The sequence below is a fragment of the Poecile atricapillus genome, chromosome W (genome assembly GCF_030490865.1).
Source record: "Poecile atricapillus isolate bPoeAtr1 chromosome W, bPoeAtr1.hap1, whole genome shotgun sequence".
Classification (NCBI taxonomy): domain Eukaryota; kingdom Metazoa; phylum Chordata; class Aves; order Passeriformes; family Paridae; genus Poecile; species Poecile atricapillus.
This window is the reverse complement of record NC_081288.1, coordinates 3,519,969-3,580,916: the sequence shown is the minus strand read 5'-3', so window position 1 is coordinate 3,580,916 and position 60,948 is coordinate 3,519,969. Positions and strand designations below refer to the sequence as shown.

The window sequence follows — 60,948 nt, the reverse complement described above, 5'->3', positions numbered from 1 at the left end:
ACTTAACCTGGAACGAAATGTTTTATTTTGGGCACTTGAAGGCCAATGGAGTTGCTGATCTGCCCACGCTGCTGCTGCCCCTGTGCTGCCCTTGGGTGATGCCTCTCCTGCTTCATGGATGAGAGGTTTGATTCCCTCCTCCACAGCCTGGCCTGAGTGCAAGGAGGGGCTGCAGACCTGAGTGAGTTAGGATGAAATGCGGAAATAAATAAGGGTGAAATGCAGAAAAAAGGATGTAATGCAGAAATCAGGGTGAGCTGCCTTTCCCTCTGACAGCTTGAAGGCACCAAGAGCTCAAACAAGTGTTCAGGCTCTGGTGCCCTCACATCACCCCAGCTGCCCACCCCTGAGTCCTTTGGTTTTTAAATTTAATAGGTTTTCCACCACTATAATACATCCTTCTGCTTTGGAAAAATCAGGCTCTTCTGTAGCTGGCTACCTTGAATGTCTGGATTGGTTTTGTTCCAGCTGGTCCAGTGTTTTCCCATCTCCAGAGCAGGAAGTTGTGGCCCTGGAACTTGTCCTCTGCCCTACACCTCGTCCTCAATCGTCCAAAGACACGAGTCTTTTAAGTAAGAATGTTTATTGACAGAAATACATGATGCTCTCAAAATATATTTGTAGGAAAATGCAAGAATAATCTCTTACAATCCAGTTCCTCAGTAAATTCCAGTGTAAATCAGACTCCTGTCCCCATGAGAGATGCTGCTACACAGTATGTAAGAGCCCTACTACATGTGCAAGGTTCAACAGGTAACCACCTGGGGAATTACGTTTTCCTTCTCCAGTCCCTCATGGATTCTGACCTGTGTGTCTTCTGTAGGCAGCAGTCACAGTATCAACCTCATCAGCTGGGTCATGGCACTGTGAGCGGGAGATAAAATGCTCCTAAAGTATTTACACGTTTCCTCGTGAATCTGAAAATAGAAAAATCTCTTGCAAGGACATCTGAGCTGCTTGTAAAGCTCTCGCCGAAAGGTAAGAGCAGGAATCTCTTTGTACAATGTGTGGGATGTTAAAGCTGTTTTGGGGGAGAGAAGAGGAGTGCAGGGAAGGGAGGAGGGGCAGGGAGGAAGGAAATGCCTCGGTAATCTTTTTTTTTTTTTAAATTCTTTTTGGTCTAACAATTATGGCTACAGTCTACGAAGGGAAGGGTTAAGGCCGAAGATGCTCATTGCTGCATTTCCTACCTGATTTTTTTTTTTTCCAAAAAAAGAATGTTCTCAACATTAAAAAAAAAGAAAAAAGTACTGTTTTCTTTTCCTGTGGAAATAGTTATTTTAAATAGGGGAAGGAAAATCTACTATAAAATATTAGTGGTTTAAAAATATGGTGTCTGGAAAAATAAATAAATGTACAATTCCTATTCAAATATAAATCACTATAAGCACTTGCTGAGCAGTTAACATCCTCACTGGTCTCTGCTCGGAAAGATTTAAGGTTACTTGATCTCAAGCCTCTGTAGGGTTTTCTTGGAAAGTCTTTGGACCTGACTCATTAAAGCACTTTGGCATCTCTTTGCTGGGAAGGGGGAATCTTGAGGCACGTGCCAAAGCCCGGCCGCCTGGAGATGCCCTGCCAGGGGTGTCCTTGTGGCAGCTCCAGCCCCGGTGGCCACAGCGTCGCTGCTGCCCTGTGTTCTCACTGTGTTTGTTTTCTGGGAAGGACAGAAATGTGAGGTCATGGACCTGCTGCTTGTCTGTCAGGGCAGCTGGGAGGCCACAACGCTCACAAGAGTAATTGTGGATGCCTAGTCCCATTCTGAGACTCGTGTCCACATTAAAGAGCTGAGCTTGAACAGGGACAAAGCCGTGGCAAAAAGTTATCTGGGCAAGAGGTGTTTTTCTGCTTCATGTCAAATTTTAATCCCCTATCAGGCTGGCCTTTAGCTTTTTCTTTCTTTTTTTTTTTTTCTTATTTTTAAGGTTTTTAATTTTTTTTTTTATAATTTATTTTGTTATTTCCCCTCCCCTCCAAAATTACTTCCCCATAGTGCAGTGCACAGGTAAGTGAAGTGTGCGGAATACATTGCTAATGAGTAGCAGGAATATTTACATACAAAAATATAAAGGTTTGAACACTTCAGACTCTGCCCTTCGGTGCAGGACAGAAGGGGGAAGAGCCACTTGTATCTTCTGCCAGTGCCTGTCCTGGGGCTGAGTGAAACACCCCGATCCCCTCCTTCCTGAGAACTCCCAACTCCACCAGGGTTTCTCCAAGCTTCCCATTGCTTGGCTCTGCTTTTCCCCTCATTCAGGGCAGCTGTGGGAGCAGATCCCAGTTGGGTTGGCTTGGTGGCAGAGCCCAAAGGAAATCTCCCCGTCGTGCCTTGGTTTATGGCAAGCAGAGGAGAAGGGCCATGTTTGGGCATCGCTCTCATCTGCAGCTCCTCTGGCTTGCAGAGGGTTTGGGACAAGCACCATCCTCACGTTGGGAGAGGGACTCAGCCACGTGACCTTCAGGGCCTCATGTCCTGGAGGATGGACCCCAGCAGGAGGACAAGGATGATCCCTGCCTGTGCCAGAGCTGCTTCACCAGAGCAAAGGCGTGAAACTCTCCCCAACCTTTTAGAGCTATTTAGGAGATGTGGTGGGGAGTCAAAATCCCAGAAATGGCCTCAGTCCATCCATGTTTTTCTTCTCCCTTTTAAAGGCTTCAGCAAAGGGAGACCTGGGTGGCAGACCAAGGGTTGCAGGAGAAAGCTCAGTCCCAGCTTCACTGCTGAGCTGGAAGTTGCTTTGCAGGTCTCTGTTATTTTAGTGGCTTGTGAAGAAGAGTTTGAGAACATGGGCTGAGCTTTTAAACCTCGAGGGAATGAAACACCAAGGGCCACCTGAATACCACCAAGCTCCCTGGCTCACGTTCTGCTGCTCTTTTACCTCTTCTGCTGCTCACACAGGAAAATGTGCCCTCAAAAATCACAAACCATCGTGGTGCATGTGTCCCACAGTCCTGTGGAGGATGGATAAGGGCTTTGAGATGCTGCTGTGTAACTCCTGGAAGTCAAGTGATCCTTCTGTGGGGAAATGCAGCACCAGAGCTAAGCTCCTGCACCACAAAACCCCCAACATCACACCTGGGCTAGAGACCAGGCATTGCTCTTACTCTCCACACCCTTCCTAAGAGGGATCAACTCCAGGAATTTCTCCTTTTCCTCTCCCTCCATCTCATCATTTCAAAACAAGAAGATGCTGCACCTCTCCCAGTCTCCACGTGGGTGCAGGATCTGTTCCACAGCCCTTGGCAGCGGGGCTGAGCATCACTTGTCACTGCTGCATCCCTGCCATCCTGCTGGGTCCAGATGCATCCATTTGCCTGTGGCACAACGAGGGCCTCTTGTGCGTTTTAGCTCTGAGGAGTGGATGGAAACCAGATTAAAAAGGAACAGGCTGTTCCAGCTTTTTTCATTCACTACCTGGGTGTCAGGGAGGGCAGGGTGATGACTAAACAGCGTGGGCCAGAGGATTTGTCAAGCTGTTAATTGCCAGGTGCTGCTTTGCTGTCAGACACACTCCATCTCCAGTCCTATTTACTTTATTTCTCTTGATTTTTGTGTCGCTCAGTAGCTGGAGGATGCGGCTGGTGTGGTCAGATGTGGGATGGGAGGGGACATGCTTGGAGGAGACACCAGCAGCTCTTCAGGAGCAAAGCCACCCTGTTTGCCCATGGCTGGTCAGGTCTGGCTTGGGAGGTGGATGGGGGATGGAGGATGCTTAGCCAGATGTGGCCACCAAAGTGGCTTGTGTTGATGTGCTCCAGAGGTGTCTTCTCATGTCCTTTCCTCTTCCATCCTGCACCCCATGTGGTGGCACAAGGGGCCATGATTAGTTTATTAAGGGATTTTCTTCTTTTTGGGGGGAATTTTGCCTTATTTTGGAGCTCTGTGTGCGTGTGTTTAGGGTTTATGGGATTTTTTTGGGGGGGTGGTTGTTCTTTTCTTGATCAAGTTCTGCATCCTATAAATGCGTGTCCTCCTCTTCCTCCAGGTCCTCCTTCATGAGGGTGTCCAGAGGAACGATCCAGCTGTCCCCCAGCTCACCGTTGAGGTTCACCTTCTTCTCCTGCATTTCGGAGGAGGTCTCCATCACCTCCAGCGTGGGGTTGTCATGGTAGCCGTTCTCCATGGTCTGCATCTCCTCGGTCAGGCGCTGCTATGAGGAAAGAAAACCATAAACCCCACTGAACAACACCTTGGCCATGCTGTGAGTGTCACCTCAGGGCTGTCACCTCCCAGCCAGCTGTGACAGCTGCCCTGTATAGGTTTATATAACTACATATAGAGACTTTTATGGTGAGGTTGAGGCATGGGGAGCAAGGGGATAGCATGGAGCTGGCAAGAGGAAGACTCTGCTAATGATGGGAAGGAGGAAAGAACAGCCAGAGATGTGGAAAACCTCCAGGAGCAGCTGCCAGCTTCAGTTTGTTCCACCCAGGACCTTGGGAAGAGGTTGAGCACCACTGCATCCCAACTCCTGCCTCCCTACCTCAAATCTGCTCTTCCCCTCCCCTTTCTCTCCATCTCTGTCCTTGTTTAGTTGCTTTATTATTCTTTACGCAGGGGCAGCTCCCACCTGCCAGATCTTGAGCGTTACCCCTCCTCATTCTGGAACTCTCAGTGGAAACCAGGCAGGGAGAGATGGAATCAGAAACTTTATCACCCTGGTCTTTTGGTGTGATATGCTTCAGCCCTTCACCTCTTGGCAGAATCCTAGCCCATCCTAATTTTACATCCACTTGAGCTCCTGCATCCCCATCCTTCCCTAGAGGGACTGAGTGGGGAACTGCAGTCCTTGGTCAGCCCTTTTTGAGGAGCACAGGGCTCTCAGTGGGTCCTTTATCCCTATCTTTCCCTGGAAGGATTCGGTGGGGAACTGCAGTCCTTGCTCAGCCTTTTTTGGGGAGCCCTGTTAAAATCTGCCTGGATTCACAGCTTGCTCTATTACAGTGCTCCCAGTAAATGGCAGGAGACAGGCATGGGAGGGAATCCATGGAGAAGGAGAGGGATGGAGAAGCAAAACCGCAGGGCTTGGTGCTGGCAGAGGGGGTACAAAGGCGCTGCTGGGAGTCCCCTGTGTCACTCGTGGCAGGGTGGGGATCGTGGGATGCTCCAAAGCAGAGGACACACCTGGCCTCTCCCAAGGGCTGCTTCCCTCTGGGATTGCTGCTCTCCCACCATGGCAAGGCACCCTCCAGCCATGCAGCGAGGGGAAAGGGGCTGTAAAGCTGGGCTTTAGTCCTGTTAAAAGCTACTGGGCCCTACCAAGCGCCGGAGGTGAGAGCTGGGGGTGTTATGGATGCGGCGCCCGCCCCTCCGATCCCTGTGTTGGAACTCACATTAAAGATCAGGGCCACATGTCCATCATCAAACCCGGGGACATCAGGGTGGATGTTCTGGGTATTTCCAAGGTAAAACAACAGGGAGGGAGAGGGGGGGCGAGGAGGATTGGAGGGAAAAAAAAATAAAATAGAAAAAAAAAACAAACTTTCAAGTCATTTTTGGAAACAAAACAGAAGAAGAACAAAAGAAACCACCCAAAAACAAAGCCAGGAAGGAGGAATGTGTTTGGTTTTTGGAAATGGCATCCCTTGCTTTAGTTTTGCTATTTTACCCTGTGTCTGGTGGGAATTTACCTCTGGAACATCCAAGTCGGACTAGTACCTATTCCTCTGCACCAGGTTATTTTAGGGAGACATGTTCCCATCGCTAAAAATACCCTATTCCTACCCATTTTCTGAGCAACATGGGGCGTGTTATGTTGTTATCCATCCCTGGTGGGATGTTTTTCACCCCAGCTAGGGAGGTTTCATGCAAGGGATGATGAAACCCTGAAAGATCCAAGGGGACCACCACAATGCAGGTCAAATATTTATTGAGGTCTTGCCTCTTCCCCTATTTCTTCCCAAAAAAATCAAACCTGATAAGTACAAACAAGTCTGACAGGGGCATTTGTTTGCTCTTCCTCCCTCCTGTGTTCACCTACCTTGCACTGCAAATATTTAAAACTTTATCCCTTGTTTTCCCGTGGGGCAGAGGTCGGGATTGCTGAGAAAGGATGAGCTGGTGCAGGGGAAAATGACTTCAAGTAGGAGTGAAATAGGTTTGCTTCTCTATCAGGGGGATGGTTTACCCTGATTGCATAATCTGATTTTATAATTATTTTCCTTTTCTGCTTCTTGTCCTAGAGCTAAATCCTCAGGATCAGCAGCTGGGACCAGTGCAAACCTCTGCCCCCAGGTGTGGAAATGGCCAGTCCTTGCTGGGGGATGCTACACTAAAATCACCTAGGATTGCTTCCTGAGATAAAAATCACATTAATTTCTCTTTCTGTGTTGGTTCTTCCTTAAATCCTGCTGCTGCTGCTACTCTGAAATTTGGCCCTGGCCCAGCTCTTGCAAAGGCTGAGCCCTGCAGTGTCGATGCCCCTCCTGCTGACACTCTCCTTCTTCCCTGCACTCAGCCTGGAGCTCCCTGGCACCCAACCCAACTCCACTACTTGTAAAAGTATTTCAAGAAAATGTTTGAGGGGTACAGCTTGTGTTTTGGAATGGAGTTTCAGACTGAGAAATCCTTTCTTCTCAAAATTTTGACCTGGGGTGGTGCCCACTGAGCAAGCCAGGATGTCTCCACCAGCAGAGACAGCAACACTGGTGATCCTCATCTCCTGAAGATGCCTCTGGGATGGAAAAGGTCTTGGGATACCTGTCCCACCCTCCTGCCACCTTACCTGGTCCTTCTTTTGGGAGAAGCGCTGGTGGCAGCCGTAGATGGCCGCAATGAGCAGCAGGGACCCGGCCAGGGTGATGATGGTGATGATCAGGGGGGTGCTGAACTCGTCGTTGATGGTCATGTCCTCCACCATTTTGTCAGAGGTGATGTTGACGATGCCGAGCTGCCACAGGAGGGACAGGTCAGGCTCTGTGCCACCCACCATTGGGGGACACCCATGGGGCAGCTGTGCCATGACCAGGGACCCACTTACCTCCTCTAACTTGTCCTTCTTCTCCTTCAGCTCCTTGAGGACTTCTTCAGAGTCCAAGGGATCTGGGGGAAGAAAAAGGCTTCAATGAGCACAAGGTGTGGAGGTGGGAACAGGTTGTGCCACCATCCCCTGGTCAGAGGGGTGACCCAGTTTCTGGAGGAGGTGGATGAAGATGTGTGAGGACGAAGCCAACCCTTGTAGGGGCTTCACATCCAGACACAGAGCCAGGATCCCTTCTGGAAGGGGGACAGCCCCAGAGCCCCCAGGCCCCACCAGCCATCTCCAGTGGGTGATTTACAAGCAAGCTCAGTGAGGGGCTGTACCTGGCTCCTCAAGGAGCAGTCCCCAGTGCTGGGTGCCTTCCCTGAGGTCGGATGTGGAGTCTGGATCACCCACCCAACCACTGCTTGGTGATGAGTAAGAGCAGGATGGAGCTGAGTCTTTCCTCCTCCTCATTCTAGGGCAGCAGGATGTCTCCACCTCCCAGGCACCCTGATCCTAAAGCAATGTTTGGGCACACCCAGGCTGAGCTGGGTATCCCAACAGGGCTCTTGACATGGGCAGGAAGCTCCTCTCTGTTGTCTTTGGGGAAGGATTTGAACTGGGCACCCAGTTTTAAGCACCTGTGAGGAATTCTTCCTCCTGGAGTCTGGTAAATGCCTTGACTCAGCATGGCAGAGGAATCTGGTGTATTCCTTGGGGCACAAAGCTCATTTCTGGGCTCACTGTAGCTCTCCCAAACCACTGGGATGGGGCAGCCGTGGGAACAGAGCCCTTTGGCCAAGCTCTAGTAGACCTGAGGGCTCTGCCAAGCCTCCACCTCCCGGGTCCCCAGTGCCACCCTGTCCCAGTGCAGCAGAAGGGTGGGATCATACTCACGGTGCAGGACCACCCACACGGCCCAGTGCTGGGAGCGGGGCTTGCAGGCCATCAGCGTCACCGTGCACCGGTCCCTGCTGGCGTCAAACACGTGCTGGGCCGTGGAGCAGAAGCTCTCAAAGAAGGAGTTGTTTTTGCTGGCAGTCTTCCACTCATCCTGCAGTAACAGCGAGGGTCAGCACTGCTCCCCCATGCAGGGACTGCCCAGGAACATCCCACCCCATTGCCAGGGGTGCAGGGTGTCCCATCCTTCTAGAATGACCCCTTTGAGACTGGATGTGCCTCTCCGTGCCATGGCTTGGTTGCCAAGGTGGTGTTGGGTCATAGGTTGGACTCGGTGATCTCAGAGGTCTTTTCCAACCAAATGCATTCTGTGATCTTCCCTCATCCCTGTGCACTGCCCGGCTGCCGCCGGCCCTCCCAGGGAACAGGAAAAGTTTAAAAGTAGTTTCTTTACAAGAAGCCGAGCTCTTGGCTGCCGTTCCTCACCGGGGCCCTGCACCAGCCTTATCTGTGAGCTGCAGCTTTCGGTCTTCCAGGAATAGCAGGTCCCTGAGGGAAGTGTGGCGGGGGGGCTGGGGAGGCCAGGGGGCCGCAGCAGGATCAGGGCAGGGCTGTGCAGCCCCACAGTTCCCCCAAGGGCATCTCCAGCCTTTCCACCCCCTGTCCCCACCAACACAGGTCCCTGTCCTGCTTAAAACTTCCCCACAGCTCTGCAGGGAAGAGCAAGAGAGCGTGCCTTGCTTTTGGATAGAATCACAGAATGAATCACAGAGTGATTTGGGTTAGAAGGGACCCAAAACATCATCCAGTTCCACTCCCTGCCATGGGCAGGGACAACTTCCCTAAACCAGATTGCTCTAAGCCATATCCAAACTGGCCTTCAACACTTCCAGGGATGGGAAAGCCACAGCTTCTCTGGGCAAACTGAAGCATCCCTGGAGAGGTGGGAGAGGGGTGGATGGAGCCCATGTTCCCTCTGTGGTGCTCCTGGGGCTTTTTGCTCGATGCTTTGTAGCACCTGGGAGCTCACTAAGGTAGAGGGGATCACCCTCCTGTCCACACAGACCCTGACGTGTGGATGTGGCACTTGGGGACATGGGTTGGTGGTGGATTTGACAGTGCTGAGTTAATGGTTGAACCTGATGATCTTAGCAGGCTTTTCCATCCTAAATCATTCCATGATTCTGTGCACAGTCCTCACAGGTGCTATATGAGAGGTGCTGTATATACAGTTCCTGTGTGCATGTTTTTCCTGTGCAGGTGATCCTGTGTAGAAGCCCTTAATCCCTGCGGAATTGAGGTGCCTGGCTGGGAAAGGCTCTGCTCCTGCCTGTACATCACCCAAGCCTTCCCCTCCCATCCCAGCACCACCGGTGGCTGGCAGCACCCTGCTTGCTGCATTGTAGGGATGGGAGCTGCCCAGCTTGGGGACGCATCCAATCTCACCCCATTTTATCTAAATATTTGGGAAGCAGCATTGGAGACAGGATGCACTTGCCGGGGCGGAAGGCTGGCCCCGGATACAGTGCGAGGGTGAGCTCAGCATCGTGGGGCCCTGGCTGTCCCTGGGAATGGCCACTGTCCCTCGCCTGTCCTTTCGCTTTGCAGCGGGACAACTTCCCCGGGGCCCCTCTGCGGGGTTCTACCATCCCTGGGAAAAGAGCTGGGTGGGAAATCGGCCCCAGCCCGAGGGCAGCATTCCCTGCAAAGCTGGTTCCCAGCAGGACAGGCAGGAGGGAGCTGTAGCTTGGTGGTGGCGGTGGTTTTATCACGTCTGGACGCTGGGTTGTGCTCCTACGCTTGCAATGTCCTGTGATTTGCCAGTCCCTGTCTGTGCAGCACTTTCTGCTTGGCAGGGGAAGGGAAAGCCTCTGCTGTCTCTCTGCATCCTCCTTCCCCTGCTTTTGCCGCAGCTTGGCTTTCCCCCAGCCCTCAATAACCCGTTTCTTCCCCCGCCACCCCATGGGGAAAAGACCCCTATTTTGGATGGGGTGGGAAATGGGATGCGAGGCTAAAACCTCGCTGAGACCACCTCAGTGGTAGCTGGAGAGCAGTGCCTAAAGCCCTTCGGAGGGTGAGCTGGAGGGATTGGCCCTTTCCAGGGCTGGAGAGGGGCAGGGTGAGGCCGCTGGGCCGGCAGGGATGCCCCTGGCAGCTCCCCCTGCTCCGCCGCCGCTCGCATTCCTTGGCCGGAGTTGACAGGCGCTGCCGAGCAGCTCGGATCCGGTTCCCACACTGGCGGGGACCTAAAACCAACATCCCCGAATGAGGTAACAGCACTTGAGTCAACAAACCACCCCCGCCAGCTGCACGGGGTGAGGGGGCACCGCGACCCTGCTCGGTGAGGGAGTCCCTGTGTCTGCTCCGGGGACTGTCCTGTGTCCCCAGACCCGTGGGTGTCACACAGCAATTCCAGTGGGTTCGAGTGGACCTGCTGTGGTTTTTGCATCCTCCACTGCAGCAGGTTCTGATGCTCCCCAGCATCCACTGACCCAGCTCCTTGGGCACACCCCCCAGGTGGGGGACACTGTGGAGGAGGAACCCCTGGGAGATGGACACAGGGTTGTGTGGCTGAATCACAGCTCAGGCTACACCAACCATCATCACTTCTTGCTTCACCTAACTCATTTTGGGGTTAGGATGAGGAGCATCCATGCATCCATCCACCCACCCATCCATCCATCCATCCATCCATCCATCCATCCATCCATCCATCCATCCATCCATCCATCCCTTCCAAGGCAGGGAAAACACCACTGAAAATACATTTGTGAGCCAGACCTTGGAAGAAGTCATCCTATAGAATGTGAGACATTGAGCTAATAAGACTTATTAAAACACTCATTAAGATCCTGCTGTAATCAAAGGAATGAGAAGTGCAGTGGGGGACATGGACCAAACTGTTCAGCATTGTTTAAAGCATCACCTGAAGAGGAAAGATGCAGGGCACCAACCAGCCTCTGAAACACCTATAGTCCACCAAGTGGTACCAGTTGTATATTTGGCTTTTTTTAAAGGATTTATAATTTGAGTTCCTTGTTTTCTGGAGAATCTGAGGTGTGGTGGGGTGAAAGGTCTGCAGTTCCTGGGTTCAGTCCCAGCTGTTTGCTGGGGTGCCCCCATCACTGGTGCTGCCCCACCAGCCCAGTGCCAATGGGGCGCGTGGCTCTGCAGTGTCCCCTGCCCTGTGTCATCCAGACATGTCCCTCACCTCTGGTCCCCCCACACTGCCCTGGCTTCTTGCTGGATCTGAATTTTTAGTACAATGCCACCCTGACTCTGGCTTGTTCTCGGAGCAGGATCAGAGCTGTTTCTGGAACACTTCTCCTTATAGCACACACTTTCCTGTTTTCCCACGGGTTGTGAAACGCAAAGGATTTTTTCACTTTGCTGTCAGGATTTGGCTACAGACGTGTTTACCGGGCCTACAAAGCAGGGAAACCAGATAGTGCCATTTCTCCGTTATCTGCTCAGCTTGGGAGGCACAAAATGGGCTGCAATATTCAGGAATAAAATGAGTGGAAAGTTAAGGGTGAGCGTGGGGGGGGAGGCGCTTTGGCAGCCGAGGAGGGTGATGGGATGGGAGGATGGACCCTTGCAGCCCTGTAGCCTTTCTGTGGCTGTTTTGGGGTGTAATTGGCATTTTCTGCTAACAGTGCTCTGGCTTGTTATTACACCCAGAAGAATCAAAGGGAAGCAGGGTGGGAGGCTCCCTGCCTCACCAGCTTCAATGCTCCATGGCCCTGGAGCAGGCCATGACGCCAAGATGTGGTGTCTGCCCATCCCTCAGCTCGCTGGTGCTGCCCAGCCTCACCTCATCCCTGCTTCCAAAGCCTCCCAGTACAACTCCATGAGAAGGACAGCAGCTCTGGAACATCACTGTGCCCAAAAGGAGGGGGGAATCTTTAAACACCATCACTATCCTAAGTTTTTTTAGGCTCCAAAACTGGATTTTGTCAATTTGATTGAATATTTTAATATATTCAATACAAAATTTGATGAGAAGCTTTTCCAGCATGAACCTGCAGCCATGTCCAGACATCAAATGGGGAAAGGGATCCTGTTGGGCTTTAAGGAAATAAGGTTCCCTCCTTGGAATCACCCTCAGTGTCCAGAGCAGCATCACTAAGGACATCACCTCTATTGCAGGTGTGTGGGCAAGGAGCATTCACACCCAGCAGTAGCCAGACTAGGAAGGTGACAACAGACAGCAGTCAGGTGCTTTCCCTCCTCCAGGAGCACAGGGGATGATGCTGGGAGGTCCAAGCCCTTTCCAGGGCTGCCAGGCAGGGCCATCACCCCGGCACAGGGAATTTCAAGAGCTGCTGTGGTCAGTAGCTGCATTCACAATGTGTCGAAGGGGTTTGGGGAACACAGTGTGGCTTCACTTGGAGAGTCCCTTCCAGCTTGGCTGATTCTGTGATTCACTTAGGACAGGGAGTGTCAGGACAAAGGCGAACAGTTTTAAATTAAAAGAGAAGAGATTTAGATTAGATATTAGGAAGAGATTATTTACTGTGAGGATGGTGAGACACAGGAGCAGGTTGTCCAGAGAAGCTGTGGCTGCCCCATCCCTGGACATGTCCAAGGCCAGGCTGGACAGAGCTTGGGGCAATCTGGTCTAGTGGAAGGTGTCCCTGCCCATGGCACATGCTGTGAGAAGGTCCATGAAGTACCAATTTTCCACTGTTTACACTGCCAGAAGCCAGAACATTATCATGCCAAAACCCACCCCGAGCCCGACCCACAGTCACTGTGTCAGGACCTCACCAGTCATTTACTGGTGGCTCTTCCCCATTATCACCAACTTAAAACTTCTTCCTATTTGGAACTCATCAGTACAGTGCATCTTCCCTATTGCAGGAAATTCAGTTTCCACCAGAACCATTCTGAAGGCAGATATCCCTCAGGAACACCAGCAGGCAGTGCCCACCCACCAGAAAGGGTCTTGGTGTGTGGTCCTGGGCTGGGCTTGCCTGCCCCCAGCCTTCCCACCACATTTCACTGCTCCCTGGTCTTGTAGAGGGTTTGAAGCAAGCAAAATAAAGTTTTTTTCCACTCACTTTAGGGTTCTATGAGATCATTGAGGAGCACAGGGAGTTCTAAACTCCTCTGCTTCCCAGCTGCTCTGCAGCGGGATACCACCCTACCCCAGTGTGAGGTACAAGATCTCACAAGTGCACAATAACTGTGGAGAAACATCCCATTTTCTGGGGGTGGTTTTGGGACAAAATTCCAGCCCCTCAATTTAGGCAAAAAGCTTTCCTGCTAGCAGAAAGATTTACATTTTAAAAATTTCTATTTTAAAATGGTCTTTCTGTAAGATCTGGGTGGGTTTAGCTGGTTTTCTACTTGGAGGAGACAACACTGACCTCTTCTTCTCCTGCCACATCCCCCACTGGTGACACTGCTGAACATGGGTTTGCATTCACCAGTTTACATTGGTTGCATCTTTGATGAAATTCCCTTATTTCTGAGCACTTTCTCACATGCTCAGAGCACCACGGGTTAAAATCTGAACCTCCAACAGCTGTTAATTCTCCATGGAAGTCAAAAAGGTGGTACTTACACAGGTTCTGGGTTCTTTCAGCTGAATGGTGGGCCTGGTATGTTGCACCTGGTCTTCACAGACGAGCTGGAAAGGCAAAAGAAAAGCAACTCTCAGTGGTGGACAAAAGTTGGAAGGACAGTTGTCACCAATCCAACAGCCCATCATTTGTTTCCTGGGAAAAGAGCCTGACCCCCCTCCAGGCTACACCCTCCTTGGAGTTGTAGAGAGCCAGAAGGTCCCCCCTGAGACTCCTTTTCTCCAGCCTGAGCCCTCCCAGCTCCCTCAGCTGCTCCTGGTGCTTCAGGTCCCTCCTCTTTCACACTCCCCTTCACCTCCATCCTCATCGTCTCTTCTCTGGAAAGCTCCAGGAGAAAGGGATGTGAGTAAATGACCTCTAAAGATCCTTTCCAACCCAAATAGTTCTGTGATTCTACAACCTGGAATTACTTTGCTGGCAGATCTCTCTCTCCCTGACACAGAAATGGCGAGAAGAGCCTCAGACTCCAGGTGTACGTGGGATGGCAGCTAAATTAACACCACTGAGAGGAGCCCACCTTCCCATTTGGTGCCATTACCTCATTTGGGTAAGAAATGTTGGGGTGCTGGTGGCCAGAACTGCAGCTCTCTGTCTGGTCCCCCGAGGCTGGAACTGGTGGCTGGGCACCGTCAGGGCTCTGGGAGGCACTGGTGGGTTTGGTTGGTGCAGATCCAGCATCGTGGGTGCTCTGGTCTGGCTCCCCAATATGCACCAAAAAACAAGCAGAGAGACACTGACACAATATAAAGGATACAGCTGGCACAGCTCTGTCAGGGATCACCTCAACATCAGTCTTCATCTCTAGCCCTGCCTTGAAGCTCATTGTGTCAAATGCTGCTTTAGATTGCTTCTTTAATTTTATATCTCTTTTAAATTAACTTTGATATGGAAAGGAGCTGATTACTGATTTTCTTTTCCGCTGCTGAAACTCATCAGAATGTTCTGGAGAGAGGAACCAAAGGCCGTTGCATGGCTGCGTGTGGGTAGCTGGGTAATCACTTTGAAGTATGGGGTGATTTTCACTCCTTTCACTTTATCTGGGGTACCTTCCATGGAGGTTTCCTCAACAGATGCAGACCTGGCTACCCAGGGTCTGCCACCCACCTCTGTTGGGAGGGGATGTAATGCCATAACCTCTGCTGACTGCACCTCCATGGAAACATTCCAGGATGACAAGCTTAGAAATAGTGCCTGGTTCTACAGGAGACAGCCTGGGGTGTCCTTCCTGGTATTCCAGAAGGGCACAAGTCCCAGATCTACCAGCCCCATTCAGGTGTCTCTGAAAACTGAGGTCGCCCCTGAGGACTTGGTTAAGTTCTGTAGCATCTTAGAATTGTTTGTGCAGTGGGAGTAATGCAAGGAGCACAGCATCCTCCTGCCTCCCCAGACCCCTTTGAAGACATGGATCTTCATCCCTAGCTTCCTAATTCATCCTTAAGTGGTGACAAAGAGAATTAAAATGCCACAGGATGCTCACAGCCTGTTTGCTCTCAGGACTCCTGCCTCTTTCACAGAAAAGATGAGGAATATTTCTCTCCCAGACACATTCTGAAGGCTCCAGGAGAGAATTAATTCCAAAGCCATCTGTTTCTCATGCATTCTGCCAGCTATTTATTAAATATAAAGGGTTTTTTAGACCTCTTCAGGCTTAATGCTTGAGGCCAAATTTGAATTAACATCATTTCATATATCATCCTCCAGTGGAGAGCAGTTCTGTGGAGCAGGAGGGGAAAGAAAAGAAAAAGAAACATCCTTCAGGAAAATATCCATTTCACTTCATTCCTGCCCATACATGAAAACATGATGTGGTGAAAGCCAGTGGAGATGGCCTTGCAATAAAACCTTGGCTCATTTAGTGATGCACGAACTGGGGGGCTGAAGGGGGTGGAGATGGTTTTTGAGTGGCTTCTGTATTCCAGGTAACTAGAAATCAGGTCAAGAAGAGCATTTTCCAGGGAAAGAGAATGAAGGGCTCCAGTGTGATCACAGCCTTAATTCAGAGCCAGATGTGAGCTGAACCCAAAATCCCAGCCAAGTCTGGAAGACTCCCTGGAGCCCTCACAGTCTCACAGGGTGATGATTTCCCTGTAAATGCTACCAGACAAAATTCCAGTTTGGGAGTTTGAACTGTGCCTCACCAGGACATCTAGGAACTAACACGACAGTAAAACTCCAGAGGTCAGAGAAAACACCTTACTGGTGTTCAGCAAAGTCCCAAACAGCACGTGGACACTCCTAATGGTGCTTAGACAGCAGTCAGCAGCCCAAGCCCTCCCGCAGCTGATGAACGTCCTACCAAAGTCAGATTCCTCAGGGGTTGTAAACTCGGAGTTGAGACACAAAATCTCCTTAGTCATCTAAAGCTCATTTTCTGTGCATGCCCAGACAGCCTTCCCTAAGCTGTCAGCTGCACCAGGGATCTTCCAGGGGCAGCATTCCGGGGGCTGTCACACTGCTTCCCCAGCTCTCCTGCCTCAATCCCCAACCCATCGCCGCTGCTCCCGTTTGCCGTCACTGAAGATCGAGTCACTGCAGTTGATGGTGCTTCAGGCACCATTTGGTCCATTCAGAAGCCAATGCCTGCACTTTGCCAGCTGATTCATTCCTTGAATTTCACTGACTGCATTGACTCGACCTCCACCAAGGACAACAGGGACCTAAACACGCGCTTGTCATGCAGGCAACTGCCCTGGAAATCCTAAAATGAGACAAGGTGGTGACAGCCCATAATGGCAGGTGTTTAGGGCAGCCAGAGGAAAATACAAGAAGGCCTCCCCAGCACAAGAAACCAAGGTTCCTGTCTTCTGTTACCTGCCCCAGGAGTTGTCGTGGCGGCTGCGTCTGGGACCGTGTCTTTGCTGCCATTTTGCAATGTCGGGGTGGTGGCGAGGGACGGGGATCCAGTCAGAGGGGTAACAGAAGTGCCGGTGCTTCCAGAACTGGTGGAAGGGGTTGGTCCCTGGACTGGAGAACTGGAAGAAGAAGGAGGCTGCTTGGTGTCACACGGGGGAGGAGAGACAGGACAGTCCTTGGAGCTTTGGGAAGGGTCAGTCCTCGGCACTGTGGTGCTCACAGTGGCGTTAGGCAAATGACCCAAAGGCTGGTTTCCCTGAGGCTGTGTGCTGGGAGAGGGTGTGCCAACAGCCCCTACAGCTCCCGGAGGACTGGTTGCATTAGTGACAAGATCTGCAGCAGCGGTGGTCTCTGAGCTTCCTGAAGTGACTGTAGCACCACTGGGCTGCTGGGAAGTAGTGGGCTGTGTAGCAGGGGTGGTTTTGGGGGTGGTGGCACTCTGTGAGGGGCTGTCCTGCCCTGGCGTGTGGGACAGGGTCATGGTGGTAGGCGACGTTGTCCCCGATGCTGCGACCACTGTGCTCGGTGACGACGCAGAGGGGGACGATGACTCTAACACTTTGGCAGTGGTGGGGCTGCTTTGAGCAGTGGTGGAATCTGCCACAGTTGGCTGAGTGGCTGCTTCCTTAGTGGTGGTGGCAGTGGTGATTTGGTCTGTGGTAGGTGATAATGCAGCGGTGATTGGTGAGGTCTCTGCAGCGCTTGCAGATGTGGCCACTGTGGTGGTTTCTGTGGTCATGGTGGACGGGCTTGTTGCTGGGCTTGCAGAATCTGCATCTTCCTGAGAGCTGACACCTGGGAAAAATAAAAATGCCAAGGTAAATGCTGAACTAAGGAAACTGCCCTTGGTTTCCCCTCAGAACATGTATTTGTAGAAGTAAACACTTGGCATAAGCCACAAGTCATTCACTCAGGGCTTGCCTTGTGCTGTCCAAAGTCGTATCAAATTCCACGTTCTGGTACCATTGTGTCCAGCAGGAAATAGAGCAGAGGAGTTCAAGAGGAACCTCCAAATGTAGTCAAACTCACAGGACTTCAGAGCAAGAGCAGGAGGACAAGACCTGCTGGGTCTCAGGACACAGGTCTCCCTCAGATGGGAGGTCCACCAGCTTCCATGCACAGCCTGCAAGTGGTCCCCAAAATAAAGTAGATCCAGCCCTTGTAAAGGGACAGCCAAGGGATGCACTGACTGCAATTGTCCAGCCCTGTTATGATTGTCTCCCACGTCCCTGAAGGGATAAGGTGACACAGAATCACAGAATCATCAAGGCTGGAAAAGACCTCCAAGGTCATTAAGCCTAAACAATTATCTCACATTATCACATGCAAAGAGATCTGTGTTCGGTTTCTGAAGAATACTTTAAATTTTCAAATTTTTAAGCTGTTCTTCAGTGGGAGATGCAGCTGGAGGACAACTCAGCTGACAAGGGAGAACTCTCCCACAGCAGAGAGCTCTGCAATGTGCTGCAATGCCAAAATGGGGTATTTTCACTGCTAAACCAGTACAAAAACCTGGGTCTATTCTTGTGTTTGTTCCACTGTCTATCCAGTGTTTGTAATCACTGCAGGAGCTCCATCAGTGGCCACAATTTCCTCACATGGTGACCACCAGTTCTGGGCTCTTGCTCAAATTCACCCCTGGAAAGTTTGACCAATTTTTCACTTTTCAGTAAACATGGGCTGAGCCACTTTATCCATGGATCCCTCTGGGGTCAAAGCAACGACCTGACTTGGGGAGAAGGTTCTTCCATTTGGTGACTGTGCAGAAGAACTGCTACAATTTTTTTTCCCCATGAAGCACTCATACATTACTTCCAACCCTCCAAAACAGGAGTCACACTTCCAAGGATTGATTTTTAGCCTAATGCTGCTCTCCAGAGATCTGCTTTGCTCCTCTGTGCTGGCACACAGGCAGAGTATCTTCTCTTATACAGCCTGTCTGTTGACACTGATTGTGCATTGAAGATCTGATGAAGCTCAAGTTTCTGGTGGGAAAATTTAGCTCCTCCATGTCAGGATCTGGCTTGAGAAGGACTCAGGAGGTGGGATTTGGGATGGGGAGGCTGCAACAAGTTTGAGTTCCTGTGGGAACTGCCTGGGGACAGAGTGGGTTTGGAGGAGGCAGAGGAGCTACAGCTGGGCCTTGCATAGGCATCCAAACAGGGAATGGAATGGAATGGAATGGAATGGAATGGAATGGAATGGAATAGAATAGAATAGAATAGAATAGAATAGAATAGAATAGAATAGAATAGAATAGAATAGAATAGAATAGAATAGAATAGAATAGAATAGAATAGAATAGAATAGAATAGAATAGAATAGAATAGAATAGGAATAGAATAGAATAGAATAGAAAAGAATATAGAGAATATTTCAGTTGGAATGGACCTACCCTGATCAGGTCATACATCTGCCTGACCATTTCAGGGGAGTCACAGTACCACAGACTGATTTGCATTGGAAAGGACCTCAAAGATCATCTCATTCCAACTCCTCCTGTCATGGGCAGGGACACCTTCCACTATCCCAGGTCCAAGTCCCATCCAACCTGGCCTTGAATGTTTCCAGACATGGGGCAACCACAGCTTCTCTGAGCAACCTGTGTCAGGGCCTCACCGCCCTCCCAGCCAAGAATTTCTTCCTAATGTTCCATCTAACCCTGCTGTGTGTCACTTTAAAGCCATGACCCCTTGTTGTGTCACTCCATGCCTTTGTGAAAGTTCGCATCTCCTCCCAAAACATGGTTTCCCCACCAGCCACCAGGAGCAGCCACTCTTCGAAACACAATCAAGATGTGATTGCAACTGAAAGTAACAGCATGAATTATTTTAGGAAACACTTGGCTTGTGAGAAAACATTTCCATTACATCTACAGGAAAAGGGCTTTTGTGGAGATAAATCATATTTCCTATGGGCTGGCCACTGTCTGTGGGATAAGAAGAGGTAAAGAAGTAAAACATCATCACAAGGTGCTGACAGGTAAGCGCCAGGTGCTGAAGATAGGAGGGAGTTTTGATCTATCACCTCCTTAGCTGTGTTATCAATCTGTGTGGCTTGAATTGTCAGCCACGGTTGCACCAAGCTGGGGAGAGACCAGACATCCAGTGAGCCACAGAACAGGTCTGTCCCATAAATAGGGTGTGAAAGTTTGACAGGGGGCCTGACAACAAAAGAAGTACAAAAAATATCCCCTAAAGGTAGAAACAATACAACAGAGACATAAAAAAAGAAAGGGTTGGAAGGAAGGAAGGAGGAAATCCCCCACTGCTCTTGTTTCCTCTTCATGCCCCAGCCTCATCCCAGAGGGGCAGAAATTAAAGGCTCCAAGGAGAGGTCAAAAAGACAATTCAATTCAACTCGGTCCAAGGGAAGGGGACAGGACCATGCTTTGGCTCTAGGCCAGTCCTGGTGGCCAGCTGGGATCACCCTGTGATCTAAGGAACCAGGATCCCTGGCCCAGTACTTCCCTGTCCCACCCTGGGGAGATACAGATAGGATGTTACCACTTTTAGTAAAAAACTGAGGGCAGAAGTCCAAAGCAAGGGGCTGTTCTGCTGATGGAGAGATCTGGTGAGATCCTCCAGGCTTGTCCTGGCTGGGGTGGTAGCAGGGTCTTTTTTGGGGCACACAGAATGACACAGCCCCAAAAAGAAATTACTTTTTTCATTACTTTGAGAAGGGAGAAGAATCAAGACTCAAGCTGGTGCCCAAAAATCTCATTAGTATTTTATCTTTCTGTATCTCTGCACCCACTCCTAGTGTTCCTCTTCACTAAGGTCAAGAGATGTTAAAAAATCCATTTATTCTTCCTCATTACGCAAGGATCAGTGATTTAAGTGGGATCAAGCATCACGAGCTGGACCTGCAACACACCACTGGAGAGGAGCTGTGGGTACAGCTGGGAGAGATCCCCTCCCACAGAGGAGCAACCACATTCATCCCCACACCCCTCCTGCAGGCTTTTGGGCACCTTTCTGTCAGCAAAATTTACCTTTTCTATCCTGCTGCATTAAATTAAACTGTTTTCTCAGCACAAGGTGCTGCTGCAGTCACGGGGCTCAATACCTTCCTGCAGTTTTATTGCTCTGAGCTTAATGTTGTTGTTTGTCCAGGGACTCTGTCTCACTGCAGCTTTGGGAAAAAATGCATTTCATTTAGAAAAATTACATTTTTTTTTTGGTGTCTTGCAGGATCACCACCCACAAAAGACCTGTCTTAGGCAAACCCATTGCAAACTTAATTCCAAAGCAGAAACAACTGCAGAACAAGCACCACAGTCCCAGGAGTCACTGTTTTCCTTCCACATGTACTGTATCTCTTTCAAATGCCAGAAAATGTGTTTTTTTTTAATCTCTTCCTCCCTTGCTGGCCACCTGTGCCAAATTTCAGTGGTAGACTCAGGGGTAATGACTGGTAGCGAGCCCCTGTTTGCCTGGGCTGGGGGCCAGTATTGCCTGACAACTGTCCCCAACACAAGAAACGAAAAGGATCTGGTTAAAGGAGGAGAAAACCTCTGTTAAGAACAGCCAGACAGGACAGGATTATGTCTGGGGCCTGTTCAGCATGAAAATCACTCACAAAAGATACAGTAAGTCCTTTTGCAGGGAACAAGTGATCCCTTCACGCCGTGAGCCCCGGAGATAAAAGGATTTAAGACATCAATGAGAGAGGAGGAGGAGGAGGATGGAGGAGAGAACCTCCAAGTTATCACTCCCCTTACCCGGAGGAGACCCTTCCCAAAAGAAAGCCCAATTGAATTTCAACCAGAGTCCCTCAACCTGTTTTCCAGAAGTCAGAAAAAAACCATCTGCCCCTGACTTTCCTGGCTGCATTTTGGCACGCCAAGGACTCTTTTTTGCTTTCACTTTTCTGGACCATCACCAGTTCTACATTTGATGGAAGATGAGAGCAATTTAGCAGCTACCAGGGGTATTTTGACAGCACTCAGCAGCACTGAGACTAAAGGTTGGTCTGTTCTTCTCTTCCTGCATGCATCCCTCAGAAAACCCAAACCTCTGGTGCTGGGTGTGGGGTGGATCTGTGGGAGGAGGGCGCGAGCCTGCCACGCATCCGCGGGCTCGGCGGCCAAACAGGAGGAAATGAGTCCACTGCAAAAACATGATTTCATGTCCGGATACGTGTATCCCATGACCGGGCCTGCGATACAGTGTGTGTGGGATGGGGACAGCCAGCACGGGAGACAACTTTCCCTTATTGCTCATTACCCAGATGGCCCATCTGGGAGGCTGGAAGTGCCCCTGTGGGCTCTCGTGGATGGGGATGGTGTGAGAGGTCTCTGGTCTGGTGCTGGTGGGATGTGAAAAGTCACCCAAAATGTAAAAGGAAAGGTGAGCTGCTTTGTGCCAGCACGGCTCCTCACAACTGCAGTTACAGACACAGCTTTGAGCTGCTGTGCACCACCTCCAGCCACAGATTCGTGGAACCACAGAATGGTTTGGGCTGATTGGGACCTTAAAGGCCCTCTAGTCCAACACTGCCATGGGCAGGGACACCTTCCACTCTCCCAGGATGCTCCAACCCTTGGCCTTGAACACTTCCAGGGATGGAGTAGACACAGCTTCTCCAAGGGCTTCACCACCCTCACAGGGAGATATTTCCTACTAATATCTAATCTAATTTCCAACTGATATCTAATCTGGAGTGTCTCCCAGTTTAGCCATGCCACGGCGTGATGCTCTGTAACCTCAGTGCTGTGAGTACGTGGAATTTTGCAGGTTGGGGAAGGCCCTCAGAGGAGAAGCATTTTGGAAAGGTCAAGGCTTGGAGCGCAAAAAGAGAACCAAACAGGCTCAAAATGCAAAGTGAAAGGACACGTCCTGTCCATCCTCCCACAGCCCACCCAAAGCCAGCGATTAATTCCCTCTCCACGCAGCTCCTCTGATTAATTCCCTGCCCAACAGCTTCCTGCTTCCTATTTTGGTAACGCCTCCCCCTGCCTCCCCCCCATCCACCTTGTTGAAACAGCTCAGATATTGGCTGAAATTCTATTAATAGTGAGAAAAGGAAACTCAAAAGAATAACTTAGGAAATGGTGGGTGACACACCCCACGCCGGCGGGCTGAGCCCAGCTTGGAGCCTTACTCCAAGCAGCTCCTGCTCCTCCCAAGGCGGGATGAGAAAGCTAAGCAGCCTGAGCAACTCAGGGAAGGGGAAGGGATGTGAGCCAGGCCCTGAGGAAGTTCCTATTTTCCTCCCCTTTTTTGCAGCCTTTCCTGATTGAACAGGGGCAGCGGGTTGAGTTCATCAAAGGCAAAGCAGGGGCTGAGGCTCTGGGGGTGGCCCTTTCTATGGGGACAGCATTTGCCAAAGTGACTGAGGAAGCTCTTGGACTTTCTTTGCATTGCAAGAAGCTCCTGGGAGCAAGGAGGGTTTTATCCACCCTCTGCAATGTGGCCGTGTCTGAGGTGCAGCAGAGCCCAGTCACTGCAGAGGACAGGAAATCTGTCACCTCCTTTTGAAACTGGGAAAGGGATCAGATTGGAAGAATATCACAGAGCAGTGTTATTTATCCTGGAATTAAGCTGGGCTATCAGAGCAAGTGCTTGCTTCACAGGGTTTTTAATTTTGCCTCTGCAGAGGCTTTCCCTTCCATCGGCCTGGGGATAGATGGGATCCAAACTTCCTGAGCTGCCTGAGGAGATTTTAGTGAGGGATGTGGTACAAGGATGGTTTACACACCACCCTGGCACTCTCCATGTCTGAAGATGCTTTCCTAATGAGCATTACCCAACCTCTTCGCTGCCAGCCTCACCATCAGCTTTATGAAATGGCTTCACCAGGCCAGAAATCAATTTGGCTTCCTGGGTTAGAGAATGGGGAAAGGTCCAACAGCAGCTGCCAGAGCATTCTCCTCTAATCCATATCTAGTCCAATCACCCAGTGCAGACGTATCCTCTCCAAACCCCTGCCAGAATAAAAACTGCTGCAGAACCATTTTGATAGAATTGCACTGCAAAATGTTAAAGACGAGACCTAATGCCTGGGTCTAATTAGTGCTTCAATAACACTTGGGGAGGGGTTGCATCAAAGAAGTGTGGGCAGGTCAGGGGAGGGGATTCTTGACTGTGAGGGGGGTGAAGCCCTGGCACAGGCTGCCCAGAGAAGCTGTGGCTGCCCCTGGATCCCTGGAAGTGTCCCAGGCCAGGTTGGATGGGTCTTGGAGCAGCCTGGGATAGTGGAAGCTGTCCCTGCCCATGGCAGAGGTGTTAGAACGAGATGATCTTTAAGGTTCTTTCTAAACCAAACCATCCTATAGTTCTATGAAATGAGTGTGTCTGGACTCTGATTTAAAGCCAATGGGTTTATTGCCAGCAGGGAACCTCCTTTTCCCCACTGTGAAAAGACTCTATTGAAAAAACTCTTCAAATTTAGATCGTGTGTGGAAGTGACAGTGAGAGCAAGGCAATAATGCTGACAAGTGCCCTCTTTGCTGTCAAATTGAAGGAATCTGCAGCCACAGCCTCTGCCCTGGAAACCCTTCCCAGTAAACCCTTTCTGCCTGGATGTGGAGCAGGGCAGGGGGAGGAAATGGATGTGCTTTTTGGAGTTTTGCCTCCTCTCCAGACAGAGAGGAGCATCCGGGGCTTCCTACTCCACTGGCAGCCTGGAGATACCCCTCTGCAGGAGATCTGGGACATGTCCTCACAGCATTTTAGCATCATCTTGAGGACTCTAAGTCTGCAGCATTTTGCAGTGAGTCACATCCCTACAGTAGCCAAAAGGCCATTCTGCTTCCAGAACTGGGAAAAATTCAAGTTTTCCCTATTTTTACCAGGTACAAGCAACCCTGAATCCCAACGAGCAGACCTCACATGAGCTTTGGCTGCTTCATTCTCTCTGTTAGATCTGCCTGGCTTTATTTGATTCACACAACAGCCTTTAAACCTCCTTGGTTTCAACCAAGAAACCCACCTGCAGCCTGATACACTTTTCCTGCCAGGACTGCAACACATGTCCCCAGAACCCAGGTTTTGATGAACCAGCATTTTCTGACTACAAACTTGCTTCATTAACAAATTCCCCATCAGCTCTTTCTGCAAGTGTTCGAGCCAGCTCAGCTCATCTGCTGTTTCATTTGGAAGTACGACAAATATTAAAAATAATCATTCCAAGGCACACCTCCCCACACTCCTCTTTCCCTGCAGCCCTGATTTGTCTCCTCTTTGCTCCCTTGGTCCCTCTAAACACCACATTTGGGGAGGCAGAAATGGGTTAATTTGCTGCACTAATTAATGACCAGACAGTGGGTTTGAGGGAGCAAGAATATCTCAGCATTCCTCACTCCCACCTTCAAAAAAGCATTGTCACACCAAGCTTGGACATCTTCTGAATTTCTCCTCCAAGTCTGGGGTTTGCCAGAAATTTGTGATCAGTGGCATTTTTCACTCAAGTGGACCCAGCTGGTCCATCCCAGGCTGTTCTGCATCCCAGGACCAGCTCCAGCCAGAGGTGAGGAATGCCAGCAGTGGGAAGTCCAGCCTCTCTTACGGATAAACATAGGACATCCTATTTAGGATTGTCTCCATGACTCTTCTCATGGAAAACATGTGGCTATCTAAAAAGTGGTGGGGTGCAGAAAGAGACAGGAAGACCACTGTGGAAAACCAAAGCTCCAAAATCCTTCACAGGAGGTTGTCAAGGAGTCAACACAAACACACGTGCCCACCTCTATCCATGCAACCCACAGGCATTTTTCACCACTAAGCCTGGAAATAATCCTCTTTCCATCAGGAGAAAGAGGATATTTCCATCCAATCCATGATGGGATTTTAAAGGGACCTGGCTCCAGCCCTGCACTCTTTCCAGGCTGCAGAATGAGGATCTCTGCTCACCTCACTGTGTAGGAAATGGCACCGGAGCTGCTGGAGCCGAAACGTGGGAAGCATGAGCCAAAAATGCCTCATGTCCCAGCCTGACCAGGCCCTCCAAAACAGAGTGGTGCCATGCTCCTGTCCTCTCTTGAATCCTCTATACCACTGGAGTGGAGCTATCCATGATGACCTTGCTGCTTTGAAGGAGGATTTGTGGGCTGATCACGAGAGCATCAATCACCCATCGCTGAAGGACACAGTGTCTGGTACATTTAGCCCTGAGACCCCTCTATTTCTGCAAAAGCCACACAGGACTTTGGAAGAAACTCAAGGTTTAGACTGAGTGATGGGCCAGAAAATCTCTCTGGATCAAGGTAAAGAGCAGGTGCTTTTGTCCCAAAACAGTGGTTGTGAGTTGACAACACTGAAAACCACAGGAAAGCTGTAAGAATATGGAACTTTGTTATACACTGAATATCTGTTATACACTGAATTTTCTTCAATGTTGTAAGTCTTTATGATGGTCTTTCAGGATGTTTTTCTGTGAACATGAGCACTATAAAAGCCTTTTTTTTTTTTTTTTAAGAAAAGGCAAATAGGTCAAAACTCTAGATTTTTCTGAATTTGGACAGGATTCTCAGGTCCACAAGAAGAACTTAAAGGCTGGGGCTGCCAGATTGGGAATTCCACCTTGATCACATGAGGATCCCACCCAGCTTCCCCATTTCTCTCTGGGGTGGAAGAAGCGTTGGAGAAAGCTCACCACCTCTCTCCAGGGTTGGGGCTGAGCCATGAGTTGATTCCAGCACTAAGGAGCTGTGGAGCTGTGGACAAAGTGGTGGGAAGGAGACCTTTGGAGAAGCCAACCCTATGAACTGCTTGGCCAAAGCATCAGCTTTGCTCTTGAGGGCTGAACTCAAGAACTGTCACATCCCAACAGCCCCTCCTGGGGACCTGACCTCCTTTCTCCAGCCCTGCCTCTCACCAACATCTGGGGACACACAGATTTATTCACTAAGACAGAGAATAAGTTTCTCCCTGTGCTTTTCACCCCAGAAAGATGAATCATCCCTTGCTGGCTTTTCCTGGAGGGCTTCAGACAGCTTGGGAAGGAGTGAGGACGTGAGCCCGCGAGACAGGAACTGATATTTATACAGCCTGACGGCTTGTCTACACAGGGGTACTCAGAAAAAATTAATCTAAAATTAAAAGGAGGTATGATTTCAGAGTGGATTAGTCAAAGTGCACGCAACCCACCAGGTGGCCACTCCTGTTCAGCTTTAAATCAGTCTTTACTGAATATAGCCCAAATAAAGTAAGTTACATCAAATCAAAGTCTCCTCAGCTCTTAAATATGATGAGGGGGAGCTGATGCACTTTAGGAAAGTTAATTCAGGAGAAACTTGGTGATGGTCCCCACAAAACAAACTCTTAGATGTTGCACTGACCAAACAGGGATGGGGCACACCTTCCTCCCCAGTTGAGGTTGGCCTTTCCTAATTCCTGGGCATGGAAAACTCTGACTGATGTCAGATTTGATGCCACATTGTAGAATCATAGATTAGTTTGGGTTGGAACAGATGTTTAAAATCTTGTCCAACTCCCCTGCAATGAGCAGGAACATCTTTAACTAGATCAGGTTTCTCAGAGTCCTGTCCAACTTGGTTTTGAACATACCCACAGCTTCACTGGACAAAATGTGCCAGCATCTCAACAAAATCTAAATTGAACCTTGTTCAGTTTAAAACCATCATCTCTCATCCTACTGCAATAGACCCTGTTAAAAAGTTTGTCCCTATCTTTCGTTTAAGCCACCTTAACTACAGAAAGGCCCCAATCAGGTCTCTCTGGAACTCAGTTTTTCTCATTTTTTGCCATGGAGAAAGGCAGGACCATGAGAAGGCAGTGGAGAGAGCACCCCACAAGTTTTCGGGTGGCATGGGGGATGAAATTCCTCGCCTTGCTCTCCTCTCCAGCTGGCTGGGTCCACATTTGGGTTCATGCTGAGCAAGGCAGGGATGGAGCTGGCCCTGAGCTACTCATCCTGCCAGCTGAACCTTTGCCAGCTGGCTGGCACCAGGGAAGAGTTGTCACATCCAATGTCACTCAAGTTGGGTGCTGTGCATCAGCGACGTGTCTAGACTTTGTCCATGGGCAATGAGGGCCGCAAGGATCTTGTGGAGCAGAGCTCCTGTGGGTTGGTTGTGCAGCCAAAACTCCCCTCACTTTTTGTGAGTGTCACTATAATTTTTGCAGTGAGGAAGAAGAAAGGAGAAAATATTCCCTTTTTTGTGGAGGGGGCTCTTCCTAAAGGAAAAGGATCAACCCCAAGCACAAGGACAGACTACTGGCTTCTCTGGGACCTCAGGCTGACAAAGCCAGACCACAGAGAGGCATTAAAGCTGGTATTAGCAGCAGGGAACTAATGCCCAAACTTGTGCCATCAAAACCAAGGATGCCATCCTCAGCTGGAGGCTGAAGCTGCAGGTGCAGCACACAGGAGGTCCAAGCCACAGCCCTAAGGGGCAGAAAACAAGAGGAGAGACCCTAAACCCAAAAGAATAAGGAGACCTCGGCCTGGTGACAGGCTGCCCTGGTACAAGGGAAAACATGGAGACGGGTGAATGGAAGGTCAGTTTGTGCTGGCACACCGCGCTGCCGTGGTGCTGCAACACCTTGTCCCTGCTTCTTGCACCTCCCTTTCCTCTCCACCTCCCCTGAACACTTACAGCAGCAATTGCTCTCAGACAACAGCCCCTGCCTGCTCCTGTCAGCGCTGCTGGTTGTGTGGGGAGGTTGCCAGTCCCCTGGGGCTGTGCTCAGGGCAGGGCTCGGACATTGCCTGCCTATCCCAGGACAGATTGGACCAGCAGAAAAGAGATGGTGGGGACACGATAAGGCCCAGAGCCTCACCCTCCTTTGTGCACCCAGAACCTCAGATGAGTCACAAATCAGCCCAAATTTACGCCCTCCAGCCAGAAAATTTTCTTTTAACCTTTTCGGGGTCGCGAATCTCATTGCCTTCCCCAGCCCATCTCACACACCACTCACCACCAGGCCAGGGTGAGCCCAAAGAGGATGATCTGAAATATCTTGAACTGGATAATCCTTGTGGGCCCCTTCCAGCTGGAGATACTCTGTGATTCTGAGATCTTTGGTTTATTGACACTCTGAGGTGATGTGAAAGACACAGGTGATGCCAAGTGACATAGAAACCCCCTCTGAGAGGCACTGGTGACCCCCTCAAACATGCCAGCCATCCCAAGTAAAATTTTGAGTGATTCCTGGTTAAATATCATCCCCAGTTCTGTCTGCTTTGCTTCTCTTTCAGTCTGTGCTGGGGACAGATTCCTCTGCAGGCACACCTGGGACACCTGCAAATCATCACTGACATAAAAGCTTCCACCTCACACCCCTCATCCCAAGATTTTTTGCCAAAGATAGATGTCAGGATCCATCCCTCCACCACAATCAGTCCCCCATGACCTTGGCTAGCTGGGGTTACCGAGCCAGCAGCCCAGAGATTTCCTGTCAATGCCGTGAGGAGAGCTCCACATTTCCTTGGGATCCTTTGTGTATCAGTGCTATTTTGGATCCCACCTTATTTATTTTTTTTTCCCTGCAGTTCCACACCCACACCTCCCTCAGGGTGGGGTCTTCCCAGATAATTGGGAAGCTCTATATATACACATGTGCCTGCTTGAGCATCTACATATATTTATATAGTGGAGCCTTCGGGCATGGACTGGACACGCTGGACTTGGCAGGAGGCTCGGTGCTATTCTTTAGATGGGGAGAGCCTCGGAAGGGAAGGACACAGCCAGCCCTCCCTCTTATTCAAAACTATTTAAAGACTGTCTGGCACTGAGTTTCTTTCCCACCAAATGGCTCCAGTGACAATCTGGCTTTACAGGCCCTGTGTAATCTGATCAGCTTCTATTGTTGGCAAATTCGTAATTGCCTCATTATTTAACTCTCCTGAAACAGTTCGTTTTGCAGAAAAAGAAATCCATTTTAGCTTTCTGTTCTGTTGTTTGTTTGTTTGTTTTATTTTGTTTTTCAGGAGCAGTGGGACTCAGTTTCCATTTGAAGCACTTGTGTTCTTTGATAGCTCCTGCTCCTCCCTTCCTTAAAATAATAATTTAAATATTTTAATATTAAAAGTAATGATAAAATAATGCTCTCAGAAATCACTTATTAAAGGCACAAACAGTGAGAAACTACCTTTTCCAGTGTTATGCCAGGGCAGGACCCTCCAGCAGAGCATAATTGTTACCCAATGGCCTCTTAGGTGGAACGGGAAGCAGCACAAGTAGAGGAAGTGTCCAGGGCCATGTTGGATGAGATTTGAGCAACCTGGTCCAGAGGAAGGTATCCCTGTCCATGGTAGGGGGGTGGAACAAGATGGTCTTTAAAGTCCCTTCCCACCCAAAACATTTTGCAATTCCATGTTCTAGGATTTACCCCCAGAGAGGAAGGATGCTCCTGTAAGCACTGTGTGCTGGCTCACCTCCTTGCTCAGCCACAACTCTCTAAAACAACCCTCATTACACTTGTCAGCCTCTCCCCAACTCAGTTTCCCCATCTCTACTCGCAAGAGGGGACAGATTTTGGACAGAGGAGCTGTCTTCATTTACAGGCTGATCCAGCACCTTTCTAACCGGGGCCCCAGCCTTGGTTAGGTGCCAGAGCAATACGAATAATTACTAATAGTAAATCCCATGGGAGTCTATTACATTATGGTTCAACTTCCTCCCAAACAATTGCTCCTCTTCCTTGCTTTGTGTGTTCTTCAAAAGAAGCGGCTGCTGTGCTTTAGGGCTGGGACACCAGCCCTGGTAAACACACACCCAGCGTTCCTGCTCGGCTGGGCCTGGGCAGCAAAAAGGAGATAAATCTGATTTGAGACAATCACCCTGCAGGCAGAAAAAACCCTGAGGGCTTAATGGAAATGGCAAAGTAGCTGCCCTAAACAGCGTTTGTCCCGTGGAGTCCCTCAGGGCACATTTATTCACTGGTTTTGGGATGATATTACTCAGAGTGGCAATGAGAGCAAGAAATGTTGTGAGGAGAAGGGCCCACTGGTCTCAGGGCTCAAAATGTCTTTGTTCAGAGAGTGGTGAGGGTCCTGGCAGTGCAGGAGCACTCAGCTGAGGGAAGCAGGGATTTACTGTAGGCACATTTCTTGCCAGTGCTTGGACATGTTCCTGCTTCCCACCTGCACCGCACCACCCAAAACTACACAAAGGGAAAGATGGCCCAGAAATGGGAAGAAAAATGTCCTTGGCCCACAGTCAGCAGATCAAATTGTCCTTGTAAGGCCTACAGGGCATGGGAGCACCTCAATGCCGTAGGTTTAGGTGCAATATCAAACTCCTACAGGAGCTGGGAACCCAAAATATCAAGTGTACAACAAAAGGTCTGATGGTAACACAGAGAGGACATCCCAAATTGGTGTGAGTGGGCTTTGGGTGAGCTTTCTTGAGGTCCTTGGAGCCTCATTCAAACAGCTTGCTCTGCAACACATGCTGCGATATCTCTGGGGGGATTTTCCCCTTGCCAGGACCAGGAATTAAGGCCTGCACAACAAGTGGCAAAGTGGAGAAGGAAGAAAGGTCTTGCTTCTTAATCAGCCAACTGGCCTGACTTAATGCTGACAAAGAACAATGTCTATTTTGGTCATCCCTTCCAAGATGGAGCCTGCAAAAGCTTTAATTAGTCAATTAAAAGTGGCTTTGTCATAGGAGATGAGACACAACCGGGATCAGCCAGCTGGGTTCTTGGCTGCTGAATGACATTGTCTTTCCAGCCCAATGACCTCATTGTTAATGACTCAATAGGGGAACAATGTTGTCCACCCAGCAGCCCAGCAAGGAGTGAGATTCCTGCGTGGTTGCAGCTGAGCAGAAGAGCATGGGAAGTTGTGGGATGTCACTGGGTTGGGGATGCAGCACTCTGCCCTCAGTAGGTTTCAATGGTGTGGTTGCGTGCTGAGAAACTCCAGCAAAAAAAAAAAAAAAAAAAGTAATATATGAAACAAAAATACAGCACACAACAAGGGTCATACTCAGCTCCCCAAAAACTCCCTGGACAGGTAGTGAATTTTGAGCACAAAGAGATTTGCTGGTCAGGGAGGACAAATCAAAATGGTATCTAGAAGAAAGCAAAGCTTACAGCACCTACACCCAGGGTGGTCTGGATGGAACAGACCCTGTCCATGTCACCTTTTGATCTTAGAGCTTTACTGACATCTCCCTGCCACCAAAACATCTCCCTGCCATCAAATCCTTCTCCCCAGGGCAGTGCCTGGAGGCTGTGCCACAGGGAAGGCCATGGCAGGGCAAGGGAAGGCAGCAAAGGCAGCAGGAAGGAAGAAGGATCTGCACCCCCTCCCTGCTGCTAATCATCCTCTCTCCTGAGAGACACCGTCAGGTCTGCAAGTACCAGGATGAGATTCCACCTTGGAGGGGATCCACAGAGGTGAGTGGCAGCTCTGGGTGCAGGAGGGAGCTGTGGGGCTGGGTTTGATGATAATATCCCAGTTCCTCTGCTCCTGGGGTGACAGAAACCGGGTCCTGCTTTGGGAAATGCTGGCATGTCAGCTTGGGAATTTCCTTTAGGAAACTGAGCTGGAGTCATGGTGGGGCTGGAGGTGGGAAGAGAGGGCAGGGACATGATGGGACCCACAGAAAGCCACCAGCAGAGCAGAGGAGAGAGAGGGAACTGAACTGGGATTCAGTGGGTGCTGCTGGTTGTAATCCTGGAGCTGGCAGTGGAGATGGAGTCCCTGCTCTGGTGAAGGCTGCAGCCACATGAACATTCCTGGCATGTTTGCAAGTGATCTCTGGCCAAATCAAAGCACGGCTTTGCTGCCAAAACTACCTGAAAACAGCATCCCTGATTACAGCTAGGCAGAAGAGACAGCTGAAAAATCCCCACACAGATTTCAAATGCTCATTTGGAAAAGCACAATCAGCTGTGCAAATATACCCTCTCACTGCCCTGAGCCCCATCTCATCCTGACATCTCTGGAAGTTGTAACTGGATAAAATGCTGCTGGACACCACTTAGAAATCAAGCCCTGAGCCTGCTGACCATGGAGGCAAGAAAGAGCTGAGCCATCAAAAGCAAATGACAACTTTTAGCAGTGCTCACTGATAATTCTCAGTAATTGATTGTTGTTCACTTTAAATTCTTAGCAACTAATTGCTTTAAATAATTAATAACTTGCAAGCCTATGTACTGCAGACACTGCTCTGTGGTGCAGGCATGCTCCTACTCCTGGTGGCTGAACCATCACAGAATCACAGGATGGTTTGGGTTGGAAGGGACCTTGAAGATCATCTCCTTTCAGCCCTCCTGCCACGGGAAGGGACACCTCCCACCAGACAGAGCTGCACTCAGCCTGGCCTGGAATTGCTCTGCTTCTCCACCAGTACCCAGAGCTCTCAATGTGGGCCACAGTGTCACTGATGAGTGGCTGAAATGCTCAAATGATACAAACCAACAGCACCAGGTCCTTTGCCCAGGAAGTTTCTGCACAGCAGAGCAGCCAAATAAATAGGACACGTGCTGGAATCCAGGCACTACATTTTGGGACTAAGGATGATGCAGCAGATGGCCAAGTCCCGTGCTGCTGCAGGATTCAAATTAGCTCTCCCAAACAGGAGCAGAAACACTGCTGGAGAAAAGCAAGATGTGGAGCAAATCCCCTTCTTGCAAACACCCCTGATGCTTGGAGGGCAGCCCAAACCTGTGATGGAGATGAGTTACAGCATCAGGATGTTTGGATGCTAGGCCCTCATCCCTGGGAAGATGGCTCAAATCCAAATCCAAGCAGATCCAAAAGCTGGTTCTTATTACTACAGAACAAATTCCTTATTCCTAACCTAGATTATCAAGCAGAGGGCTCCTCCTTTCCCCACTCTTGGCAGTTTCATGCCTTGAACAGATAGGGGAAATTTGCTGCTTTTTGGTTTTGGGGAGTCCTGAGAGATGCAGGTGGCACCAGGTTCTTGTAACAAGCCATTTCTTGCCTTTTGTGAGGAGAAAAATAGGAAATCTGCCCACAGGCACAACTGTTCATCTCAGCAAAGAATAGTCTTGGTGCTAAAAGTGGGGACTGAGAGATCTGAGGGTCTCAGAAATAAACTCTAATAAATATTTCCTCCAATTATTCCTCCAATTCCTCTTCTATTTCCTTTCTCAAAAAATTCCTCTAAAAAATCAGTTCCTGAGGCAGGAATGCTTCTAATTTCTTCAGACATAGGCTGTGAGCAACTAATCTTGTCAGATTTGAGTGGAGACGAAATCTTACTGCCCCTTCTCTCCTGTCCCTCTATGGGGTGAGTGCCTCTGCTCAGACTGAGTTAAAATCCTTGCAGGAGCAGCTCATGGGCTGCACTTTTCTTACCCTTCCCCTCACTGTGATGAGTGACAGCCTTCAGGATGAGAGTAAATAAATAAATAAATAGATGAAGTGATCCCAAAAGCACTCTCCAAAATCCAGCTTCAAAGGCAGCTCCCCTACAGTGCCGCTCCTCCTCATCCATCCACTTTATCAACAATCCTCTTCCAGCACCTCAGGGTACCAATCTGGCCAGCCAAGACAGAGATAAACTCCTGCCCCAAAACTGCTTCTGAGCTGGATTAGAAGGGAACCCTCCCTGAAAGGCCAGCTGGGCTCGGGGCATCCCCCGGCTGCTGCTCCCAGGGAAAGCAGCTTTACATCCCTCCCCACATCGCTGCTGCTGCCCCCACAGAGAGCCCCCTCCTAATCAAGCCTCCTCCTAATCAGATTGGAGCTGTCCTGCCAGACATGCAAAAGGCTCTCACGGCAGACAAAGCATGGAGCTGCAACCCTCCTCCTCCTCCTCCTCCTCCTCCTCCTTTGGCGTGTCTGTCCCCCCAGTGTTCCCCATCAAACCCCCAAGGCACATGTAGCTTCTTTTGGTGGCTTCCTGACTTCTTTTATTTATTTTTCTTTTTTTTTTTCCCTTTCCCCTTGCAGTATTTTATCAGGATTGGCAGTGGGATTTTGCTGTGTGAGAGCACAGTGGAGATACGGAGAGCTGTATGCAGTGGGAGCACTCCAGAGCTGGGCTTTGGGCCAAACCACCCACTCTCCACAGTACCCCCATGAATTTCTCACCAGTAACCATCATGCTGGGGCTCTACACCCATCCAGAGGCCTATCCAATTGTCCATGTCCTACAATGCTGGAAGCCTCTGTGCTGGCCAGGGATTAAATGTGGAGCCTCCTGAAGGAGCAGGAGCTGCTTCTGGGGCCAGGTCACTTTGTTTCCATCAAGTACGCTGACAAAATGCTGGAATTTTCATTCCTAACATGATCAGAGAAAAGAGCACTGATCCCTTGGTGTTTTCCTGTGACACCCAAACTCCTTTAAATGCCCAAAATTTTACCCACTGCAGCTATCAGGTACCCATGGCCAGATGCAGTAATAGGAACACACAAACAGGTGGATTTTTTAAAAGCAGAAAACCGTCTTTTTTCTTTCTCAGCCCCTCAGCTTGGACTCCTGTGTTTCCCTCCCCAACCCTCTGTAAAGGGCACTCATAAATACACACACTGATCATGACATCCCCACTTCTCTTGCCACTGACTCAACCTCACATTTCTACTTTTCACCACCCTCCTGCCACTCCACCCTGCTTGAGCCATTTCCTTTGCCAGAATAAAAGGATTTTTTTCCTCCTCAAACTGGCTGCCTTAAATCACCCCCAGCAACTGAAGCTGTGATTTGGAGAAACCTGGAATGGGGAGCGTGGACAGTGATGGGTGGCAGGCTGGGCAGTGATGGGCAGCCGACAGTGGGGTTTGTATTGCCCATCCTTGTCCTCTTTAGGAATTGCCCATCCACTACTGACCTTCTCCTGGCTGGAAAACTCCCTAGAAAATAATGTTTGGGGGGTGAGATGGTGAATTACAGGCCAGGCTTTGCTAACCACTAACTTCTCAGGAGCGTGGCCACTGTGGGATGCTGCTCCTGCCAAGAGCCTGAGAGGGATTTGGACTAAGGAAATGCAGAGTGAGGGCTGCAGGAACCTGCCCAGGGTCTGTTAGGGCATCCTCCACCTTGAGCTGGGACAAGCTGCAGCTTATCAGAGCCTAAACTGATGTGCTGCAGCAGAGGCAGATGTGTCCTCCCACTGGAATGGCTTTGTGCGGTGATGGCAGGAGTGGCAATCACAATCACCTCAGAATTATTTTATTTTCCTTCTTTTTCTCGCCTCTTAGACTGTTGCTTTAAACAGCAAAGTTTTGCTTGCCAAGCTTGCTGGGGAAAATGCCCTCATGTTGGATCAGCAAAGGGACACATCAGAACAGGCTGGATGAGGGGAATGAGCCACAATCCATGAAGGACAAATCTCTTCCTAATTTTTTGGAGACCAGATTTTATCGTCTAACACCAAAAAGATGATTGCAGTGAGACTAAACCCAACCAGGACACCCATGGCACTTGGGGAACTCGGCTTTTCCAACACTAAGTGGGGCTGCATTTGGATGTGAGACAAAACCAGGGCAGTCAATTAAAATAAGTCTTGTTAATTTTTGCTCCTCCTTAATTGCTTTCTGCCTAGGCTATGGGCAGATGTCCAGAGCATCCAGACATTCAGCATGGGATAGTCAGTTAGATAGTCAAACATTATGTGCATAAACCTCAGCTACCCACTGAAATTCCCTTCTCAGATCAAGGAGAGACACATTCAGCTGCTCCACCAACAGTTAATTCCAAGCTGTGAAAACAACTGGAAACCGGCAGCCGAAAAATAAAATTGTTTCCTCTCCCATTTTAAACGGTAAAAGTGAATTTTAAGAGAACGAGTCCTGTTTATTTGAAACCCTCAAGGGACGCAGAACAATTCATTTCAGTCACTAACTCCATCGCAGATTGACGCTGGAGATTTGCTCAGTGAGTTGCTTAGCACTAAACTGAAAACTTTTCAGCAAAGTTTATTGCATTAGGTAGCCAGGTCCTCGGTTATTTAATGTTTCTTAAAGGAATTGTAAATGCCCTTTTGCATTTGTCAGTTTAACAGAAATTTCCTCTACAAGCAAAGAGTGATTTCCACCAATAAATCCTAAATTAGTTTTATTCATCATTACCAAGGACGACTCCAGAGATGCATAAATTAGAAATCAAAATAGAGAGGTCTCAGGCTATAAAATTCCTTCAACAAATATGTTCAGAGTGTGCCAGCCTGGTTAGAAAACACAGTTGAAAGGCAAGAGTGGGCTGTAAATCTCTAAGTTTTACAATGAGGAGAATCAGCCCTGGTTAAGGGATATAGCTATGAATTGTAAATGAAAACCATGATAAAAATCAAATCATTCAAGTTATGACTTTCTCCTTCTGTATTTTAAGTCATGATTAAAATTCATAATTTAAGCCACATCAATTTAAATCAAAGCACCCTGCCATAAAATGAGGTTTTGAACCCTTTGTGAGGCTTTAATGAGAAAAAAAGATCATTCTCCTGTTGAATGCGGTTAATGGGGATTTATTGGTGCCATTCGTGGGCAGGAACTGTCTTAGAAGCCCACAAAATCACATGGACTGAGAGCCTTGAGGGCTTTTTTTAGCCATCTGGGAAAATTTTAAGGAAACAAAATAATTGTCTATAATAGGGTGTTGCATTAATCTTTAAACTTTCTTTTTCCGCAGCATTCCATGTACTGAACAGGACAGGAAAATTTATTCGTTTTGTCAAAGAGATCAGCATCTCTCCTTGGCTTTTTGGTGTGGGAATGACCCTGGGGCTTGGGAGAGTGGAGGTGATGGGGAGATTAACTCCTTCAAGCTCAAAATTTGGGCTCAGGGCTGTGAATTCTCCTTTCTGTCTTCACAGCTGACACGATGCTCTGTCCCATTTTGCTTATATTTTGTCCTGGTTGTCTCTCAGTTGGATCAGGATTTCTGGGAGCCCCAGAATTGCTGGTTCATCCCATTTGCAGCACAGGTATCACAGATTTTCCTTGCCACACAGGATTTTGGAGTGTTTATGGCAATGCTGTGATTTGGTACAAACTTATGCGCCCATCGAATGAGGCAGTGGAGAGAACAAACATTTCTTAGCTTTGTGTCAAACCAGATCAGAGTGCTGATCCATCTGAAAATGAGACCAATATTAGAAGGCAGAAGCCAACAAAAAAGAAAATAAAACAGGAGGAGGCTGTTTTCTGCTTTTACTGTGTGTTGCTACTTTCTCTGCTTTGCCAAGAGAAACCCACAGGAACAAATTCTTGTTTATTTGTTGTTTTTATTCCTTCAGGCTCCAAAACCGAACCAGGTTGCCAGCAGAGAGTGATGGCTGTAAAAAAATGCATGATGAGAATACTGATTTAGAGTTCTGCAATCACAGCTTTCTTTGAGGCTCCTTATTAACTTGACTCTGCAAGCAGCAGAAAACTCTCTTCCCTTACCTGTGCTTCAAACATTTATTCTGCAGCTTGATAAAGTAGAAATGTCCAATGAGGACTTTATTGCTTATTTAATGTGGATATTAATAAATATATAGATAGATTAGATAGATGTAGATATAGATATAGATATAGATATAGATATAGATATAGATATAGATATAGATATAGATATATAGATATAGATATAGATATAGATATATCGATATATAGATATAGACAGATCTAGATCTAGATTTAAATGCAGATCTATAGATCTATAGATCTAGATTAGATATAGATAGATCTAGATCTAGATTTAAATGCAGATCTAGATCTAGATTTAAATGCAGATCTAGATCTAGATTTAAATGCAGATCTATATAGATATGGATATATAGATACATAGATATAGATATAGATATAGATATATAGATACAGATATAGATATAGATATAGATACAGATATAGATATAGATATAGATATAGATATAGATATAGATATAGATATAGATATAGATATAGATATAGATATAGATATAGATATAGATAGATTACATATAGATAGATTAGATATAGATCTAGATTTAAATACAGATATAGATATATAGATATAAATAGATATATAGATCGATATGGATATAGGTAGACATAGATATAATCTCGAGGACCTTGGTTAATTGATGTTGTTCCAGTATAACCACTGCTAACCAGATCTGTGCTGGCACAGAGCATCTCTTTAACTACTCTGCTTTTTCTCACAGTCAGAGCTCAGTATTTTGATAAGCAGCACATAATAGTCACCCTGAGAGCTCTCCACTTTCCACAGCCTGCAGCAGTATCATTTAAACTTTTCACTTTTTTTTCCCCATTTGCCTACGTGGTGGAATGCCTTATCTCGCCCTCCTGCCTTTAGACTCCAGGGAGCAGGGGAGGAAAAAAAAGTGGTATTTGCTATTAGCTTTCAAAGAAGGACTTTCTCAAATAGAGTTTCTCCAAGCCTTTCTGAAGAGCCTTTCAAGTCCCCTTTGTCCAAGTTAGGAATTGGGTATTTTTCTCTTTGTCTGTATTCAGCAGAAGCCACTTAGAATAAATGTCTAACAAGGCTGTCTCCTCATCTCTCTACAATAGATCTAATATATATTTAAGTATTAGAGCTTAATTTCTAAGCCAATTTCTACCTCCTCCTCCAGTTAAATTTGCCAAAATCAATTAAGGCTGAGAGAGAAAATTTCAGCCTTTGCCATTAATAACTGAGGCCTTATTCTTCCACTGCAAAATGACCTTCCTTCCCCTTTCGCCACCCTCATCAGCCATGTGGCCTAAGACCAAAGCTCCCTGCACACAGAGCCTGTGAAAAAGCCACTGGATTAATCCAATTTTTTATTCAGGACGATAAGGATATGAACCAGACCTCAAAGCAACATCTAAAATGGGACCAATTCAGAAAGAAAAAATTACCTTTTCAGTTTTAGAGGAGCTTTTAACGCAGATCCCATCTCTGCCTATTTCTCAGGATCTGCCCTGCACCTGACAACAAGCACATTTTTTAAACCCAAGGACCATGTTCTTCTTATTTGCCTGTTCATTTTGCAGCCTTTAGGGTGCACTCCTGACCCACCATTTGTCCAAATCCCAAAGCCATTTTTTTATTTTTTTTACATTTTTGAGCACATACAGACAGTGTTACACAACATAAGTGTTTCCGGGGCAGGTCCTGGATATTTTTGATGCAACAAAAGACCATGTTGGGGAGCATTTATGGAAACAAGCATCTCTAGTGGACAAATCATCCCGAGACACACCTGAATTGCCTTCAGAAGGCACAGCTGGATTCAAGGATAATGCAGCTTCAACCTTAAACACCTTAGTAAAATATCTGGCCTTACCTTGGGTACCTCAGTGGGAGGAAAAAGCAGAAGAGTCACACTGTGACTTCCAATTTTTTCCTTCCTCCTCAAGTCCAGTCATCCCAGTTTGTCCAAACTGGAACCCATCCCCTTCCTGCTGCCACCCAGCCCCAAGACACAGAACCTTGGGTGTTATTCTCAAGTGGAGTCTTTATGGAAGCCAAATCTCAGCCTGGCCTGTTCCCTTCCCTCTGCTGTTCATTTTGGATGCACATCTAAAAGTAGATGTTCCAGCAGCGCTGGAATTCCCATTGCCCAAAATAAAGGTTCACTCCCATTCCCTCCCCCTCCCACTCTCTGTTGGGCACTGAGACATCATGCTGAGTTGATTTTAATAAGCTGTTTGAATTCTCCTTGTGTCCTTGCAATGCTTTGTCACCAAACTGTCACGGGTGTCCGCTGAGAGCGCCTGGCCCGTGGCCAAGCGAGTCGTGAGACGCGCGTTATTTACCGGGCAGAAAAGGGAACTGCAACATGCAGAGCTGCAGGGATGCAAAGATTTGCTAAACAGGCACATCTGGTGGTGAGAAAACTTCCATCAGCAAGACCTGGGACCCAACAGGCAAATGAGAAATGAAGGATGTTGGTGCTTATGGAGTTTGAGCAGCTTTGCTTCACCTCTTGAAGGAAAAAGGGAGTTTTTTCTCTTTAGGGTATCCTGGCATTTTCAGGTTCCCAAAGAATTTCAGCAATATTCAGTGCCAAAGGCTGGCTCTAAGACACACAACAGCTCAAATCAAGTGCATATGGGCATGGAACTCTCAAAAATCACCCCAAATAAGCCACCACAGATCTCTGCACTCCTCAAGGACATGGAAGTTACTACAGGCATTTTCCAAGGTTCCCACCAAAAATCACTATTTCAGGCATTATTTGCAATTCAAAGCCAGCAGGTAACTTGAAATAGGTTCAGTCACCTTTGAAGGAACTTCAGGTTTACTGTGAGGGTGGGGAGGCCCTGGCACAGGGTGCCCAGAGCAGATGTGGCTGCCCCTGGATCCCTGGAAGTGTCCAAGGCCAGGGATTGGAGCACCCTGGGATAGTGAAAGTTGTCCCTGCCCATGGGATCATGGAATCATTAGTAGGAGAATACCTCTAGGAACATTAAGTCGAGGTCCACCGCTAAACCATGTCCCTAAGCATCACATCTACACTCTGAACACTTCTCGATGCTATTTGTACCACAGCAGCCCCAGCTGAGAGGATCCCCCCATCCCTGACCACTCACAGCACAGTCTTGCCACCAAATACTGGAAAAATAGAGAGGAACTCTACCACAGCCAGTTCTTTAAACAGCACTTCACCCCTTCCATTTATAGCTGAGAAAAAATCTTATATGATTTCTGTACAGTGACAAGGAAGATTATCTGTTTCTCCCCTGCTCTGTCTATCTTCCCAGACAGGGCTTCTTAGCATAAAAATTAACATGTTTTTGGATAGCTCCAGTGGCTGGGCACCTCTGCAGAGCACATCCCTCCTGCCTGTTTGCCCTGGATCTGTGTATTCCTCGAGGATCTCCAGAGTAAAACACGGCAAGGCTTCAGCCCAGCACTACAACAAATATTTAATTAGAGCACTTCAAACCCAATGAAGCTCAGACAAACTCTCCCCAAACCTCCCAAATTACGAAGCACAGGAGGAAGCACCCTCAGTCTGGGTGAGGGACACCATCCTGCCAGGCAGTCCGGGATAAAAATGAGGATATGTTTTTCATCAGGCCCCAGTGTCAAACAGAGAGGTTTTTGTGGGGAGATGGGTGGCATATCCCCAAAGGAGCCACAATGGGGAATCAGGGTGGCCTCACAAACTGCAAGTGAAAGACTTCATGGGTTTGTTTGGCAGTTCCAAGCCTAAAGGAACTGCTCTCTGCAATGTGGAATATTTGGGAAAGCCCTGGGGGTGGCAGTGGACTGAGCACAGGTAGCTGGAGAACAACAAATGCCAGATGACTGCGTGCATTGCTTAGAGAGTGGAAAAAAAAAGCAAAAAAAAAAAAAAAAGCAAGGCTTGCTCAGGATCTCTCTGCGAAGGAAAGGGCAGGCATTGCAAGAATTCAGAAACAACATCCTTAGGTGGAGATGGGCCAGTTGTGGAAGGAGCTGAGCACGTAAACAGGCTCTGGAGCAGGAAGCTGGCAGGAGCGTGTGAAAGCTCTGGAGAGGGCTGGTGAGATTTCACATGCCTGCACATGGGGAATGGACCCAACCGGGCCACCCGGATTCCTGCAGGGCCCAAACCCTCTCGTGCTGCTCTGGGCAGAGCTGAGGGTGGCTCTCGGTCATGCAGGAGAGGTGTCAGGCTGGGAACAACGCCGGAGGTCAGGTGCACACTCGGGATCACAACCTGCACGTTTCTGTCACTCCCCATCAGCTCAGCAGTGGGGAGGGAGGAATTCCTGCACATCCACAGGTGGGTTTGCTACAGGCATCATCCTGCCTGGACTACCTGGAGATGAAGCTGCTGGAGGCACCTGAGCTTGGGGTTTGAGCCCCTGTAGCCCAGAGCAGCTGAGGCAGATGTTACAGCGGGACCTCACCCCCACAGAGCATCACCCTGTAAGGATAAAACCCCACTCACCCCATCCTCCCTGGCTCTGCAGAGCTTCAGGGGGCTCTGGGTGCTGTGGTGGGTCCTTGGGGAGATGGCAAAGGGGCCACCCAGAGCAGCATCACAGATAAAAGGGAAAAATTTAGGGTACCTAAACCCCAACAGCTCCTCTGCTCTCACAGAGTGATAAAACCCCCAGGATAATGGGGGCACAGCACAGCCAGGGGGATCCTCACTGTAAATTACCTCCCTCAGTCCCCAGAAACACCCCAAAACTCGTTCTGGTGGGTTTAGGCCTTTTAGAAGTGCAGATGGGGAGTCAAAACACATGGTTTAGTGGGAAAATAATAACCAAAGTGCTACCCCAGCCTCCCTTGTAAATGCTGAGAGCAGATTTTTCCAGCCAGTCTCCCATCACCAGCATGAATGATCACCCTCCTCACAAACCTCTAGAGCAACTCCCTGGAATTAAATCAGTATATTGCATGGTTCCAGTTCCTTTCATCCAGGAATCTTCAAATGATTTACAAACAATCCTTTAATTAAGCCTCCCAAACAGCCCCCGGGGTAGTGTTACTGTGTCCGTGCGGGGAATCCAAGGCTTTGCACTGCTAAAATGGCAAAAAGGTTGCAAAAATCTTATCAAAGTTCCTCAGAGACAAAATATCGAACAAGAATCCCATCTGTTTTGATGCTGATTCTAAAACCCTCTGGTTAAACATTTTTCTTCTCCTCCTGGGGACGTGGCCCCAGTTGCCTCCTCCTGCCCGTGTCAGGATTAGTATTCAAATGGGTAAAATGTTTTTTTTTTTTAAAGTGCACATCTTTGACAGCTCGTCGACAAACACAAACTCCCAGTACCAGGGAGCTCTCAGTACCGGGGAGGTAGCCTGGGAATGCAGTTTAGGGAATGAGAAGCGGTGTTTTGGCAACAAGGATTTCAAACCCATCAGTCTGTGGTTTGCTTTGAGCCCGGTGCTTGATCTCCGGTAAAAGCCCTTCCTGCCCTTTTTTGCCCCCAGGACAGGTTTGAGCTGTGGCTCTTTTGAATCCCCTGAGAATAAAAAGTATTGTTTGTCTCTTCCTGATGTAATTTTGCTATCAGACCGCCTGTGGGAATACAAGATGCAATGTGGAGAAAGAATAAATAAAATAAAATATCCCATGAAGATGCTGTAATGGGTAACTCTGAGCCCCTCCCCGGCTGGTGGAATTTAAAGATGTTTTTTTGCCTAATGCTATACTTGCTGCATCTCTTGTACACGCTGGCTGTGCCTTGTCTGAGGCTCATTTCCTTCTGATTTAAGCAAGGATATAAAAGGGAATCTCTGCAGAACCAGGGGATTGGGAAGCACAAGCCTGGAAGTCAGTATTTCTAAGGAAATTGCTCTACCCCAGAGAGCTGCTTTTAAGAACTTCAGCGACCTTAGGCTGGTTCTGCTCTGCCCCACACACAGAAGTTGTCACCTTCCGAAAATGAGCTCTGAAATCCTTAACTCTCATTTCACATCCAATTTAAACACAGCAAATAATGCAGGCTCCATCCCAACCGTTATTTCCTAAGATACCCAAAATACTACAGCTTCACTTACAAACCAAACTTCTTCCCATTTAGGGAGGAAGGGAAATAAAAAGACAAATTTTAGGCTTTGAGGAACTCAGAGGATCAAAGCAGATACCAGTCTTGGAGTTAAGCAGTGCTGGGACTCTGAGCCCAAACACTCAACAAATAGGGATGCCTGTCTTGGCCCCTAAGGAACAAAATCCTGGCTCCAATACCCAGGGAGCAACATAAAAGCATCTCTAAGGAGCTTATTTCAAAATTTAAGAGCAGAAACAAATGGTGGAAAACATAGTTTTGAAGGATTTAATCAATTAATTTTTGAGAAAGATGTAACAGGATCACTTCAGAGTGTTACAGAACCAGGTGCCCACACCGTCCTCCCACTGAGAAACCGTTTTGTCCCAACCCCAGTGTATTTACCACCTCATTTTGGAAAACAGAACAGAACCTCACCAGAAGGCAAAGTCAGCTAAACTCAGCTAAATTCTGGCCAACACAAGAAAAATTGCATTAACAGCTCCTACTTTATGCCAGTGTTAATGATGCTCAGGGCTTCCTGAGTTTTAATGGGAAAAGAAATCTCTTTTAACGCCCATGTTGGCATCAGGAGCAGATGTTTACACCTGCTCCCCCACCAAACCCCGTGAGTCCCAAGAGGAACAGGGAAAAAAAGGAGCAGGCAGGGATTTCAGCCAGACTTCTGGGAATTCACCCCAGAGTTAAATCCCCAGGGCCCTGCCTCCACTTGTGCTTTTACCTCCGGAGCATCCCCCAGCTTTTGTTACCTTGAATAAAAGCACATTCAGCTCCACAGAGGCTCTTCTGGGAGCCATGAGCTGAAGCAAGATTATTTTATTTTATTTTATTTTATTTTATTTTATTTTATTTTATTTTATTTTATTTTATTTTATTTTATTTTATTTTATTTTATTTTATTTTATTTTATTTTATTTTATTTTATTTTATTTTTTAATTTAATTTTATTTTATTTTATTTTATTATTTCATTTCATTTCATTTCATTTCTTTTCATTTCATTTCATTTTCATTTTGCACCTCCTTTGCCTTCCCTGATTACAAGGAAGAAATGCCCCACTCCTCCCTACCTTTATTCACTCTGGAAAGCATCAGTGCATTTCCTTTCCCTGCTACTTTTCCGTGTGGTTCACGGCCACCTCTCCACAGAACACCCCACCAGAGAACCACAAGTCCCACTCCATCACCCTGAACCTCACCCTGAACCCCAACACTACCGCAGGACCCCAGGAAGTGTTTCCACTCCCGAACCTCCCCAGCACGACACATCCCCAAGAGTCTCCAGCTTAACCTTTTCCCAACTCCCCCATCAACTTCCAGCAGGGAATTGCTGTCTCCAGCAGTATTCCCCACTCTGCTCACGCACCTCTGGCTCCCGTTCCGTGGGTGCAGCACCTGGACCACTGCAAGAACAGCCCCACCACGCCGAACCCAAAGTCCCCCCTCTCTGGAAGGGACCCCAAGAGCGGGGTGAGGAGCTCGGCGCTCTCCCAGGAGCCCGAACCCCGCGCGGGGGTTTGGGGAGCGGGATGCGGGAGGGAAGAGCCGGAGCCTCGGGCTCGTCCCTCCGCAGAACGAAGCAGCACTGCGGCTCCCGAGCCCCAAGTTGCGCTGCCGCACAAGGCTGGACGTGCCCGACAGAGCCGCGGTAAAGCCGCGCTCAGGCTCCGGGAGAGCGCCCCGGCGTCCTCCGGCTGCTTTTCCGCCAAACTCGCCGACAGAACCGAGAAAAGCGGAGCGCGGCGGGAAGGAGAGGGATGCTCGAAGCGGGCAAGAAGGCACGGAAAGCGGAGGGGCGGCACTCACCGAGCGGCAGCAGCAGCAGCGGCAGCAGCGGCAGCAGCCCCGCAGCCCGCATGGTGCCTCGGAGCGGCTCCCGGCGCGGCTCCCGGCGCTCTCTCCCGGCGGGGCGGGCGGGCGATGCCCTCCCTCCCCCGGCCCCGGCCCGGCCACGGCCCCGGCCACCGGCCCCCCCTTCTCCCGCTGCCGGGGGAGGCGCGGAACGGCCCCGGACCGCCCCCGCCTCCGCCCCCGGAGCGGGGGGAGAGAGCGCACGGATGGGGATGGGATGGGATGTGGGGATGGGATGGGGATGATGGGGATGGGATGTGGGGATGGGATGGGAATGATGGGGGTGGGATGGGGATGATGGGGATGGGATGGATATGGGGATGGGGATGAGGATGGGGATATGGGAATGAGGATATGGAGATGGGATAGGGATGAGGATGATGGGGATGGGATGGGGATGATGGGGATGGGATGGAGATGGGGATATGGGGATATGGGGATATGGGGATGAGGATGATGGGGATGGGGATGGGGATGAGGATGAGGATGAGGATGAGGATGAGGATGAGGATGAGGATGAGGATGAGGATGAGGATGAGGATGGGGATGGGATGGATATGGGGATGGGAATGGGAATGGGAATGGGGATGGGGATGGGGATGATGGGGATGATGGGGATGATGGGGATGATGGGGATGATGGGGATGATGGGGATGATGGGGATGGGGATGGGATGGGGATGGGGATGAGGATGATGGGGATGGGATGAGGATGATGGGGATGGGATGGGGATGATGGAGATGGGATAGAGATGGGGATGGGGATGGGGATATGGGGATGGGGATAGAGAGAGCAGCAAGGAGCGAGGGATGCGCCTGTAGAGGGGATGGGTGGTTACTTGGGATGGGGGGTCTGGGGGAGATTTTGGCTTCTCAACTTCATGGAGGGGTTTGGGGGGTTTCACTGGAGATGGGAGGATGGAGAGGGTTTAAGGGGTTCATTAGGATGGAAGTATGGGAGAGGGGATTTGGGGTTCTCAACTTCCTGGAGGGATTTGGATGTTTTGTTGGAGTTGGGAGGCTGGAGAGAGTTTAGGGGTTTCGTTGGAATTGGGAAGTTGGAGAGGGTTTAGGGATTTGTTAGGATAGGGGTGTGGGGGGATTTGGGGGTCTCAACTGCATGGAGGGATTTGGGGGTTTTGTTTGAGTTGGAAAGGGGTTTAGGGGTTCATTGGAGAGTGGGTTTAGGGGGATTTGATTGTTTGGAGTTAGGAGGTTGGAGAGGGTTTAGGGGTTTTGTTTGGATTGGGATTTGGGGTTGTCAGCTGCATGGGGAAGTTTGAGGATTTCACTGGGATGGAGATGTGGGGTTGGGATTTGGGGTTCTCAACTGCATGGGGACATTCAGGGGTTTTGTTAGAGTTGAAGAGCTGGGGATGATTTTGAGGTTTCATTGAGGTGGGGATTTGTGGAGGGGATTTGGGATTCTCAACTATGTGGGGAGATTTGGGGGTTACATTCTAATTAGGAGTGGATTTTGGATTTCCATTGGGATGTGGCCTTGGGGGGTAGTGGGATTCCTGACTGCATGGAGGGAGTTCAGAATATTCATCAGGACGAAGATTTTGGAAAGATTTTGGTTTTTTGACAGCGTAGGCCATTTGAGAGAGGATTTGTTATTCCCATCTGTGTGGGGAAGTTTGGGTTTTCATTGGATTTGGGATGTTGGGGAGGATTTGGCCATTTTATTGGAATGAGAGGAGTGAGGATGATTTGGTATTTCAACCTACTTAGGAGTGATTTGGGGGGTTTCACTGGAGCTGAGGATGGATTTGGGGTTTTTATCATGGTGAACACTTGTGGCAGACTGGGAGTTTTAATCTGGATGGTTTGTAAATTGAATTTGGATTCCCACCCAGATGAACAAGAATTTAGGGTCTTTGTTTGGATGAGGACTTGGGGATCTCTTTGGTATTCCTACCTGCATGGCAAAAATGTGTGGGTTCTATCCAGGATGAGCATTTGGAGGTGGATTTGGGATTTTCATCTGGATGGGGGTTTAGAGTTTGATTTTGGATTTGCATCCAGGTGTGGGTTACTTGAGGATTTTTATCCAGATTGGGTTTATTTTGGAATTCTCATCAGGGTTGGGGTTTATTTGGAATTTTCATCTGGAGGTGAGATTAATTTGGGATCATCTTGGGATCACATATACCCATACACACCACACACACAGAGAAGAGGGAGGTGATGCTGAGCTCCTCAAACTCTCTGTTTATGTCACCAGTGCCCATAAAAAACTGCAAAAATATCCTGTGGCTCATTGCCTGGGAAATGGGGGTTTCCCCAGGGTATGTTGGGTCTCCTCTCTAACTGAGGGCTGTGGGGATAACAGATAAGAACAGAGCTCCCTTGGCAGCAACCTAAGGAAAACAGAACAGCCTGAAATCCACTTAAAAGTCAGTCTGGATTTGGTTTCACTGTGTGGTGTTTGTAACTAATAAGAGACAGAAGAAAAATTCTGTCTGGTTGGTCCCATCAGCAGATGTGGGATGTGCTGGTCCTTTGGCCTTGGGCAAAGAGGAGGGAGCCTCACCCCCTGAGCATCTAAATCCTTCTAGATTGCTGATGTGGGATGTAAGTTTTCTCCTAATTATCACAAAAGGCATCCTGGCACTTGCACAGGCAGTTTTGTGAGTTCTAAACAGACTTGTTGGATGGAACTCTCTTTTGTTACCTCAAACCTTGGCTGCTGGCAGTTACCACAGTGGCTGAAACAACAGCATGGCCTCCACCTCTTGGAAAAAGGGATTCATCCAGAAACATGGAGCTAAGCCTCCATTTCCAGGAGGGCAGCAGGAAGGTCTCCCAGTATTCCCGCTGCTTTGCAGGGTAACAGGCGCATTCCCACTTGTGCCAGCTCCAAATCTGCCTCTGCTGCAGAGGGGATAATTACTGAGGGTGTCAGATCAAGGCTATGAATCATGAGCAGCTGATGGCAAAAAGAAAGGGATATTTGGCATGACTGCTTCAAAAGCTGGGTGTCTGGTAAAGGACATCCCAACCATCAGCTGAGGGAAAGATCAGGAGAAAACACTAATTTGGGAAACTGGGAATTTTCTGGGGGTGTCAAAAAGGCATCGGTGTTTCCCAGAAAGATGGAAAAAGGCTTTGACACCCCAAGACATGCAGCAGTGCTAATTTATCATGAGTTTCCCAGCTCTGGGCAACCAAAATCACAAGACCAGGAAATTATGTAGAGGCTTTTGCTTTCAACTCCAAACATGAATGTCTCAGAGGTGAAGGGAAACCCTTTGGAGAATGGCCTGCACATCTGTCTGAGAAGTGGGAGCCAAAAATAAGAATTTACTTTAAAATTTATTATTGACATTATGATTTTTTAAAACCTCCTGGGCTTAAGTGAGTCAAGTGTGTTTTTTAATCCTGACATTGATGTGGGTTCACATTTACCTGGGTCTGTGTGTTCCAGCCAAATATTTATGCAAGACTGTGAAAGAACAGCACAGGGAGTCAGTGGTTTCAAGGTATGCAAGTCAGCTGGGCTGAAACCCTCCCAGGAGGAGGAAGACTCCACATGACACAAGATTTCCTTGTTGAGGAAACCTCAAAATATTTTTGTGATTCCCCAAAGGGTACAGACACCCCATTTCTTCTGCAATTTATAAGTAAACTGGGAAAAGGAGAAGAAAACATAAAGTAGGAGTTGCTCTTGTGCTTCACAGTGCTGGGATAAATTCCCCAAGGCAGTTTTATCTTCTCTGCACCTTGTAATTCCTTCTTGGCTGAGCTCAGATTTGTCACAACATTTGACTGACGTCTCCAGGCAGCCTGGCAATATTTACCTCTTCTCACAGAAAATGAAGGAGGGAAGCCTGCACAGCTTGAAAATCCTCGGGCTGGGATCCAGCTTGGGATCATTTAACTGGCCAGTAATCCGATTTTATTGAATGTCGTCACCTATCTCCTTGTGCAACTGGGCACAAAGTAATAATGTTTGGAATTCAGATTTGGGGTTAAGGTGGGGAACATGAAGGGCTGATACCTCTGACGTAAGCAACAGTGTGAACAGCAGCCCGTGGACTCCTGGGCTGAAGATCACTAGAGGCTATTTCAGGAGGGAAAGCAAAAATAATAAAAAAAACCCACCAAAGCCAAACTACCCTCCTTTCATCAAGGGACAAAAATACCTGAGGTCTGATGTTTGTATTTGTATTTCAGAACATGGGGAGTCAGAAGTGTCACGTGGGAGTCTGTTCCTTAGCCTGGACCTGACCCAGAAGAAGGAAACAAAATGCAGCTTGCCTCAGGAGCAGGAATTGTCTTGAGGAAGCCAAGAGGCGCCTGGGATACAATGCCAGCTGATTTTCCTGAGCTTCTGTGAGTGAAGAGGCAAAAATCCTATTGGTATTAGACAAAGACTTATAAACTTCAGGTTCAGCCCTCAGTTGTGAAATAATCTCCCCATCTCATCTTATTTTGAGGACTTCTGTTCTTCCACTTTTCTCTGCACTTGACCACTCAAACAGGTGCAATTTCTGATTCTCTCGGGTTTAACTTTCCAAGAGAAAAAGTGAGGAACCTCATTTTCAGCAAGCTGCCAGAGCTCCCGCTAGTGCCTGCTGCAGTGTTTAATCATGCTCTTGGTAAAGAAATGCTTCCTCATGTCTAGTCTGAGCCTCTCCTGACACAGTTTTGAACCATTCCAACATGTGCTGTCACTGGATATCAGGGAACAGAGCTCAGCACCTTCCTCTCCACTTCCCCTCCTCAGGAAGGCGTAGACAGCAGTACAGACAACTCTTTTTCCAAGGCCACAGTGAGTGGATGACTCCTGCTCCAAAATCCCTTGTGTTCGTCCTCCCCACAAACTCCTGCAGAGGTCTGTGGGCTGTGAAGGACCAGTGGAAGACTTCTAAAAGAAATTTGGGATGAATTGCACCATTTTTCTGGACAAGGGATCAGCAGTACTTCCTTCTAGATGGAGCAGGTAAATTCCTTGAAGTCCCAGTCTGGATTCAGTGGGAATTTCCCAAGATGACCCCTGAGTACAGCACACCTCTTCAACCTAAATAAATATCTTCTGCCACTCTCCAAACACCAACTCCACATCTCTTTGGAGTGGCTTTGCCACCGCCTCTTCCCTCTGACAAGGATCTGCCCCAAAAAAAGCCTGGAAGTTACCAGGGCAACCTGCAAAAGTCCGGCAGCTTGGATCTTTGTTTAGGGCTGCAGCAGCCCTGAGGAATTCACTATTTGTTTTAGAGATAAAAGCTGCAACTTCCACACATTCTTCTTCAATTTCACTCTCCATTAAGTGCATTGCCCTGTCATAACAAAGCTCGTTGAATTATTAAAAATGAGGGGAATTTTTCGGAGCTTGGAGTGGGGAAGGGGATGGGAGGGAGCTTGTGGTTTGTCTTTGTGGATCCCCTCCATGAAGCATTTAGGATTTGGGCTTTGTGAGGGCACCTGGGGGACAGTAAGGGCTGGGACTGAGGGCCAGAGGGTTGGGTTGGGTCAGGCAGCCTTGAGCAAACCCCTGTTTGTTTGTCTCTCTGTTCCTGTCCTGCACTGTGTTTGAGTTGCTGTCCTTGTGCATTTCTAGACATGGATAAAAACCGAAGAGGAAATAAGGGGTTAAATGAAAGCCTCATGTCCCAGAGTAGTGGTTGATCCCTCCAGTTCCTCCAGCACTATAAAAACCTTATTCTCTCTTCCCCACTCCAAGGTGCAGTGTGGGACTGGTGTTCCCAGTTTGCCTTGTGAGCAGTTTCCTTCATGCCTGGTGCAAGCCATGGGATGCTGAGACATGAACCAGCTCAGGTTTCCTTCCACCCCCAAACCCTTCCCTGGGCAGAGCTGATGTGAATCCTGTGTCACCCCAGCGCCCCCAGTCCTTATGCTGGTGTTTGTTTGTGGTAAATTAAGGTGAGAAAGGTGCTTTTGGAAAGGGGAATTCATTTCTGTAGTGGGAAATCAAGCTAGGCCAGATGAGTCACTTCTTGCATTCAGCTGAGGTGAACCCCACTCCTAAGTCTCATTTCTAATGCTCCAGTTCAGATTTTAAAATGTAATTTTCCCTTCCAGTTCCTCAGTTTCCCAACACAAGCTCCAAGTTACAAGCTCGCATCTCAACAGGATTAGCACCATGGTCATGGGCTGGGTCTATGAAAGGTTTTGATGTTTACAGAAAGATCATGCAGTGGAAATAATAAACGTTATTATTTCCATGAACTAAACCTTTGTACAGATAAACACATTTTCTCTTTTTCTTCCTTAACAGTGAGGGGTTTTTAAACACTTTATGTGGAGCTCTCCTATTTAAAGATAAGGCTGAAAACAAACTGGGAGCTAATTGAAACACTGCCTCCCTTTTATTTCCCTGCTTCCATGTTTCAGTGAAGACTAATTTGAGGGACATTCACCCAGTCAGTGGAAATGCGTCACTCTCATCAGCAGTAATGGGAATTACAGAAGGACATGGGTTGCAAGGTTGACAAGGATGGAGCTAAATTTCCTTGCTAGGCAAGCTCAGAGACAGGAGAATTCCTGCTTGCATCGAAACCTGTGGACAAAGTACTCTTCAGGAGAGAACAGCCAAAGCTCTCTCCCTCTCCAGCTGCGAAAGAACAGCAATAAATAGGCAGGGGATAAAGAAAATGGGGTGATGTAGTAGGGGAAATCTCCTTCCAGCCAGTTCCTCACCATTCCTGCAGTTCTGTGCAGGTGCCCACACCAGCAGCACCCCCAGCATGACAAGTTTTGTGTGGTGTTTGAAAATAAAAGACAGCTCAGAGCTTTCCAAGCAGCTGGGAAAGGAAAGACTGTGAAGGTGTGAGATCCTGTCATCATCTCCCCTCTGCTGGTGCTGGGACTCCCAGCAAAGTGCTGACCTTGGGGGAGGTTTATGGTGGTTTCCCTGCTGCAGTTGGGTACTGGTGATCTGTGATGGCTTCCCTGGCACTCAGATCTAGGATAAGTTAGGCAGGAGTTATTAACCCAAATCACCCCAAATGTGGAGTCCCTGTTGATTCAGCTTAAGCCAAACCTACTGCCCAGGCACGGGGAAATTGTTGCCAGGAGACCTTGTGCAAACACTTCACCTCCTTGAGATCAAACCACCCTGAAGGAGAATGCTTGCAGCCCCTACCAGTGAAAAGAAATTCTCCTTTTAGCCTGGGACACTGGAATGAGATGGGATTTATTAGAGCTAATGAATATTACCGTTCATTCTTGTGGTTCAGACTGATCTAAGAAAGCTCAAATGGATTCAAAAGCTGCCTTTTGCTCAGAGCTGTGCAAACAGGCATGGAGAGCATTCCTGTCCCAGCACAGCATAAAGCCACAACCTCTTGGCTGTGTTAAGGATGTTAATGAGGCACCTGGGGAGCTGACATTTTGTGAAGGACAATTAGCAGCATTCACAACCTTCCACCTTGGTATTTTACATCAGATACATCCCTGCTTCGTGCCTCAGCTCTCTGCTACCTTCAGGAGAAGGGATTCAGCTCACTGATGCAGGAGGTGGTGGCAGGGGAGTTGCTTTGTCCTAAAAATGTCAGTTTTGGCTCTCAGGTTGAGCATCCTGAAGGAGGGAGATCTGCAAGGGCGCTCTGACACCTGCACCAGTCAGATGCACACCCCCACTTGCCCCTGCTCTGCCATGTGATGGGCTGCAACTCTACTAAGACAATAAAAAAGAGCTAAAAGCCAGAATGGAAAGGAAAAGAAGAAAATTAATAAACAAATCCCCAGCAATCTGTGGTTTGTGACCTGGTCTCCTCTCTCCAGGGTGGTTGGTGGGAAAGCTGAGTGTCCAGGAGAACACTCCAGATGTGGTCTGCGTTTCACTTTGCTGAGATTAACAATAAAAGGAAATTCTGGGAAGAACAGGGGGCTGGGCTGGACCTGCTCCTGTAAGAAACATGGTGGGAAGGCCCCTGTTGTGGGGAGAGCTTTGCTGAATTTCTGGGACTGAAGGAAGTTGTCATTATGTCGCTGCATCCTGTGTGTGAGAAAGAGCTGAAGAGAACATCTGCAAAAGATGCAAAAGGATCATACAAGGCTTTGACCTCTCTCTCCAGGTTGAACCTGATTGGTTTTCCTGCTAGCAAATGGCAAATCCACTCAGAGAAAACCTGCAATTCCTTCCCCACCAGGCTTCCAAACAGCTAGACCTCAACACAACACCAGCAGTGACCATGCTGGAGAGGCATCATGGCTCTGATGATGGATCAGGCTTATGGGTTTGGCAAATCAGGCATGGGGGATGAGGAAGGTGTGCTTTCCATGCTTTGTCTGATGGACCTACTCCAGGATCAGAGCTGGATTCCAAACCTGCCAAGAGCAGGGTGGAACTGGAATCTATATCATCGATCTCTGTCTGTACACTTGATCTCTATCCAATGTATCTTGGTCTGAATCAGAGGGAAGGTTTAGTCTCAGTCCATACCCAATTATTAAATGCTCTGTGTCCACTGTAAAGTTCCTGTGGCTTCTGGGTCACCAGCAGCTGGACTTTTTCAAGTGTCCCTCTCCATTTAGGGTCTCTCCAGTCACTGGAGAAGATGGAGATGTTTTCCTCCATTGCCCTGGGCGGGATGAACAGAGAGAGATTAACACGGATATTCACTTTTTCCTCTGGGAAATGGGAGATGAGGTACAGTTACCCCCTCACGACCCAGAAGGCAGTGCCATACTAACTTCCCTCATACTTGGAAATATTTAGGTTCCTAAGTCAAGAAGGAAAATGTGAAATCTGTAATATTTCTGTGTTTACAAGCCTCTGGACAGTGAACTCAAGCATTGAGATGACCAGTCATGGCCATCCATGGGCAGCAGCCACACTGATGATACCCTGGAGCACCCAGGGTGGAAGGAGCAGGGTGGGCTCACAAGGGATCAGCACCAGGGAGAGTCAGGTAACCTTGGAAGAACTCCCAGCCCTTTTGTCTCCAAGATCTTGAGAACAAAATTAATTCCTGCCCAGACTGAAGGAATATGGTTAGTTAACGTATAAGGCTTCATCTGGATCCATGCAAGCTTCTCGCTTCAGATCGTGGAAAAACCTCTCTGAAGCAAGGACTGCAAACACAACTGCTGTCCCATGAGAATCTTCCCTGCAGGAAGAGCCTCACCTCCTTCAAAGCCACTGAATTCACAGAGTAGATGACAAACCCAGATGTTGACTCCTAATGCTGCTTTTCAAGATGCTGGGTTAAAGAACAGGTTGATGTTGTAACATTGTAGTTAACACCCTGAATTACAAAAAAAACACAACCCATTTTCTCCAAAAAGAGTCTGTTTGTCCTCTTCAAACAGTTTTCTCTTTCATGTGTCTGCATGTGATGGGATTACAGAATAGCATTTAGTCCTGCACATGGGAGGGCAAACATGGAAAACAGGAAATGTTATGGCCATTTGCTACAGATAACAAACCAAAATATGGCAGGCCTGACCTCACCATCAAGACTGAGTGGGGGGGTTCCCAACTTAGCTGTCCTTTTTGAGGACTGAACCTCAGATGAGTGAGAACCAGAAAGCCAAACTTCAGTGACCAGCCCAGGCTGGGATCTCTCTTTTCCTATTTTTATGTGACATCACTGAGTTTGCCTGATTTGCTTCCCCAGCTCCTACGGCTCCAGGCAGGGTTGGGCTGCTCAATCTTCATTAAAGACACAGGATAATAACAGAAAATAGTGAGAAAGAAAATGGAAGCCTGAAACCTCCTCTGGCGCATTAGTCATGAAGAGCTCCCTCTCCAGTGTGCAGTGGGTTTGATATAAAACATTTGTTTGTCAATGAATGAGAGAGATTCTCGCTACAAGGTGCTTGTGCATGTTCTGGAAATGGTAAACAGAGGAATCCAGAGCAGAAAGAGGAGTAGGGAAGGAGAGGAGGAGAAGGTGGTGCAGAGCTCCTGTTTCCCTGAGGTCACTCCCGGCAGGACACAGAGGCACAAGACAGCACGTATTCAGGAATAAATGAACTTCTTCCTCCTTGACTGTTGTCATCTCTTATTTACTGGCCAAAAGCTGCTCTCCTGGCACTGCACATGTCCCACCACACCTCCCTGTGCTGAAGAACAGCTCTCCCTATATTTAGCATTCCCCATCTCCCATTGTGTAGCTGCAAACACATCCCACCTCTGCTCCATGGGCACGCCCAAGGTGGGGCTTGGTGATTCCTGGTGGGGACACTCCCTATTTTTAGCTATCAGATGATGTGTGGATGTGTGTCAGTTCCTCGTAATTCTTTCCAGGAAACAGATCTGGACACAGTTTACAGCTCCCCATGATGTAAAATCCTGCACACTTTCTCCTCTTGGTGCCAGCGGGGTGGAGGAGGAGAGAAGGATTGGAGATGTGTCCCACAGGTGGGCTGGGTGGGATAAGGTGAGATGATTCTTTCAGGGAAAATCAATCCAGGCAGAGCTCTGAAGGCTCAGTGAGAACAGAAGGCTCTGGGGAGACCTTGTTGTGTCCTTTCAATACAGAAAGAAGATGGGGACAAACTTTTTCGCAGAACCTTCTTTGATAAGAGGTGATGGCTTTAAACAAAAAGGGTCAATTCAGATTAGCTCTAAGAAAGAATTTTTTTACAATAAGGGTGGAAAAATACTGGCACAGGTTTCCCAGAGAGGTGGCAGGTGCCTCATTCCTGGAAACATTCAGGGTCAGGCTTGGAGGAGCCTGGTCTGGAAAGTGTCCTGCTCATTGCAGGGGACTTCCAAAGATCCCTTCCAACCCAAACTATTCTCTGATTCTATGACTTAATGCTTGAACCTCATAATATTAGGCAGATTCATCTTCTCATGTGATGATGTAGACTACAGGAAAGCTTCATGGGGGAATTCTTCCTGACAGCCACCAAAAATCAGCAGTTTGAACCTCAGGAGTGAGGCCATCCTGCCACCAGGGACTTTCTGGCCTCTTTTGCTGGACACTGTCAAAAACATGGGTGAGTTGGCACATGGGCAGAATCCAATCTGATGTGACTGATACAATTCCTGGAGAGACTGTCCTACTGTCCTTATTCAGAGGCTGCAGTGGATTCATTAAATGTTTAAAGCTGGGGAACAAGGGACAGGAATGCGTGGCTGATTTTCCCAGAGGATTTGTGATGCTGGTCCTGCTCTGCTCAGACTGTTCGGGGGTGATCTGGCAAAGGGGGTGAATAGCGAAACCAGCAGAGATTTATGCTACTGAAAACTCACCAGGAAAACTTGCTGAAGGATATTTTTCCTAGTCTGCAGGAAGTGAGCAGGAAAAGGGACAGCCTATGTTTGATGCTGAAAAGTGAAAAAGACTGCACATGGGAAAAAAAGCAGCCTGAGCATAGAGGGGCCCCAAATTAGCCATTTCCAGGGTGTCATCTTTGGGTCCCTGGAAAGAGTGAAATGTCATCACTGCACTCAGCCAGACCCAAAAAGGTCAAATAGGAGCTTAGAATTCGTATGAGAAGAATATTGTTAAAAAACCCCACTGTGGCCTGGAGTAAATCACCTGGGCTCTGACTCCTTGTGTGGTGGGTACAATGCTGATCCCCCACCTCAGGAGGATACAACAGTGCTGGAAAAGCACCAGGAACGATTCTAGGCCTTGAATGGCTTCTGTGTCAGAATAGGCTGTGTCCCCATTGTGTGAGCAGGAGAGCAGCCCCCGGGTCACAGCATTTGCTCCTTCTCCTAACTCCAGCAGCTGGGCAGCATCCCTCAGCCAAGCAAGAGCCAGGAAGGGCTCAGGTGAGCCTCAGCATGCTGTGGAGACCAGAAGCAGGAAAAAAGCTGAAAAAGTTTCATGGAGGATGAGTCTACTGGCGGCTGATGAACATGGTGCTCTGGGCCACCACCTGTTGCTGCAATTCTCATTCTGCTCTCTAAGAATTTTCCTCCATTCCCATTCTTCCCCTTTATCCACCCCCGGTTATTTTGGGAACCTGGTGGTGGCTCAGACCAGGCTTTGCTGTGTGGTGTCTGTTATTCCCTGAGGAATGTGACCAGCTGGGATCTGACAGTGAAAAGAAGCACTGTAGAATCGTGTCAAAAGAAGAGCCAGGGGAGCCCCATCAAACAGCAATTATGAAGTGAAACCAGCCAAAAAAACGAAGGGCTTGAGCCCCCAGGGATGTACAGAGAGATCTGCTTTCCTACGGGGATCAAAGGATTCAGGGATACCCAGTGAGATGGCAGGGAGAACCCAGAGTTCCCTTGAGAACGATTTCTCCCTCAAAACCCCAACGAATTTGTAGGGTTTTTTTCTTGGAAACCTTCTAAGGAAGGGGATAAAGAGGCTCTCAGTTCTGGGAGCGCAATCCCTTCTCTGCTGGAGGGGGCAGGAGGCTTAATGCAACCCGGCATCCCTCCCTTTCAGTTCAGCCCCCAGACACAAAGGCAGAAAAATGCCAGGAATTTCCCAGCGCCCTCCCCAGACCTGCTCCCATCTCCCTTTCCCCCTCTCGCCACCTCCTCCGGCTGGGAGGGAGGAATACTAATAACAAAGTAGGGATATTTAATAGGCCTTTGCCTGGTCACTTTGGGATTGAATGCTGAAAGGGATGGACGTGACGAACCATAAGGAATGAAGCTTCTTCAAGTCCCATTTCTTGCTTTTGCTGCTTTTGTTGCTTTTTCCTTTCCCCAATTTCTCCCCCCTTTCTACTCAGCCCTGAAAAAATTCCTCTCGGCCCCTCGCCTCTGTTTCTTTCCCTTGGAGTCAGGCTGCAGCTCTAATCACTGCTGGGTGATTAGCATGTGAAGGGAGAGAGGAAAACAAAATCTTTATTGCTGGCTGGTGGAGCCGGAGCAGCTGTCTGGATGGATGCTGGCTCCTGTGTGATCCTCCCCACCGCCTCTGATCCCTTCCATTGTGCATGTTTTCCTGTAAGAACAGGCAAGGAAGGGCAGAAAAAGGGATGGGGACGAAAGTCAGGGCAGGTGGGCTGTGTTTCGTGGGGAAAAACAGAATATAATTTCTTTTTTCAGCTTTGAATTTGGAAAGAGTAGGGGGGGACAGGGACTTCAGTGCTGTGTGGAGGGGACGACAGCAGGAATGAAAGGATAATTTGTAGTGCCGACCTCAGTGGGAGAGGGAGGCACAACACAGAGCCCTTTGATGAGTCCAGGCCGGGGATGGAGGAGGTGGATTGAGCTGGAGGCTGGGAAGGGAGAAAAGGCAAATGCCAGGAGTTAGGTGGTGGTGGTGGGGACAGTGGGATGGGGATCCAGCCTGTGCAAGGCATCACCGTCCCCTGTGAGGGAAATCCTGGCCAGCAGAAGATGAAGGGCTGGCAGGTGGACAGGATGCTTTTCGCTCATCCTCCCCAATGCCCCGATGAGCGATGGAGCTGCAGAGCTCCGTAAGGAGTCTGCAGCAGCCTGGTGCAGTAATTACAGCCCCAGGTTGGACAGTGACTCCGAAGGGACGTGCTACTGGAGTGGAAAACAGTATCTGTTATTTGTTAGGAGGCTGTGATGGGAAGGCCGGTGCCTCTGGGCTGGTATTCCCTGCAAGCTCCAGAGCTCAGCCCCTCCTCCCCTCGCTCCAGGTGTTTCCTCTTCTGAGCTCGATAATGAAATCTGTGAGCCCGAGCCAGTTTATATTTAGTTTCCACCATCGCTGGCAGGGGTCTGCTGGTGCTTAACAAACAGCAGCAAAACACCTCTGGTGGATTTCCAGTCCCTAAGGCTTAGGAGCTGCCTCTCTGGGGGCAGGAGATGGGGTTTGAGGGATGGGAACACTGGCAGCACACTGCTGGTAGTGCCACTAGCCACTGCTTTGGACCACAGAGCCGTGAGATCCAGACCAGTTTTGTTTTGGGAACTGTCTCTGGCTGTGCAAGCTAATCCCATATAATGTCTGGTATTCCTGACCTGTCTCTGCTCCCTCAGTGAGGAAGCTCTTACCCAGTGCAGGTATCCTCCACCTTCCATGACACTTGATCCCCAAGCTGAGCTTTGCTTTCCCTTTTTCCTGTCCATAGGTGGGATTCAGCTGCCTGGTCATGGATTTATTGGATCATCTGGGTTGTTTCTGTGAGGTGTCTGATACTTCTACAAGTTTTCTATATCCCACAGGGAGGACTCTCAGGCACAGGATGGGGCTCCTGGGATGTCCTGTGTAGGGCCAGGAGTTGGACTTGGATGATCCTAGGGGATCCCTTCCATCTCAGGATGTTTTATGACATCCTAGAGCACCTCAGCTGCTGTCAGAGCTCGGATGGGTTGAGTTTCTGTTTACTTCCATGGGAGTTTAAACACCCAGCTCAAAAGGATGGAATCACAGAATGAATCACAGAGTGGTTTGGGTTGGAAAGGAGCCTTAACACCACCCAATTCCAACCCCCTGCCACAGGCAGGGACACCTTCCAGTACCCCAAATGTACTCCAGTTTGGAGATTGCTCCAAACTCCATCCATCCTGGCCTTGGACACTTCCAGGGATCCAGGGACAGCCACAGCTGCTCTGGGCACCCTGTGCCAGGGCCTGCCCACCCTCACAGGGAAGAATTCCTTCTTAAAATCCAACCTAAACCTGTCCTCTGTCTGTTTAAAGACATCACCCCAAACATATTTTGTGTCATGAGCAGAATTTTAGGGCACATTTTGATTCCAGTCACAGGAAGCACTTATCTACTGGCATCCTGTCGGATATCTTGAACTCACCAGCCAGTCAGAGAGAGAGGAAACTTCTGAGAACTACATCGTTGCATCTGCTCTTAAATCATCTCCTTGTGGCTGGGTAACTCACTGTCATTGAGGACTTTCTCTCCAGGCTTAAATTAGAAACATCACTGAAATTAATGGACACCAGACAAGGAAATCTTGATATTCCCAGAGTATCTGTGGCACTGAAAGTCATCTTGAGTGATGGAGATGAACTATGGCAAATAAGGCTAATATTCAAAGCCTCCTGCTGGGGAAAGTTAATGCCTCACAGTTACAGTTTTGTCATTGTGGATCCTAAACCAAAAGGCTGTTGGGTCAGGAAGTTGGTCACTGCTGATTAGGTGAGAGCTGCAATGTGCTTCAAAAGTCATTCAGTGTGTGTTTGGTGCAATGAGGGCGTGATACCTGTTATTGATATCATATATATTTATTCACAGAAAGAAAATTCCAGTCATGAGGGAAAAAATTCCGTGTTTTGCCACATGTATCTACATAACTATGTGTCCACTTGCACTGGACACTTATTTTAATGGAATCACAAAAATCATGGAATGGCTTGAGTTGGAAAGATCATCCAGTTCCACTCCCTGCCATGGGCAGGGACACCTTCCACTGGATCAAGTTGCTCCAAGCCCCAGCCAACCTGGCCTTGGACACTTTCAGGGATGGGGAATACAAAATTTCCCTGGACAGCCTGTTCTACTGTCTCACCACCCTCACAGTAAAGATCTTTTTCTTAATTTATAATCTGTACCCACTCTCAGTTTGAAGCCATTCCCCTTTGCTCTGTTGCTCGATAATTTCGTAAAACTCCCTTTCCCTCTTTTTTCTAGGCTGCCTTCAGCTGCTCAAGGGTCAC

At 48.6% G+C, this 60,948-nt stretch overlaps 1 protein-coding gene across 1 annotated transcript; it reads right to left on the bottom strand.

Moving 5' to 3' along the window:
* Nucleotides 1–599: 599 nt before the first annotated feature.
* LOC131592176 (podocalyxin-like) lies at nucleotides 600–45,608 on the bottom strand. The gene is made up of 9 exons (XM_058863504.1): nucleotides 45,421–45,608; nucleotides 16,262–17,098; nucleotides 13,989–14,143; nucleotides 13,432–13,497; nucleotides 7,860–8,016; nucleotides 6,981–7,042; nucleotides 6,726–6,890; nucleotides 5,335–5,391; nucleotides 600–4,151 (listed from the first exon to the last, which is right to left on the bottom strand). The coding sequence occupies exons 1-9, from the start codon at nucleotides 45,470–45,472 to the stop codon at nucleotides 3,957–3,959; spliced, it is 1,746 nt and encodes a 581-aa protein (XP_058719487.1). The 5' UTR covers nucleotides 45,473–45,608; the 3' UTR covers nucleotides 600–3,956.
* Between the last annotated feature and the right edge of the window lie 15,340 nt (nucleotides 45,609–60,948).

Excerpts from the sequence above, each read along its gene's own strand:
- LOC131592176 (XM_058863504.1), bottom strand. The coding sequence starts at position 45,472 with ATGCGGGCTGCGGGGCTGCTGCCGCTGCTGCCGCTGCTGCTGCTGCCG. Across the intron at positions 13,498-13,988 it reads ACATTTCTTACCCAAATGAG|CTCGTCTGTGAAGACCAGGT; the intron begins GTAATGGCACCA and ends TTGCCTTTCCAG. Across the intron at positions 8,017-13,431 it reads TGAAAGAACCCAGAACCTGT|GATGAGTGGAAGACTGCCAG; the intron begins GTAAGTACCACC and ends CTGTTACTGCAG.